Source organism: Cygnus atratus, chromosome Z (assembly GCF_013377495.2).
Source record: "Cygnus atratus isolate AKBS03 ecotype Queensland, Australia chromosome Z, CAtr_DNAZoo_HiC_assembly, whole genome shotgun sequence".
In the NCBI taxonomy this organism is placed as follows: domain Eukaryota; kingdom Metazoa; phylum Chordata; class Aves; order Anseriformes; family Anatidae; genus Cygnus; species Cygnus atratus.
This window is the reverse complement of record NC_066396.1, coordinates 69576280-69648368: the sequence shown is the minus strand read 5'-3', so window position 1 is coordinate 69648368 and position 72089 is coordinate 69576280.

The window sequence follows — 72089 nt, the reverse complement described above, 5'->3', positions numbered from 1 at the left end:
GTCTCCAGTCCTGAAACCTCCCTGGCCTGAGTTTGAGTTGAGGATGTCTGGTATCTTTTGTGACTGTTCCCCTGTCAACAGCTGGATCCCAATAATTCATACCCAGGACTAGTGTAGTGTCCACTGCATTGATTTCCATGCCTTTCAGTAGGCAAACAGGGGAACTGTAATGGTATGCAATACACTTTCACAGGCAGAACATGAAGTAAGCTGTATTTAGACCTCATTTTGTCATCTTGGTCCCTGACCATACAAGCTGTGTAAATTTAGGAAAAAAAAAAAAAAAGCCCAATAATTTTCATCTTTGCCCTTGCTCAGTGATAGGACCTGGCAGGTCTGGGGACATGGAGAGAGTCTCTCTCCGTCCCTTCACTTCTACCCAACAGAAGACACAGTTACTATATCAAGTTTGCTCTGTGCCACACTATTCATTGTAAAGCTGGCACCCAGTAAAGAGGACAAAAGGGCTAGTTACCTTTTTATTTGTACAGACATGTTGGCAAATGACTGTTTTCCCTAACGATACATGTCATCCATAAATAAGTGCCAAAATGTCAGATTATTTGGAGTTCAATGAAGTTGCCCATAGCTTGAAAAGCTATGCAATGTTTTTACATTTTTGTCATATTACAACTTCTAAATATAATAGGAAATGCTCAAGTCTTATAGTAAAGGTTATTAAACAGATGACAGAAGTGTGAATAATAGATGTCTTTCTCTGTACAGGTGTTGTTTATCATTTTCAAAAACAACAGAAGTGCAAAATGAAACCTGTCTCGTTGATTCATAATCCCATTCAATCACCTTTGGCTTGTTTTTAGACTGCTTGCTTTAACTGGATACTAATGTATAGAGCTGTCTTTTCCCGGTCCTGTCTTGAATGCTAACTTGATGTATATTAAGACACTACCATGCATGGATTTTCCATCTCAACTATTAAGACAAAGCCATATAAATAGGTGAAATAAAGTACTTCTTGTTCTCCCATACATATACCAGAAGTTTATTATATACATTCTCAAATGCAAATATCACCTTTGCCAAAGCTCCCTGTGTCTCAGCAAATCAGGCAGATTATATATCAATCACTTGAATTTATAGCATTTCCTACCCAAGTCGGTCAGAGAGAAACAGTAACAATGAGCTCACCTTTATAGCACAGGAGATAATGATAAATTAATACTCATGCTAGGTCAGAAGGAGTGTGTAGGAAGGGCACCAATTGACTTGTTCAAGATTTTTTGCCTACTGCTTGATAATATAAAAAGGAATTATCTCAGTGCTTTACTGAAGATGGCAAAGACATATGTCTGAATGATGGCTGAAAATAGTTTTATTTTGTTGTTGGATTTTTTTTTCAAATTGTTATAACTGGGCAAGAGCTGATCCAGAGCCAAATCTCATTGCTGAGTCACGCGACAACTGTTACTGACACAAAAAAAAAAAAAAAAAAAAAAAAAAAAGACATATTCATTTTCTTCTTTTCACCATAACTCAATGAACAAAATGATCTTACTCATGTAAGCATTGAGGCCAGACTGACTTAAATGGCAGTGGGAACTAGAAGCATAAATCCTGCTTATCAGCAGGTAAAGCTGTACAAAATTTGGATCTTTGATGTTTACCTGAGTTCCAATGATGAGGTATGTTTGAACTGAGAAGACAGGGAAATGGATAACTCACTTCAAAGATTCGAGTGCTCTTAAACTATGTATATATAATACACTGAAGCAGACACTCAGTAGTGTAGTTTCATGTTTACAGTTTGTCTTAGAGAAAAATTAGTTGAGAGTGTTCTGGGTAGCTTGTCTTGCTTGCAGTATGCATAACTAAGTGAAAAGTTAAATACAGAGATAAAGCATAAATGATATCGATTTTTTGCACAATGAAAATGATTTAGACTTTATTCCCACATAGTACAAGTGTGGTCATGGTGCAGTGGGATAGAAAATATACTATTCTTTTCAAAAGAACCAGAAGTAAGGGAGAAGATGTCCTAGATTAAGATGTTTACATGCCTACCAGAAGATGATTATAAACTTGTTTAAACATAAACAGAATTTTTTTGTTATGACATTTCTTTCCCTTTTTTTCCCCCCAACATTTAATCACTTAGTCTTTGATTTCATTGGCCTATATGTTCTCTGAGAAAGAAAGTGAGATATCCAGATGGTAAGACTAAGTTTGCTTTGTGAAAAAGGTCAGCTCCAAGAGGCTCATTTGTTACAGGAACCAAAATGTCAGTGACAAAATTGTAAAAAATGTGATATATCCATGTATAAAAGGCCATACCTCCAGAGAGTACAAATTGGCCCAGCTCTACTGGAGTAAATAAATTTATATCAGTGTGTATCATTCACCTTATAGGAGCTTAGTTGTCATGTAAGGTGGTAGAAAACAAAGCAGAAAGACAGTAGCTGGTAAAAGAATATCAGTAATCTGACAACAGAATGCTTAAAGGGGCTTATATGCAAAAGCATATCCTAACGTTACTTGCAGCCCATGGTCATTTGCCCTAGACTCCAGATGGGAACAATAGCCAATAGCTCCGGTCCTTGCTGCACTACTCTCTTTCTCTACATGGAAAACTCACATTTTATAGGAAATACTATTTTTCTCACATAAAAGCGTAGACCCTCCAGACTGTGAGTCACTCATGGAGAAAATAATTGCTCCTGTTATTACAAGGTTTGAGTGTGGACAATGACAAGTGCATTGTTTAACTAGGTTTCTTCTTTGTGATTACACCACATTAAGCTAAGTGACTAACCTTTTATGGTTCAAACGGTGAAGTAAAAATTAACTGTGAGCAACTGAAAATGAAACTTGGTATGGACCAAGGTTTGTTTTCCATTTGCATGACAGAATCTTCCTTTGCTTGGCACAGAACTGAAGTTGTTTGTGCCCCTGATCTTCAAGAACAAGCCTCAAATTGCTGACCCAAACCTGCCAGGTGGTGATCATCTGCCAGCTGTGAATATCCAGGGGCACATGAGACAGATTTTCAATAATACACCAGAAGTCGTCTTCAAGCTATCCAGAATTCAGGAATCCTGCAGAATGAATGGTAAAATGAAGATCCACACTTAGAAAGAAACTAAGATTCATAAGCACTTTACCTTGCACAGCCAACCTGCAACACTGAGAAAACTAAGCAATGAAGCAAAATTTAATGTTGATTTGCAAACTGGGGAACCACTAAGGTTGTAAAAAAAAAATAAATAATAAAATAAAAAAAAAAAATTGAGAGAGAGAGAAAGAAAGAAAGTCCTGGTGAGAATATAATGTACAGTTGGCTCAGCTTTCCAAGAAGTTCCTTAACCTAATTGGTCAGAAATTGTGATTTATTTTTTTTTATTGTGTTTTGTTTGTTTGTTTGTTTTGATTTGTTTTAATTGTATTCTCCTTCTAGCAAACAAAGAAATTAGAACTTCTTGAAATACATTGACATCAGAAAGCCGGACAGGAAAGATGAAGGCAGAGACAGAGATCTTCAGACAGAGAATACTTTGTGGATGACTCACAGGAGCTCACCAGGAACTTTGGGTGGCACATTGGGAACCACTCAGATCAACAGTGTACTGAGCACTGCAAGGTGAGATATATGTTGTGGAAAGGACCACTAACCCATAATTTATCATCCTATACCCACTATACCATAATTTATTGAGATGAGTTATCTTCCAAACATTTGCTTTTTAATGCAAAATTAAAATAAACAGTTTGAAAACACTATGATAAAAACAGAATCTTTACTGTCTTACTTCCATTTGTTCTAGCTCAGCTGGAGGTGTATGAATACAGTTAATGGTTTCTTGCATGAGAGCACAGATTTCGATCAAAAAAGCAAAGACTACATTGCCACTGAGAAAAAGTAATTTCAGACAGAAACTGCAAGTACTCAAGCTAGGACGCTGTCTCAGATCCCTTGTGAGAAAACAGATTTCTTTGCACCCCTGCAGAATTGCAGTGAACCAGTGAGTCTCACACTGACAGGAAACTTACTCTTTAAGCATCTTGTTCACTGAGCTATCACCCTCCAGAGAGCTGCTCTGAGGTAGCTGGAATTTTTAAAATGGATATTTAAGACAGGTGCTTTCCTGGGGCATATTTCTCCCCTTTAGAAACTTCCAGAAATGTGCAAATATATATATATATATATATATATATATATATATATTACCAGTGATGTTATTCTCCATTAATTTGAGAATTCCAAAGTCCCATACACTTAAAAATTAATACTCATAAGTAATAACATTAATCGACACTATGTGTACAAGTTTTAAAATCCGTTCACTATAATGTAGAACATCTAACAGTTTTAAAATTAAACTTAAACAAAATGTTTATCATTGCATTTATTAAACTTAAACAGCAAAATCAGAGCAATTAGTTTCACAATATTGTGCAACCATTAACCAGGAATGAAATCAAATAAAGTGAACAGAAATGCAGTACAGTTCGGTAGAAATTAAGCACAAACAGCAGAACATAATGGGAAGCAGATCCTCCTTTTTCCTTATTAACCTCACAACTGTACAAAATATACCTCTGTTACATTCTATGTTTATTCTCCTAACAATACGTGTTAAGATTACCTCTTCTAGCTCTCCATTTTAGTTGGAAGTATTCAGTAACACACAGGCTCAACAGGCAAAAGAGAAGCTGGAATCTTTACAATTGCTGAATCTTTCTGCTGTTGATTCCTATACCTAAAAATGTCATATTGTACTATAGGTTTTCACTGATATGGAACTATGTTTGTGCTATGCATAAAAAATCTTTATTATATTAAAAAAAATAAATACAAGGTGTCTTTGTGTCTTTCTATTTCTGGGAAACACAAAATACCAGGTTGTGCCCTCTCTTTCATCATTTTTCAGTCAATAACAACTTCAGTGTCCTCAACAGGATTTCACCATTATGAAATGAACTGAAAGCAGAGTGACATGTCTAGAATACAAAGTGGAGGGATTTTTTATTTAATCCCCACTGGCATTTAGCATTTACTTTCAAAAATAAGCATTGATGAATCTCACCATTTTGTCCTCAGTAGAAGCACTACATATTCAACTTATGTAAATGCATCCCTTTCCCTCCAGCATAGGTACCTACTCAGTGCCTATGAGGAAAAAAGCTAAAAGGAAAAACACATTATCACTTTCTGCTGCAAGACATCACCCATTACCTGGTAGGATATGACCACTGCTATGTATTTCTTCACTAAAAATGGTTTGCAGCCAGCCTCCTCTGGTAGCCAGTATGGTTTGCCAGGATGAGCCTTGACTTGGGCCAGGTCTACCTTGTGTGGCAGAGCACGACACAGAGTGCTCTGAGCCAGGCTGGAGAGGTCTGGCATGCTTCTGTGGAGCAGTACAACACTGTGCTGAGAGCAGTGCTGGCCCCCAAATCAAAATGCAGTATTAGTGAAGGGCTCTACCTGATCTTCCTTTTCCTAAGATTAATTAGCTCCATGGAAATTAGTTCCATGGTAGCAGTTCTTTCTTTTTTAGCAGACCACGGTGGGGAGTTAATAGTGTGTACCACCATTAACCATACACTTGTACAGCACAAGAACACTCTCTTAACAGTTCCAGTATGGTCCCTCATGTAGCAGGAAGATTAGGTAAAAAAGTCTGAAATGTCGAGAATTAGCTAAGAATCATGAGCACTAATCTGACTCACAATGGAGTTAATTAAAAATTGTAAAGGCTAAACAGTCCGGCTTGGTTCAGTCACAAATGTAACAAGCCTTCTCCAAACCTACCACCCCCACCCCTTCAGTGCTTGCTCAGCAATTTGACAGATATGCATTTACACAGCATCCATAATGCACCATGAGCTGAAATGTTTCAAGCACACCCAGAAGAGCAGAGTGGCTTGGTGAGGGTAATGCATTAAAGATTTTATAGCAGAACCATTATATACACATTTGTAACTGCTTGCCCGTAATGCTTATTCTGTTCCCTACACACACTGCATGCATCATTATCTTGACACAGTCACTGGTAGACAAGAAGAAAGGATGGTGTCTCTCAGTTGTCACGTGCCACATTTTGCTAGCACAGAAAGACAATTTCATTACATAACAGTATATATTCTACATACAACCTCTGAAACTATCCAGAGAAAGGCACATCAGGAGACATCTTTGCATACCAGACACCCAAAACTGTAAGAATTCCAATCTGGGGGCAATTCATTTGGTGACTGGTTGTAATACCTTTGGAAACAAATCCATTGCTGCCATTGCCACCAGCCTGAGTGGACAAACTTCTCAGAAAAGTTAAAGAAGAGTTAGACTGCTCTGGAGCCAGCCAAGCAACGATTTCATAATTGTTGTAGGCAGCTTCTGAGCTATGATTTGCCATTACAGCCCACTTCTGGATCATTTATCAGAAGAGGTTTTGCTGTTCCTGTTGGCCTTAGAGAACTGTGGAGATACTCAGAACATGAGAAGGTCTGAGATCATACTAATGTGTATCACCAGAGCAGAAATTTTGACCAGAATTAAATGCAGCCGTTAGTTTTGCATGCACATGTACTCTGTGCAGTTTGACAGTCCATTGGTAGTTTATGCCATCCTTTCTCCTTGGCTTTGCAATGGGGTACTGCATCATGTCCTCACAGTAGCTCTAAAATATAGGAAAATAAATTTCTTTAATGATTTTTTTTAAAGAACTGAAAAAATCTTAGGAAGCTTTCCTTAAATTCTTCATAAAAAGTCACATGAACATACTACCAAGTACAACATCTTGAACAAGATAAAACCAGTAATCATTCAAAGGTAATTGTTTTGAACCAACTCCTACAAATTTGTGTGATGTTTTCATCCTTATTCCTGGCTTTACTGCATTCTGAAAAGTAAAAGGGCCACAGTGCTATAAGAAGTATTACAATTACGATTCTGAAGCCTGATAAGAAAGATAAACATTTCTAGGCTCAAGACTATTTCTAACAGATTTGCGGAGCTGAAAAAGAGCAGATTCTTCTGAAAATACTGTAAAAACTGCACAAATGGTAGAAAACTCATTAAAACTTATGAGTCTTACAGTTATCTTCTAAGTGTGCCCTAAAATGATTTGCCTGTCACTGAAAATCATACATGTGAATACTTGGATAGATTGCCAGTACTAATTATCACCAGCATAGGTCTGCACTCAAAAGCTTAACAAAGCCTGCTAATGTGTTCTACAGGCTTGAATGATTCAATTCACTGGCCATTAGATTCTCACTGGCTGAGAATACGAGGTTCAAAGAAAACATCATCATACAAATCCTCATGGGCTCTTGCCCAAAATCTTATTTTATTTAATCTGCTGTAGAGGCAGGTCACTTTCTTTTCTCTGATCAACACATTTGCTTAATGACAGAATTTCAGAGGAACTTTCTGCTTTTGTGAAATGGAGTTCAATTTGTTAGGATTCTGGCTAGGAAACAAAAACTAGGATGGGGAGAGGATGCAATCTGAAATAAATATAAATGTTTGGACAGTTCCTGTATGAATCAACTGTTCTGTTGCTACTAAGGTAAAATATTTCACTTTGGAAAAAAATGGGGGGAAAAAATGAAATAGTACTAGACACCATGGCTCATTTGAGAGACAGAATGACTTCAGAGTCTGCTCTATAGCAGAAACTGACAGATCCCTGAACTTTAGTCCTGTAAACGATACACATTTCACATTATTTCACTGCATAATGTGATTTTTAAGTAATTCTAAATTACAAAAACACTCATTCTAATTTCTAGTAATTTGTGCCCATAGCCTATGCTTCTTTGTGCTCCTTAAAATATACATTTTTTACATAATTAACTTTTAATTTTGGACAAAAAAAAAATCATTATTATTTCTGAAAGAATTAATTAGCATATTAGTTATTATTCTGTGGTGTGATGAAATTTGTGTTATGAAAACAATGTGAATGGAAAACAAACTACAGAGTGTTCATGTAATTCTATGGTAAATTTGCACTTGAAAAATTCAACTCTCAATTACTAATTTTTTAATTATGTGTAACATGAAATGCTCAAAAAAGTAGAAATTTCTGAGTTAAAAAAAAAAAAAAAGTCACTTATTTTGAATAAAACCCTTCCAGAATCAGAAAAGCCTGTACTTTTTCTCATTATCTCAATTACAAGGAATCTTTCATAGGCAACTATATATTCCTCACTAGAATTAGAGTGATCACGTGCTCATGAGTCTGAAATGAAATCTGAGGCTGCATGACCTTTTTATAGAGCAATGCATTATGTGGTTTTGATTGGCAGCCATTAATGTAGACATTTCAGGTGTTAGTATCGTATTCTGTAGTTTCAGACCTGCTGAATTCTGCATTGGGTTTTCTGTTGATTTAGGGAATAGTCACGAAGTCTTTAAAGGAATCCCACAGATATATTAATATTTGAAGAACATTACTTGTATTTTACTGTCATATGAACCACTATAAGAATACTGATTTGCACTCAGGACACCAGTTAAATAGAAGCCAGTATTGATGACTTTCTAAAGGGAAATAATACCCATATGCTTCTAAAATTAAAAGTTATAAAGCTAGTGAAGTAACAGATCTATGCTTTGTATGCAGGCATTCTGTGAAGCTCAAATATACTACAAGGCGTTTATTTGGAAGAAAATTATGGTAAAATAGAAAGTCTGGTCAACAAATTCAGGTAACATCCTGATGAATTACTTCAGATCTTGACTAGATCACAAAGACTCAAACAGAAAAATTAACAGGTTCATCAGTTATCCTGGGCTTCAGGTATAAAACATAGAGCATAATCTATTGTTCCACAGACTCTTTTTCAGCATGTGAAAGATATTCAGCATTCCTCCCATAAATTTCATTTTTATAGGTATAATACCAATTCCATCTGTCTGAATTTCTTATCCTCAACATCTTTTGAATTTCTTGTTCAGTTTCCAGAAATCTGTTAGATATTGAAGTCTAAAATGTATGCAATTTCTACAAATTCAGCTGTTTTAAAGAAGGCCCTAATTTGTACATTTAACTAGAAAGCAGAATGCTTTTAATACCTGTAGTTTCTGCTAACCTGTTGATTGGCCCATTAGCTTGGTTACCCCAGACCATTCATCCCGTTTCCTAACCAGACAATGAAAGAGGAAAGGGGAAAATAAGCCTCTTAGTGACTCTTCAAGGAAAACTGCAGTATTTGGGGGTTTGGAAGGAAGCAGAGAAATACTTCTGTACTGAAATTGTTGCAGAAGAAAGATGTGAACTGTTGTACCTAATGCATGAACGATGCAGATCTGTAACAGATCACACTTCATGAGCTCTGCTATTCATTGAATGAATTTAATCTTATTTTTAATCATAAGTTTGGAAGCAGTAATATGCAAACATCATATGCATATAACCTCCATTTTGCCAATAGATTTTTTTTGTTATTTTTTTTTTAAGGGAGAAATATTTTTGGCAGCCTTCCCAGTGATATGTATTACAAATTACCTATAATCTTTAAAAAGTTTGGATATTCTTAACTACAAAACACATTGTATTGGTAGTTCAACATTAAATATAGAGATGTGTTTATCCAGGGCTTAGAGGTATACTTCAAACTTTATCTTGGCTATATAAATGATGGATCTTCTTTCTTCATAAATATTGTAAAGATATAAACACCTATTTATGTATATCATGTAGAAATAATACTTAATCATCTGAAATTATTCTGTAAAAGATTTCTCACAATAAAAGTATTTACTATAAAATTATTTGATACTGTGCATATTTTTTTCCAGGGTGCTTTTGAAGAAATAGGCATAAGACAGAAGTGAGTTTATGTGTGACATTTCACCTTGTATTTTTCCTAGTCCATTTTAGTGATGTCTTCCCTCTCCTTCCCAGAACAAACCACTTCTGAAAGCCTATGAGAGAAAGACCATGATGCCAGAAACAGTTGTACTCAATCCATTCTGGATAGGAATGGGTTTGTGCTTAATTCCCCTGTTCCTTATTCACACCTGTTAACAGGGTTGTCTGTGTCAGGAAATCAATATTTTATACAGTTCATTGTGCATTGGTTATAATGTAGTTTAATCACTCTTGTACATCTAGCACTTGCTAGCATAGTAATAATATATATTGTGGGGTTTCGTTCCCATCCTTTGGGCATGAAGATTTTTATTTAATGAGCTACAAGGCTGCTAGAAATACAGTGCACTGTTACCAAAAGCAGTAAGAAAAAATATTTTATACCTGGTATTGTTATAGAAATGTGCCCAAAGCAGGGGAAAAAGTTCTGCTCAATATAATGAGTTGTGGTATATAAAAGGTTAATTCAGAGAACTGCAGAAGCAGTCTGATTTTTCCACCTCTGGTGAAACAGGAAAATTATGAGAGAAGCATATGATAATTTATTCATTTGTGGCCCAATTCTTCATTCAGTTTAAAGCTGAAAGCACAGATGAAATACACCATTATAGCCACAATGAAGCTCTTACAGTATTTTGTATGAAGTAAAAATACAGATTTATCTGTGAAAGAGGGAACAGAATAAAAAGTGCTTGTTTGCTAGATAAATACCCTAACAAGTAGACTACAGAGTGAAGTCTTTTTGTTAGCATTGTGAAGCCGAATTTCTTTGTTACATGGGGTACATTCTCCAACAGATAAGTGGAAATTGCCTCTCCCTAAATGAGTCTGCAGGTTTGCAGTTAAGAACCCTTCTTGTGTAAAACATATACGGTCTCAAAGCCTCTTTAACTTGATGAGGCATTGAGCCCAAGTTTTTCAATTCAAGAGTGAGTGGACCAACTCCTAAGCTATTATAGAGCCAGCTGGAGAGCAACACTATCATCTTCTGCTATTCTGAAAAAGAAAAGAGCTCAGTTTTTTACACAAAAAGGTTGCAGAATCACCTGTTCTCAAAGTTGCTCATTCAGGATTTGCAGACTGAGAAATAAATTAATTTCCATGTGGAGATGGGATTTCAGGTCTATTTCCTCCATCCAACAGTTTCTAGCTGATTGGGTCTTGCCAGGATCTCATGCTCTAATTCAAATTACAACTCTGAGAAGCCCAAATTTTGTGCACAACACAGGATGGTGGTGGCCTGCTTAACTGCTCCAGACCTAATACCAACTGCATGGAAGAAACATAGCAGATCCATCATTGACTGGATTCAGAATTTAGTTCATAGGCTTTATCTGGACAAATAGATGTCAGAAGCAGAGTTTTCCTGTTTCCTCCTGCCCCCAGTTTCTTTTTTAAATGCTTTCCTTTCAAAACACAACAAGTATCCACAGGCAAACAAGCAGTTAAAAAATAAGCATTATCCTCAAATTCTTCAAGTCCTTTCAGTGAAAATAGTTCTACACACATGCATGCACACACACAGGCACAAACACTCAGTATCATGGAAACAGTGTAACATTCATTCTGAAATTCTAGTAGCTTCTGAAACTCTAAGGTTGTCCAGATGAACACACCTAAATGTATGCTGTATTTCCTTGTTCAGCAGTGATTTGCAGCTAGAAGCTCTTTCACTGCCAACTCTATGCAGCACACAGAAGAATAAACTGCCATGATTTGGGTTCCTCAACATGATAGCAGTATAATGAAACAAAAGCAGTATAAATGAAACAAAATCAAAAACAAAATGGTAATATGTTAGCTATAGAAGTGTATGACCTTCCACTTGCTCCTTCCACCTGCCTCATTATTACAGCTGTTTTACTGGACATTTCCACATTGAATCTTTTCTGTAAGTTTACCTTTTTCAGGTAATAGTCACTAGCACTATTGTCACTGGTGTCACTAGTGTTAAAGTCAGTGATAAAGGTCAGTAATCATGACCTTTCCTTTTCTCACTGACTCCTACAACAAACCTTCTTTGGCAGGACAGGCCTTTCTGAACAATGTCCACAGAAGGAGAGAAGGTGCAGAAACTTAAGAGGTTGCTTGGCTATGGTAGCTAAGCAGGAGGACAAAGTCTTACAGATATAACAGCCCAATCTGTGAATAAAGAATCAGCACAAAATGGGAGCTAGAACAAAAGATGACCATGCTAAGTGCAGTTTTCTTCCTCCATTAAGCGAGAAATACCTCTTACCATCAATACCAGTGTGTAAGAGGGAATAATCTGCTCAATCCCAAATATCACATGAAGACCAGAAAATTGATGTTGTTAGTTACACAGCCCTAGAAGGGTTAGCTTCATAAGCATGCAGCTTCCAGCAGTGCCCACAAATCTCAAGCAGGAGCACACTGTGCTAAGTAGGAGACTCTGAACAAAAAATCCAGAGACTAAGGGAAGGCCTGGAACACAAATCCTATGAGGAGTGGCTGAGGGAACTGGGGGTGTTTAGTCTGGAGAAGAGGAGGCTCAGGGGATCCCTTATTGCTCTCTACAACCACCTGAAAGGAAGGTGTGGGGAGCTGGTTGCTGGCCTCTTCTCACAGAAAACCAGTGACAGGGCTAGAGGGAATGGCCTCAAGTTGCACCAGGGGAGGTTTAGATTGGAAATTAGGAGACATTTTTCTCAGAAAGAATGGTTAAGCATTGGAATGGGTTGCCCAGGGAGGTGGTGGAGTCACCATCCCTGGGGGTGTTTAAGGAAAGGTTGGACGTGCTGCTTGGGAACATGGTTTAGTGGTCAATATTGCTGTTAGGGGGATGGTTGGACCAGATGATCTTGGAGGTCTTTTCCTAACTTTATGATTCTATGATTCCAAGGTCAGGCTTTGCTGGTTCTGGCTTCCAATGGTGATGTTCCCATCTCTTTCCTTTTTTATTTCCTTCCCAGAAAATCTCTCATTTTCTACGCCCGTGACAGATGCTAGCTACCTGACAACAAAAAGTTGTAACTTGCTGAATATCCAGATGTTCTATAACTGTCTCATTGCATTAACATCAGTTTCACATAACAATATATATCACTTTTATTGTAAGTACTGCTGTATTCTAGAAAACCCAGTAAAAACAATCAGCAGAAAAAGTCAGACAGACTAATGTCATGGAGATACTTTAAAGTGAGATCACTTTAGAAGAAAAACAATATACATCAAAAAGGTTTCTTTAGTAGCTTGATTTGTTAAAAACTTCAGTTCTCATACAATTCTGAGAATCAACACACTGGATGAGTATATTTGAAGTGGAGGTAACAGGGTAGGGCCTGGCAATACAGCATGAAGGAATGTAAAGTGATAAAAACTGCTGTGGAAAAGGGTGAAATATGAAGAATATTCTGCTCTCTAATATTTTTCAGGATTAAGAAGAATTTGATGCTCCACAGAAGTCACTCAAAAGATTGCTGTCAGATCCTGAAATTGAAGCAATCATTCATTCATGAGTTTCCCCCCTAGACCTTCTCTCCACAAAACTCAGAAGCAACGCTCTGGAAAACTCTGGAGCAATGCTGAGCTGCCATCTGGAGATGCCTCCTCCAAAAGCAGGGCTAAACCCAGTTTTTCCTCCTGCTGCTGCTGTTGTTGGTCTCACCAACTTACATTTAAGATAAGAGGTGGCCACAAAGTACAGAGCTTTTTCTTCCCTGGCACTAAAGGAAAACCTTGAACTGCTACAGTATGGGCTGGTCCTACTGGAAAGTCTGTCTTTGCCATAGCAAACAGGGGCCCAGCAAAGAGCAACAAATGAGTGGTGCTTAAGTGCTCCTGCAGTCTCCGTGTACAAGAAGAACCCAGAAAGCGACCTTTCATCTGATCCTACAAACACTCATGGTGCTTTAAGTTAAACAAACTCAGAGTATCTATGTCCAAGAAAGTGCACTCTGCATGCATTCTGGGTTTTTGCATCTGCTAATGGCATAAAGATAGTGAGGGTGGTGCTGGGATAGCTGAAGTAGCTAGATTTAATAAGGAAGATTCCACACCGTTCCTTTGAGAAACAGTTCAAATACCATAAGGCTACATCTCTAAGAGAACCGAGATGTGCTTATTTATTTATTTATTAAAGCATTAAACCAACACCTTGGAAAGAGCAATAAAGGAAAGAAAAAACAAAGGATTTTCCCTAGATAATTTGCAGGTCACATCATGGTTGACAATGACCTTGGCTACAGTGTGTTTAAAACAAATAAATTTAAGCTATGTCAGGCCTATAACAGAAGAAAAATCACTGCTTCATTTATGAAACAACAGTGAGTCCTTTACATAATTTTGACAATTCCTAACTGTATCCTGCCCCCTCCCTGTTTTGTTTTGATTAACTAAAAGATGTGATGAACTAATCTTTTAGTTTATCAAAACTAAATCAGATAAATTTCACCTCCATTCATCAATGAAAAATATAGAAAGGGCTGCTTTTCCATACAAGAGCCAGCAAACATCCTAGCAGTTCCAGATAGACTTGTTCTTGTGCCACAAAGGATTGTCCTCCTTGAGAAGGTTTGATTCTGAGCTGCTCCTCCTAATTTCAACAGCCTTACCCTCCTGCAAGTTTCTGCTCTTACACGGAGAGAGCTATATATTTTTATGTAGTATTTTTGTTCTACAACTTTCTCAGGTTTGCAGTACAACCTAAATAATTAATTTCATTTTGGACCATGTTTCCACATTTACAAAACATCTTGTATGTGTTTGTTTGTACAATGTAACAGAGCAAAATATTTCTTCTGCAAAAAGGAGAAGATTGAGCTTTGTCTATATTGTGCTCAGTGCTGGAAAACAGAGAAAAAGCAGACAACAGAGAAAAGTGGAAACACAAAGGTGCACAGAGGGCCTCTTCTCTAGGATGCTCAAAATCCTTTCATGTCAAATCTGTAAATGTTTCTTTTACAGTATTAGAGCCAACCTGAAACAGAGGAACAGTTATGTCAGTTTTTGCAGAACAGAAGAACATGATGTTTGAATGAGAATTCAGACAAGCTGATTTTACTCAGGCAAATCAGCTACCTGACACACACTCACTTCTTACTTAACCTGCTCATTCTTCTCTATTTACGTAATTGAGTGTGGTGTTTTTATCCTCCTAGGCACCTGAACTCCACGACAACCACTCTCTAACTCCCTCTCATCAAAGAAAACGGGGGAGAAAATACAATGAAAAGGGCTCAAGGGTTCAGATAAGAGCAAGGAGATCACTCACCAATTATTGTCATGGGCAAAACAGACTCAATATAGGGAGAATAATAGCATTTACTGCCTGTCATTAGCAGACCAGAGCAGTGAGAAACTAAAAGCAAACTAAAACACACCTGCAATGTCATCCACCTTTTCTACATCCTCCCCCCGAGAAGTGTAGCGCAGGGGAACAGGGCAAAGGGGGCTGCACTCAGTCTATAGAACTTCGTCTCTGCTGGTCCTTCACGGTCACTCTCTGCCCCTGCTCCGCGTGGGCTCCCTCGCAAGGGATGCCGTTCTTCCCGAACTGAGCCTGCAGGGGCTGCCCAAAGGCAGCAGCTCTTCAAGAACTGCTCCCACATAGCTCCATACCACGGGATGTATCCATCCCACAGAAGAAAAATACTCCAGCACGGGTCCCCCATGGGCAGAAGCTCCTCCCAGACACCCTGCCCTTGTATGGCACGAATCCCATGATTTAGTGGGTTGCAACTCGGTTGAACAAGCATGCTAAGAGAGTGGGGATCAGACACAGGACTTCTCTTGGGAGGCCAGTAACTAGTAGCAACATAGAAATGAAAGGAATGGTTGATACTCCAGAAGGCTGTCTTATCATTTCTTTGCCCCTGCTCCACGTGGGCTCCTTCCCAAACTGATCCTGTGGGGGCTGCCCACAGGCAGCAGCTCTTCAGGAACTGCTCCCACATGGCTCCGTACCACGGGGTCCATCCATCCCCCAGGAGCAAACTGCTCCACCATGGGTCCCCCCACGGGCGGCAGCCCCCCCAGACCCCCTGCTCCTGCGTGGGCTCCTCTCCATAGGCTGCAGCACCTGGTGGCCAAGAAGGCCAATGGGATCCTGGCATACATTAAAAGGAGCATGACCAGCAGGTCAAGGAAGGTGATCCTCCCCCTCTACTCTGCCCTGGTCAGGCCTCACCTGGAGTACTGTGTCCAGTTCTGGGCTCCCCACTACAGAAAAGACAGGGATCTCCTGGAGATAGTCCAGCGGAGGGCCACAAAGATGATACGGGGCCTGGAGCATCTTCCCTATGAAGAAAGGCTGAGAGACCTGGGTCTGTTCAGCCTTCAGAAAAGAAGGCCGAGGGGGGATCCTATCAATGTTTATAAATACCTGAAGTGTGGGAGACAACGGGATATGGCCGACCTCTTTTCAGTGGTTTGTGGGGACAGGACAAGGGGCAACGGCCACAAAATGGAGCACAGGAAGTTCCGCACGAATATGTGAAAGAACTTCTTCACGGTGAGGGTGACAGAGCACTGGAACAGGCTGCCCAGGGAGGCTGTGGAGTCTCCTTCTCTGGACGTATTCAAGGCCCACCTGCATGCCTACCTGTGCAATTTGTTCTAGGGAACCTGCTTTGGCAGCGGGGTTGGACCTGATGACATCTCGAGGTCCGTTCCAACCCCTGCAATTCTATGATTCTGTGATTCTGTGAAACCAGCATGGGTATGGGCAGCAGCAATGTCTGCACTGTCAATAAGAGAGAGACTCTTTCAGTAACATTTCTTTATTTTCAGATGTGATGCTGCCAGCCGTGGGGTGCCCGCCTAGTGCCGCCGTCGGGGCGGCCTCTTGCGGGGCTGGGGAGAGTCTTGGAGGCTGCTGTTGGCCCTCCTCTTCGGGGCACGCCGGCGCCCCCCAGGCAAGCAGTCCCTGCCCTGGGCAGAGGGACCTGCTGCTGCCTGCCCTGGCTCCTCAGGTGCCTCCTCCTCTTCCGTGGTGGCAGGGGCACGAATCCCCCCTGGAGAGGTGGCGTGGCTGTAGGCAGCCGCGGGGCTGTCCTCCTGGCTCCCTGCAGCATGGGTGTCCTGGCGGTCACGCAGCCGGCGGATCTCTGTGCTGCACAGCTCCACAGCGGCAGTGATGAGCCGCACCACGAAAGGCAGTGTCTGGTTTTTGAGGCAAGGCTGCAGCGCCCGCACCAAGCCCTCCTCGTCGAGCCCGTAGACGCACAGGAAGCCGATCACTGTGCTCAGACCTGCAGCCACCTCCCACCACTCGGAGCCGGAGATTGTCTCCAGCTCCTGCTGCAGCCACGCAAGCAGGGGCTCAACGTTTTCTGGGTGCTCGCGGAAGAAGGCTGCCCAGACCTCAGGTGGGAAGCTGAGCTCAGGAGCCCTGGGCACCAGCTCCACAGCCTCCTGATCATCCTGCTGCTCCTCAGCCAAGTGCTCTGAAGGCTCTGGGACAGCACACTCCAAGAAATCGTTGTCCGACCTCACCGAGTATTTGACAGTCTTGATTGTCTCCCTGCAGAAGGGGCACCTTGGACTCTTCTTTGCCCACCGCAGGGCACAGCCATAGCACAGCTGGTGGAGACAAGGGGGTCACATAGGCAACATCGTCCCGACCTGTCCCCACAGGCTGGGCAGGTCCAGTCCGATGGCACATCCATGGCCACCGGGCTCTACAGCGGGCTGGGGAGAGCTGAGGTGAAGAAGCTGCTCCCCTGCCCCGGCGCTGCAGCTGCCAAAGGCTGCCTGAATCTGCACAAGGGAGAGAGGCCAAGGTCACTCACTGTGCCAGGGTGAGCAGAGGCAATGCCCCCCCTGGCACCTCAGCAGAAACCCCCCCAACACCACGGCTGGGCCATCCCGTGCCCCCTGTGGGCTGCCCCGGGCCACGTGTCCTCACACAGCTCACCTGAGCTGCTGCGAGCGCGTCCCACGGGGCCCCGGCTGCCTGAGACAGGCAGGGCCGGGGAAACACGCGCAATGACTGTGGGGACAGGCACTGAGAACGGCTGCCGGCGGCCCCACAGCACGGCTCCACCAAAGCCTTGCTCGATGCTCCAAGCCTCGCACACACGCTCAGCAGGAGTCCAGCCACGAGCTAGGCTGACGTGGCCTCTGCTGGCGCCCCAAGATAAGCAGCGAGGGCTGCGGGGTCACAGCCCATCGCTCTGTGATGTCACCATGGGCCATCTGCCCCAACAGGGCCTGGAGCACTTTGCCCCACATGTTACAAACACTGTTGGGTAGGGTTGGTGTTTTGATGTGACTTATTTTTTTTCACCATGATTTGCCATTTAGTGGGTTGCAACTCGGTTGAACAAGCGTGCTAAGAGAGTGGGGATCAGACACAGGACTTCTCTTGGGAGGCCAGTAACTAGTAGCAACATAGAAATGAAAGGAATGGTTGATACTCCAGAAGGCTGTCTTATCATTTCTTTGCCCCTGCTCCACGTGGGCTCCTTCCCAAACTGATCCTGTGGGGGCTGCCCACAGGCAGCAGCTCTTCAAGAACTGCTCCCACATGGCTCCGTACCACGGGGTCCATCCATCCCCCAGGAGCAAACTGCTCCACCATGGGTCCCCCCACGGGCGGCAGCCCCCCCAGACCCCCTGCTCCTGCGTGGGCTCCTCTCCATAGGCTGCAGCACCTGGTGGCCAAGAAGGCCAATGGGATCCTGGCATACATTAAAAGGAGCATGACCAGCAGGTCAAGGAAGGTGATCCTCCCCCTCTACTCTGCCCTGGTCAGGCCTCACCTGGAGTACTGTGTCCAGTTCTGGGCTCCCCACTACAGAAAAGACAGGGATCTCCTGGAGATAGTCCAGCGGAGGGCCACAAAGATGATACGGGGCCTGGAGCATCTTCCCTATGACGAAAGGCTGAGAGACCTGGGTCTGTTCAGCCTTCAGAAAAGAAGGCCGAGGGGGGATCCTATCAATGTTTATAAATACCTGAAGTGTGGGAGACAACGGGATATGGCCGACCTCTTTTCAGTGGTTTGTGGGGACAGGACAAGGGGCAACGGCCACAAAATGGAGCACAGGAAGTTCCGCACGAATATGTGAAAGAACTTCTTCACGGTGAGGGTGACAGAGCACTGGAACAGGCTGCCCAGGGAGGCTGTGGAGTCTCCTTCTCTGGACGTATTCAAGGCCCATCTGCATGCCTACCTGTGCAATTTGTTCTAGGGAACCTGCTTTGGCAGCGGGGTTGGACCCGATGACATCTCGAGGTCCGTTCCAACCCCTGCAATTCTATGATTCTGTGATTCTGTGAAACCAGCATGGGTATGGACAGCAGCAATGTCTGCACTGTCAATAAGAGAGAGACTCTTTCAGTAACATTTCTTTATTTTCAGATGTGATGCTGCCAGCCGTGGGGTGCCCGCCTAGTGCCGCCGTCGGGGCGGCCTCTTGCGGGGCTGGGGAGAGTCTTGGAGGCTGCTGTTGGCCCTCCTCTTCGGGGCACGCCGGCGCCCCCCAGGCAAGCAGTCCCTGCCCTGGGCAGAGGGACCTGCTGCTGCCTGACCTGGTTCCTCAGGTGCCTCCTCCTCTTCCGTGGTGGCAGGGGCACGAATCCCCCCTGGAGAGGTGGCGTGGCTGTAGGCAGCCGCGGGGCTGTCCTCCTGGCTCCCTGCAGCATGGGTGTCCTGGCGGTCACGCAGCCGGCGGATCTCTGTGCTGCACAGCTCCACAGCGGCAGTGATGAGCCGCACCACGAAAGGCAGTGTCTGGTTTTTGAGGCAAGGCTGCAGCGCCCGCACCAAGCCCTCCTCGTCGAGCCCGTAGACGCACAGGAAGCCGATCACTGTGCTCAGACCTGCAGCCACCTCCCACCACTCGGAGCCGGAGATTGTCTCCAGCTCCTGCTGCAGCCACGCAAGCAGGGGCTCGACGTTTTCTGGGTGCTCGCGGAAGAAGGCTGCCCAGACCTCAGGTGGGAAGCTGAGCTCAGGAGCCCTGGGCACCAGCTCCACAGCCTCCTGATCATCCTGCTGCTCCTCAGCCAAGTGCTCTGAAGGCTCTGGGACAGCACACTCCAGGTAATCATCGGCCGACCTCACCGAGTACTTGATGGTTTTGATTGTCTCCCTGCAGAAGGGGCACCTTGGATTCTTCCTTGCCCACCGCAGGGCACAGCCATAGCACAGCCGGTGGAGACAGGGGGTCACATAGGCAACATCGTCCCGACCTTCCCCACAGGCTGGGCAGGTCCAGTCCGATGGCACATCCATGGCCACCGGGCTCTACAGCAGGCTGGGGAGAGCTGAGGTGAAGAAGCTGCTCCCCTGCCCCGGCGCTGCAGCTGCCAAAGGCTGCCTGAATCTGCACAAGGGAGAGAGGCCAAGGTCACTCACTGTGCCAGGGTGAGCAGAGGCAATGCCCCCCCGGCACCTCAGCAGAAACCCCCCCAACACCACGGCTGGGCCATCCCGTGCCCCCTGTGGGCTGCCCCGGGCCACGTGTCCCCACACAGCTCACCTGAGCTGCTGCGAGCGCGTCCCACGGGGCCCCGGCTGCCTGAGACAGGCAGGGCCGGGGAAACACGCGCAATGACTGTGGGGACAGGCACTGAGAACGGCTGCCGGCGGCCCCACAGCACGGCTCCACCAAAGCCTTGCTCGATGCTCCAAGCCTCGCACACACGCTCAGCAGGAGTCCAGCCACGAGCTAGGCTGACGTGGCCTCTGCTGGCGCCCCAAGATAAGCAGCGAGGGCTGCGGGGTCACAGCCCATCGCTCTGTGATGTCACCATGGGCCATCTGCCCCAACAGGGCCTGGAGCACTTTGCCCCACATGTTACAAACACTGTTGGGTTGGGTTGGTGTTTTGATGTGACTTTTTTCTTTAATTTTTTTCACCATGATTTACCATTCAGTGGGTTGCAACTCGGTTGAACAAGCGTGCTAAGAGAGTGGGGATCAGACACAGGACTTCTCTTGGGAGGCCAGTAACTAGTAGCAACATAGAAATGAAAGGAATGGTTGATACTCCAGAAGGCTGTCTTATCATTTCTTTGCCCCTGCTCCACGTGGGCTCCTTCCCAAACTGATCCTGTGGGGGCTGCCCACAGGCAGCAGCTCTTCAAGAACTGCTCCCACATGGCTCCGTACCACGGGGTCCATCCATCCCCCAGGAGCAAACTGCTCCACCATGGGTCCCCCCACGGGCGGCAGCCCCCCCAGACCCCCTGCTCCTGCGTGGGCTCCTCTCCATAGGCTGCAGCACCTGGTGGCCAAGAAGGCCAATGGGATCCTGGCATACATTAAAAGGAGCATGACCAGCAGGTCAAGGAAGGTGATCCTCCCCCTCTACTCTGCCCTGGTCAGGCCTCACCTGGAGTACTGTGTCCAGTTCTGGGCTCCCCACTACAGAAAAGACAGGGATCTCCTGGAGATAGTCCAGCGGAGGGCCACAAAGATGATACGGGGCCTGGAGCATCTTCCCTATGACGAAAGGCTGAGAGACCTGGGTCTGTTCAGCCTTCAGAAAAGAAGGCCGAGGGGGGATCCTATCAATGTTTATAAATACCTGAAGTGTGGGAGACAACGGGATATGGCCAACCTCTTTTCAGTGGTTTGTGGGGACAGGACAAGGGGCAACGGCCACAAAATGGAGCACAGGAAGTTCCGCACGAATATGTGAAAGAACTTCTTCACGGTGAGGGTGACAGAGCACTGGAACAGGCTGCCCAGGGAGGCTGTGGAGTCTCCTTCTCTGGACGTATTCAAGGCCCATCTGCATGCCTACCTGTGCAATTTGTTCTAGGGAACCTGCTTTGGCAGCGGGGTTGGACCCGATGACATCTCGAGGTCCGTTCCAACCCCTGCAATTCTATGATTCTGTGATTCTGTGAAACCAGCATGGGTATGGACAGCAGCAATGTCTGCACTGTCAATAAGAGAGAGACTCTTTCAGTAACATTTCTTTATTTTCAGATGTGATGCTGCCAGCCGTGGGGTGCCCGCCTAGTGCCGCCGTCGGGGCGGCCTCTTGCGGGGCTGGGGAGAGTCTTGGAGGCTGCTGTTGGCCCTCCTCTTCGGGGCACGCCGGCGCCCCCCAGGCAAGCAGTCCCTGCCCTGGGCAGAGGGACCTGCTGCTGCCTGACCTGGTTCCTCAGGTGCCTCCTCCTCTTCCGTGGTGGCAGGGGCACGAATCCCCCCTGGAGAGGTGGCGTGGCTGTAGGCAGCCGCGGGGCTGTCCTCCTGGCTCCCTGCAGCATGGGTGTCCTGGCGGTCACGCAGCCGGCGGATCTCTGTGCTGCACAGCTCCACAGCGGCAGTGATGAGCCGCACCACGAAAGGCAGTGTCTGGTTTTTGAGGCAAGGCTGCAGCGCCCGCACCAAGCCCTCCTCGTCGAGCCCGTAGACGCACAGGAAGCCGATCACTGTGCTCAGACCTGCAGCCACCTCCCACCACTCGGAGCCGGAGATTGTCTCCAGCTCCTGCTGCAGCCACGCAAGCAGGGGCTCGACGTTTTCTGGGTGCTCGCGGAAGAAGGCTGCCCAGACCTCAGGTGGGAAGCTGAGCTCAGGAGCCCTGGGCACCAGCTCCACAGCCTCCTGATCATCCTGCTGCTCCTCAGCCAAGTGCTCTGAAGGCTCTGGGACAGCACACTCCAGGTAATCATCGGCCGACCTCACCGAGTACTTGATGGTTTTGATTGTCTCCCTGCAGAAGGGGCACCTTGGATTCTTCCTTGCCCACCGCAGGGCACAGCCATAGCACAGCCGGTGGAGACAGGGGGTCACATAGGCAACATCGTCCCGACCTTCCCCACAGGCTGGGCAGGTCCAGTCCGATGGCACATCCATGGCCACCGGGCTCTACAGCAGGCTGGGGAGAGCTGAGGTGAAGAAGCTGCTCCCCTGCCCCGGCGCTGCAGCTGCCAAAGGCTGCCTGAATCTGCACAAGGGAGAGAGGCCAAGGTCACTCACTGTGCCAGGGTGAGCAGAGGCAATGCCCCCCCGGCACCTCAGCAGAAACCCCCCCAACACCACGGCTGGGCCATCCCGTGCCCCCTGTGGGCTGCCCCGGGCCACGTGTCCCCACACAGCTCACCTGAGCTGCTGCGAGCGCGTCCCACGGGGCCCCGGCTGCCTGAGACAGGCAGGGCCGGGGAAACACGCGCAATGACTGTGGGGACAGGCACTGAGAACGGCTGCCGGCGGCCCCACAGCACGGCTCCACCAAAGCCTTGCTCGATGCTCCAAGCCTCGCACACACGCTCAGCAGGAGTCCAGCCACGAGCTAGGCTGACGTGGCCTCTGCTGGCGCCCCAAGATAAGCAGCGAGGGCTGCGGGGTCACAGCCCATCGCTCTGTGATGTCACCATGGGCCATCTGCCCCAACAGGGCCTGGAGCACTTTGCCCCACATGTTACAAACACTGTTGGGTAGGGTTGGTGTTTTGATGTGACTTATTTTTTTTCACCATGATTTGCCATTTAGTGGGTTGCAACTCGGTTGAACAAGCGTGCTAAGAGAGTGGGGATCAGACACAGGACTTCTCTTGGGAGGCCAGTAACTAGTAGCAACATAGAAATGAAAGGAATGGTTGATACTCCAGAAGGCTGTCTTATCATTTCTTTGCCCCTGCTCCACGTGGGCTCCTTCCCAAACTGATCCTGTGGGGGCTGCCCACAGGCAGCAGCTCTTCAAGAACTGCTCCCACATGGCTCCGTACCACGGGGTCCATCCATCCCCCAGGAGCAAACTGCTCCACCATGGGTCCCCCCACGGGCGGCAGCCCCCCCAGACCCCCTGCTCCTGCGTGGGCTCCTCTCCATAGGCTGCAGCACCTGGTGGCCAAGAAGGCCAATGGGATCCTGGCATACATTAAAAGGAGCATGACCAGCAGGTCAAGGAAGGTGATCCTCCCCCTCTACTCTGCCCTGGTCAGGCCTCACCTGGAGTACTGTGTCCAGTTCTGGGCTCCCCACTACAGAAAAGACAGGGATCTCCTGGAGATAGTCCAGCGGAGGGCCACAAAGATGATACGGGGCCTGGAGCATCTTCCCTATGAAGAAAGGCTGAGAGACCTGGGTCTGTTCAGCCTTCAGAAAAGAAGGCCGAGGGGGGATCCTATCAATGTTTATAAATACCTGAAGTGTGGGAGACAACGGGATATGGCCGACCTCTTTTCAGTGGTTTGTGGGGACAGGACAAGGGGCAACGGCCACAAAATGGAGCACAGGAAGTTCCGCACGAATATGTGAAAGAACTTCTTCACGGTGAGGGTGACAGAGCACTGGAACAGGCTGCCCAGGGAGGCTGTGGAGTCTCCTTCTCTGGACGTATTCAAGGCCCACCTGCATGCCTACCTGTGCAATTTGTTCTAGGGAACCTGCTTTGGCAGCGGGGTTGGACCCGATGACATCTCGAGGTCCGTTCCAACCCCTGCAATTCTATGATTCTGTGATTCTGTGAAACCAGCATGGGTATGGACAGCAGCAATGTCTGCACTGTCAATAAGAGAGAGACTCTTTCAGTAACATTTCTTTATTTTCAGATGTGATGCTGCCAGCCGTGGGGTGCCCGCCTAGTGCCGCCGTCGGGGCGGCCTCTTGCGGGGCTGGGGAGAGTCTTGGAGGCTGCTGTTGGCCCTCCTCTTCGGGGCACGCCGGCGCCCCCCAGGCAAGCAGTCCCTGCCCTGGGCAGAGGGACCTGCTGCTGCCTGCCCTGGCTCCTCAGGTGCCTCCTCCTCTTCCGTGGTGGCAGGGGCACGAATCCCCCCTGGAGAGGTGGCGTGGCTGTAGGCAGCCGCGGGGCTGTCCTCCTGGCTCCCTGCAGCATGGGTGTCCTGGCGGTCACGCAGCCGGCGGATCTCTGTGCTGCACAGCTCCACAGCGGCAGTGATGAGCCGCACCACGAAAGGCAGTGTCTGGTTTTTGAGGCAAGGCTGCAGCGCCCGCACCAAGCCCTCCTCGTCGAGCCCGTAGACGCACAGGAAGCCGATCACTGTGCTCAGACCTGCAGCCACCTCCCACCACTCGGAGCCGGAGATTGTCTCCAGCTCCTGCTGCAGCCACGCAAGCAGGGGCTCGACGTTTTCTGGGTGCTCGCGGAAGAAGGCTGCCCAGACCTCAGGTGGGAAGCTGAGCTCAGGAGCCCTGGGCACCAGCTCCACAGCCTCCTGATCATCCTGCTGCTCCTCAGCCAAGTGCTCTGAAGGCTCTGGGACAGCACACTCCAGGTAATCATCGGCCGACCTCACCGAGTACTTGATGGTTTTGATTGTCTCCCTGCAGAAGGGGCACCTTGGATTCTTCCTTGCCCACCGCAGGGCACAGCCATAGCACAGCCGGTGGAGACAGGGGGTCACATAGGCAACATCGTCCCGACCTTCCCCACAGGCTGGGCAGGTCCAGTCCGATGGCACATCCATGGCCACCGGGCTCTACAGCGGGCTGGGGAGAGCTGAGGTGAAGAAGCTGCTCCCCTGCCCCGGCGCTGCAGCTGCCAAAGGCTGCCTGAATCTGCACAAGGGAGAGAGGCCAAGGTCACTCACTGTGCCAGGGTGAGCAGAGGCAATGCCCCCCCGGCACCTCAGCAGAAACCCCCCCAACACCACGGCTGGGCCATCCCGTGCCCCCTGTGGGCTGCCCCGGGCCACGTGTCCCCACACAGCTCACCTGAGCTGCTGCGAGCGCGTCCCACGGGGCCCCGGCTGCCTGAGACAGGCAGGGCCGGGGAAACACGCGCAATGACTGTGGGGACAGGCACTGAGAACGGCTGCCGGCGGCCCCACAGCACGGCTCCACCAAAGCCTTGCTCGATGCTCCAAGCCTCGCACACACGCTCAGCAGGAGTCCAGCCACGAGCTAGGCTGACGTGGCCCTCTGCTGGCGCCCCAAGATAAGCAGCGAGGGCTGCGGGGTCACAGCCCATCGCTCTGTGATGTCACCATGGGCCATCTGCCCCAACAGGGCCTGGAGCACTTTGCCCCACATGTTACAAACACTGTTGGGTTGGGTTGGTGTTTTGATGTGACTTTTTTCTTTAATTTTTTTCACCATGATTTACCATTCAGTGGGTTGCAACTCGGTTGAACAAGCGTGCTAAGAGAGTGGGGATCAGACACAGGACTTCTCTTGGGAGGCCAGTAACTAGTAGCAACATAGAAATGAAAGGAATGGTTGATACTCCAGAAGGCTGTCTTATCATTTCTTTGCCCCTGCTCCACGTGGGCTCCTTCCCAAACTGATCCTGTGGGGGCTGCCCACAGGCAGCAGCTCTTCAAGAACTGCTCCCACATGGCTCCGTACCACGGGGTCCATCCATCCCCCAGGAGCAAACTGCTCCACCATGGGTCCCCCCACGGGCGGCAGGCCCCCCAGACCCCCTGCTCCTGCGTGGGCTCCTCTCCATAGGCTGCAGCACCTGGTGGCCAAGAAGGCCAATGGGATCCTGGCATACATTAAAAGGAGCATGACCAGCAGGTCAAGGAAGGTGATCCTCCCCCTCTACTCTGCCCTGGTCAGGCCTCACCTGGAGTACTGTGTCCAGTTCTGGGCTCCCCACTACAGAAAAGACAGGGATCTCCTGGAGATAGTCCAGCGGAGGGCCACAAAGATGATACGGGGCCTGGAGCATCTTCCCTATGAAGAAAGGCTGAGAGACCTGGGTCTGTTCAGCCTTCAGAAAAGAAGGCCGAGGGGGGATCCTATCAATGTTTATAAATACCTGAAGTGTGGGAGACAACGGGATATGGCCAACCTCTTTTCAGTGGTTTGTGGGGACAGGACAAGGGGCAACGGCCACAAAATGGAGCACAGGAAGTTCCGCACGAATATGTGAAAGAACTTCTTCACGGTGAGGGTGACAGAGCACTGGAACAGGCTGCCCAGGGAGGCTGTGGAGTCTCCTTCTCTGGACGTATTCAAGGCCCACCTGCATGCCTACCTGTGCAATTTGTTCTAGGGAACCTGCTTTGGCAGCGGGGTTGGACCCGATGACATCTCGAGGTCCGTTCCAACCCCTGCAATTCTATGATTCTGTGATTCTGTGAAACCAGCATGGGTATGGACAGCAGCAATGTCTGCACTGTCAATAAGAGAGAGACTCTTTCAGTAACATTTCTTTATTTTCAGATGTGATGCTGCCAGCCGTGGGGTGCCCGCCTAGTGCCGCCGTCGGGGCGGCCTCTTGCGGGGCTGGGGAGAGTCTTGGAGGCTGCTGTTGGCCCTCCTCTTCGGGGCACGCCGGCGCCCCCCAGGCAAGCAGTCCCTGCCCTGGGCAGAGGGACCTGCTGCTGCCTGCCCTGGCTCCTCAGGTGCCTCCTCCTCTTCCGTGGTGGCAGGGGCACGAATTCCCCCTGGAGAGGTGGCGTGGCTGTAGGCAGCCGCGGGGCTGTCCTCCTGGCTCCCTGCAGCATGGGTGTCCTGGCGGTCACGCAGCCGGCGGATCTCTGTGCTGCACAGCTCCACAGCGGCAGTGATGAGCCGCACCACGAAAGGCAGTGTCTGGTTTTTGAGGCAAGGCTGCAGCGCCCGCACCAAGCCCTCCTCGTCGAGCCCGTAGACGCACAGGAAGCCGATCACTGTGCTCAGACCTGCAGCCACCTCCCACCACTCGGAGCCGGAGATTGTCTCCAGCTCCTGCTGCAGCCACGCAAGCAGGGGCTCAACGTTTTCTGGGTGCTCGCGGAAGAAGGCTGCCCAGACCTCAGGTGGGAAGCTGAGCTCAGGAGCCCTGGGCACCAGCTCCACAGCCTCCTGATCATCCTGCTGCTCCTCAGCCAAGTGCTCTGAAGGCTCTGGGACAGCACACTCCAAGAAATCGTTGTCCGACCTCACCGAGTATTTGACAGTCTTGATTGTCTCCCTGCAGAAGGGGCACCTTGGACTCTTCTTTGCCCACCGCAGGGCACAGCCATAGCACAGCCGGTGGAGACAAGGGGTCACATAGGCAACATCGTCCCGACTGTCCCCACAGGCTGGGCAGGTCCAGTCCGATGGCACATCCATGGCCACCGGGCTCTACAGCGGGCTGGGGAGAGCTGAGGTGAAGAAGCTGCTCCCCTGCCCCGGCGCTGCAGCTGCCAAAGGCTGCCTGAATCTGCACAAGGGAGAGAGGCCAAGGTCACTCACTGTGCCAGGGTGAGCAGAGGCAATGCCCCCCCTGGCACCTCAGCAGAAACCCCCCCAACACCACGGCTGGGCCATCCCGTGCCCCCTGTGGGCTGCCCCGGGCCACGTGTCCCCACACAGCTCACCTGAGCTGCTGCGAGCGCGTCCCACGGGGCCCCGGCTGCCTGAGACAGGCAGGGCCGGGGAAACACGCGCAATGACTGTGGGGACAGGCACTGAGAACGGCTGCCGGCGGCCCCACAGCACGGCTCCACCAAAGCCTTGCTCGATGCTCCAAGCCTCGCACACACGCTCAGCAGGAGTCCAGCCACGAGCTAGGCTGACGTGGCCTCTGCTGGCGCCCCAAGATAAGCAGCGAGGGCTGCGGGGTCACAGCCCATCGCTCTGTGATGTCACCATGGGCCATCTGCCCCAACAGGGCCTGGAGCACTTTGCCCCACATGTTACAAACACTGTTGGGTTGGGTTGGTGTTTTGATGTGACTTTTTTCTTTAATTTTTTTCACCATGATTTACCATTTAGTGGGTTGCAACTCGGTTGAACAAGCGTGCTAAGAGAGTGGGGATCAGACACAGGACTTCTCTTGGGAGGCCAGTAACTAGTAGCAACATAGAAATGAAAGGAATGGTTGATACTCCAGAAGGCTGTCTTATCATTTCTTTGCCCCTGCTCCACGTGGGCTCCTTCCCAAACTGATCCTGTGGGGGCTGCCCACAGGCAGCAGCTCTTCAAGAACTGCTCCCACATGGCTCCGTACCACGGGGTCCATCCATCCCCCAGGAGCAAACTGCTCCACCATGGGTCCCCCCACGGGCGGCAGCCCCCCCAGACCCCCTGCTCCTGCGTGGGCTCCTCTCCATAGGCTGCAGCACCTGGTGGCCAAGAAGGCCAATGGGATCCTGGCATACATTAAAAGGAGCATGACCAGCAGGTCAAGGAAGGTGATCCTCCCCCTCTACTCTGCCCTGGTCAGGCCTCACCTGGAGTACTGTGTCCAGTTCTGGGCTCCCCACTACAGAAAAGACAGGGATCTCCTGGAGATAGTCCAGCGGAGGGCCACAAAGATGATACGGGGCCTGGAGCATCTTCCCTATGAAGAAAGGCTGAGAGACCTGGGTCTGTTCAGCCTTCAGAAAAGAAGGCCGAGGGGGGATCCTATCAATGTTTATAAATACCTGAAGTGTGGGAGACAACGGGATATGGCCAACCTCTTTTCAGTGGTTTGTGGGGACAGGACAAGGGGCAACGGCCACAAAATGGAGCACAGGAAGTTCCGCACGAATATGTGAAAGAACTTCTTCACGGTGAGGGTGACAGAGCACTGGAACAGGCTGTCCAGGGAGGCTGTGGAGTCTCCTTCTCTGGACGTATTCAAGGCCCACCTGCATGCCTACCTGTGCAATTTGTTCTAGGGAACCTGCTTTGGCAGCGGGGTTGGACCCGATGACATCTCAAGGTCCGTTCCAACCCCTGCAATTCTATGATTCTGTGATTCTGTGAAACCAGCATGGGTATGGACAGCAGCAATGTCTGCACTGTCAATAAGAGAGAGACTCTTTCAGTAACATTTCTTTATTTTCAGATGTGATGCTGCCAGCCGTAGGGTGCCCGCCTAGTGCCGCCGTCGGGGCGGCCTCTTGCGGGGCTGGGGAGAGTCTTGGAGGCTGCTGTTGGCCCTCCTCTTCGGGGCACGCCGGCGCCCCCCAGGCAAGCAGTCCCTGCCCTGGGCAGAGGGACCTGCTGCTGCCTGCCCTGGCTCCTCAGGTGCCTCCTCCTCTTCCGTGGTGGCAGGGGCACGAATTCCCCCTGGAGAGGTGGCGTGGCTGTAGGCAGCCGCGGGGCTGTCCTCCTGGCTCCCTGCAGCATGGGTGTCCTGGCGGTCACGCAGCCGGCGGATCTCTGTGCTGCACAGCTCCACAGCGGCAGTGATGAGCCGCACCACGAAAGGCAGTGTCTGGTTTTTGAGGCAAGGCTGCAGCGCCCGCACCAAGCCCTCCTCGTCGAGCCCGTAGACGCACAGGAAGCCGATCACTGTGCTCAGACCTGCAGCCACCTCCCACCACTCGGAGCCGGAGATTGTCTCCAGCTCCTGCTGCAGCCACGCAAGCAGGGGCTCAACGTTTTCTGGGTGCTCGCGGAAGAAGGCTGCCCAGACCTCAGGTGGGAAGCTGAGCTCAGGAGCCCTGGGCACCAGCTCCACAGCCTCCTGATCATCCTGCTGCTCCTCAGCCAAGTGCTCTGAAGGCTCTGGGACAGCACACTCCAAGAAATCGTTGTCCGACCTCACCGAGTATTTGACAGTCTTGATAGTCTCCCTGCAGAAGGGGCACCTTGGACTCTTCTTTGCCCACCGCAGGGCACAGCCATAGCACAGCCAGTGGAGACAAGGGGTCACATAGGCAACATCGTCCCGACTGTCCCCACAGGCTGGGCAGGTCCAGTCCGATGGCACATCCATGGCCACCGGGCTCTACAGCGGGCTGGGGAGAGCTGAGGTGAAGAAGCTGCTCCCCTGCCCCGGCGCTGCAGCTGCCAAAGGCTGCCTGAATCTGCACAAGGGAGAGAGGCCAAGGTCACTCACTGTGCCAGGGTGAGCAGAGGCAATGCCCCCCCTGGCACCTCAGCAGAAACCCCCCCAACACCACGGCTGGGCCATCCCGTGCCCCCTGTGGGCTGCCCCGGGCCACGTGTCCTCACACAGCTCACCTGAGCTGCTGCGAGCGCGTCCCACGGGGCCCCGGCTGCCTGAGACAGGCAGGGCCGGGGAAACACGCGCAATGACTGTGGGGACAGGCACTGAGAACGGCTGCCGGCGGCCCCACAGCACGGCTCCACCAAAGCCTTGCTCGATGCTCCAAGCCTCGCACACACGCTCAGCAGGAGTCCAGCCACGAGCTAGGCTGACGTGGCCTCTGCTGGCGCCCCAAGATAAGCAGCGAGGGCTGCGGGGTCACAGCCCATCGCTCTGTGATGTCACCATGGGCCATCTGCCCCAACAGGGCCTGGAGCACTTTGCCCCACATGTTACAAACACTGTTGGGTTGGGTTGGTGTTTTGATGTGACTTTTTTCTTTAATTTTTTTCACCATGATTTACCATTCAGTGGGTTGCAACTCGGTTGAACAAGCGTGCTAAGAGAGTGGGGATCAGACACAGGACTTCTCTTGGGAGGCCAGTAACTAGTAGCAACATAGAAATGAAAGGAATGGTTGATACTCCAGAAGGCTGTCTTATCATTTCTTTGCCCCTGCTCCACGTGGGCTCCTTCCCAAACTGATCCTGTGGGGGCTGCCCACAGGCAGCAGCTCTTCAAGAACTGCTCCCACATGGCTCCGTACCACGGGGTCCATCCATCCCCCAGGAGCAAACTGCTCCACCATGGGTCCCCCCACGGGCGGCAGCCCCCCCAGACCCCCTGCTCCTGCGTGGGCTCCTCTCCATAGGCTGCAGCACCTGGTGGCCAAGAAGGCCAATGGGATCCTGGCATACATTAAAAGGAGCATGACCAGCAGGTCAAGGAAGGTGATCCTCCCCCTCTACTCTGCCCTGGTCAGGCCTCACCTGGAGTACTGTGTCCAGTTCTGGGCTCCCCACTACAGAAAAGACAGGGATCTCCTGGAGATAGTCCAGCGGAGGGCCACAAAGATGATACGGGGCCTGGAGCATCTTCCCTATGAAGAAAGGCTGAGAGACCTGGGTCTGTTCAGCCTTCAGAAAAGAAGGCCGAGGGGGGATCCTATCAATGTTTATAAATACCTGAAGTGTGGGAGACAACGGGATATGGCCAACCTCTTTTCAGTGGTTTGTGGGGACAGGACAAGGGGCAACGGCCACAAAATGGAGCACAGGAAGTTCCGCACGAATATGTGAAAGAACTTCTTCACGGTGAGGGTGACAGAGCACTGGAACAGGCTGCCCAGGGAGGCTGTGGAGTCTCCTTCTCTGGACGTATTCAAGGCCCACCTGCATGCCTACCTGTGCAATTTGTTCTAGGGAACCTGCTTTGGCAGCGGGGTTGGACCCGATGACATCTCAAGGTCCGTTCCAACCCCTGCAATTCTATGATTCTGTGATTCTGTGAAACCAGCATGGGTATGGACAGCAGCAATGTCTGCACTGTCAATAAGAGAGAGACTCTTTCAGTAACATTTCTTTATTTTCAGATGTGATGCTGCCAGCCGTGGGGTGCCCGCCTAGTGCCGCCGTCGGGGCGGCCTCTTGCGGGGCTGGGGAGAGTCTTGGAGGCTGCTGTTGGCCCTCCTCTTCGGGGCACGCCGGCGCCCCCCAGGCAAGCAGTCCCTGCCCTGGGCAGAGGGACCTGCTGCTGCCTGCCCTGGCTCCTCAGGTGCCTCCTCCTCTTCCGTGGTGGCAGGGGCACGAATTCCCCCTGGAGAGGTGGCGTGGCTGTAGGCAGCCGCGGGGCTGTCCTCCTGGCTCCCTGCAGCATGGGTGTCCTGGCGGTCACGCAGCCGGCGGATCTCTGTGCTGCACAGCTCCACAGCGGCAGTGATGAGCCGCACCACGAAAGGCAGTGTCTGGTTTTTGAGGCAAGGCTGCAGCGCCCGCACCAAGCCCTCCTCGTCGAGCCCGTAGACGCACAGGAAGCCGATCACTGTGCTCAGACCTGCAGCCACCTCCCACCACTCGGAGCCGGAGATTGTCTCCAGCTCCTGCTGCAGCCACGCAAGCAGGGGCTCAACGTTTTCTGGGTGCTCGCGGAAGAAGGCTGCCCAGACCTCAGGTGGGAAGCTGAGCTCAGGAGCCCTGGGCACCAGCTCCACAGCCTCCTGATCATCCTGCTGCTCCTCAGCCAAGTGCTCTGAAGGCTCTGGGACAGCACACTCCAAGAAATCGTTGTCCGACCTCACCGAGTATTTGACAGTCTTGATTGTCTCCCTGCAGAAGGGGCACCTTGGACTCTTCTTTGCCCACCGCAGGGCACAGCCATAGCACAGCCAGTGGAGACAAGGGGTCACATAGGCAACATCGTCCCGACTGTCCCCACAGGCTGGGCAGGTCCAGTCCGATGGCACATCCATGGCCACCGGGCTCTACAGCGGGCTGGGGAGAGCTGAGGTGAAGAAGCTGCTCCCCTGCCCCGGCGCTGCAGCTGCCAAAGGCTGCCTGAATCTGCACAAGGGAGAGAGGCCAAGGTCACTCACTGTGCCAGGGTGAGCAGAGGCAATGCCCCCCCTGGCACCTCAGCAGAAACCCCCCCAACACCACGGCTGGGCCATCCCGTGCCCCCTGTGGGCTGCCCCGGGCCACGTGTCCCCACACAGCTCACCTGAGCTGCTGCGAGCGCGTCCCACGGGGCCCCGGCTGCCTGAGACAGGCAGGGCCGGGGAAACACGCGCAATGACTGTGGGGACAGGCACTGAGAACGGCTGCCGGCGGCCCCACAGCACGGCTCCACCAAAGCCTTGCTCGATGCTCCAAGCCTCGCACACACGCTCAGCAGGAGTCCAGCCACGAGCTAGGCTGACGTGGCCTCTGCTGGCGCCCCAAGATAAGCAGCGAGGGCTGCGGGGTCACAGCCCATCGCTCTGTGATGTCACCATGGGCCATCTGCCCCAACAGGGCCTGGAGCACTTTGCCCCACATGTTACAAACACTGTTGGGTTGGGTTGGTGTTTTGATGTGACTTTTTTCTTTAATTTTTTTCACCATGATTTACCATTTAGTGGGTTGCAACTCGGTTGAACAAGCATGCTAAGAGAGTGGGGATCAGACACAGGACTTCTCTTGGGAGGCCAGTAACTAGTAGCAACATAGAAATGAAAGGAATGGTTGATACTCCAGAAGGCTGTCTTATCATTTCTTTGCCCCTGCTCCACGTGGGCTCCTTCCCGAGCTGATCCTGTGGGGGCTGCCCACAGGCAGCAGCTCTTCAAGAACTGCTCCCACATGGCTCCGTACCACGGGGTCCATCCATCCCCCAGGAGCAAACTGCTCCACCATGGGTCCCCCCACGGGCGGCAGCCCCCCCAGACCCCCTGCTCCTGCGTGGGCTCCTCTCCACGGGCTGCCGCTCTAGCCTTTGGCCTGGTCCTGCGGGGGTTCTCCATGGGCCGTAACCTCCTCCAGGCCACATCCACCTGCTCCACTGGGTGCTCCTGCACAGGCTGCAGCGTGGCGGTCTGCTCCATGTGGGACCCGTGGGCTGCAGGGGGACAACCTGCTCCACCAGGGGCCCCTCCACAGTCCGCAGGGGAACTGCTGTTGGGTGCCTGGAGCACCTCCTGCCCTCCTGCTGCACGGTCCTTGGGGGCTGCAGGGCTGGCTCTCATCCTTTCTCCCCGCTGCTGTCGCCCAGCACTTCTTTCCCTTCCTTAACTCTGCTCTCCCAGAGGCCTACCCAGCGTATCTCATGGCTCAGCTCTGGCCAGCAGCAGGTCCCTTTTGGAGCAGCTGGATCTGGCTCTGCTCTGACATGGGGCAGCTCCTGGGCTCCGCTCATAGAGTCCCCAACTGCAACTGTTAATAAAACCTTGCCTCCTTAACCCAATAGAGAAGTATACTTGTTTTTTCTTAGGCTGTGGCCATCTATAAGTTTTCAACATCAGACAAGTGTTCAGTCTGAAAGGTTATACTGAAAAGAAGAACTGTCACAAAAACAAATTCCAGTCTTTTAGTGAATTCAGAACTTCACCTACAACTTATTAAAGACCATACTAAACCAATTGGGAGGAAAGGTATTTTCACTAGTACTAGAATGGTAAAAACAATGTAGATTTATTCCATGTTTTTAAAGATTCATGCAGAAGCCATCAAGGCTCACGGTGTAGTCAGAGTCAATAGAAAGAACCCAACATTAAGATTTGCTTTTGGTTGGTTTGTTTATTATCCTTCCCAATATTGTTAGAGAATCCCCTCCCATCCCAGGAGCACAGGCTTGCAATAGAGAATATAATTTTGTGATAACCTACTGTATTGCTGTTTCGATGGCTAAGGTTCCCGGTGTCCAATTTTTTCTCTATGAAGGAAGTAAAACAGGTGAGGCAACACCTACAGGTGACTCTCGCTTACTTGCACACCAGGTGGAATGAAACAAAATGGGTATACATTATCTGCCTAATACTTTCCCTTGCAGAAGTGGAGAAGAACTAGAATTGCATGTTATTTTCCAGAAGAAAAGCATAGCAGAATAGCACCGAAGTTAAATGACAATGTGAGGCTGGAAATAGATCATTCTAAATGAAATGACGTATTTGTAGTGCTGAGAAAGAACAATAAAAGCATGCAGAATGGCTATTCTAGTCTAAATCACCACGTAAATAAGTTCTTGAAAGAGACAAATATTCTGGATTCTATCTGTGCAGGAACTTCACATTTACTTCCAAACCCAGATGCAAACTCAAAAGCCCCTTTCATTCCAATGTATAAACATGAGATGTACTGTCAGTATAGTGGAAAAGTAATGAAGGTATAAAAAGTGCTCCTGTAGATGCCTTTTCATATTTTATCACAGTGACATTGACACTGAAGTTGCCAAAACAGGCTGTCCCAATCATCTCTATCATTTAAACATCTCCTGCACATTAGAAAAATGAAAAGCATTTGTTTGCTACAATTTTATAATGCTTCGAAACATAAGAGGTGTGCTAAAGCATCTCTCTTTGTTTTAAAATTCTCATGTTTTAATAAATGCACTTTTCTGAAAAAAAAAAAAAAGAAAGAAAAAAAAAGCTTGCTTAGTCAAATTTCAAGTTACATTAGAACATATTTTTGCATTACTAACTGCAATGCTTTTATTTTGTGTTCAGCAAAAAAAGGTGTGTTCTTACTTCATATTAGAAACTGTGAGTTAATTGCTGCAAGTTACCTACCTCCCTCTACAGTGTAATTTAGCCTTATAATAAATAGCACACATTAGCTGACTCAGAAAGATTAACATATTCCCTTTACCTTCCCCTGCCACCTGGAAAGCTGCCTGGAATACACGTTTCACAGATGATCCCAAAAGGTGGATTTTGTTTTGTTTTCTTTTCTTTTGTCTGTTTGTGGCTAACAGAACACCTAATGTGCACAGAGGTGTGGAACAGCTTAAGTTTATCATCTAAAAAAATACAGTAAAGCCACAAACACCATTCTGGTTATCCTGCATTTTGCAATATCATTAAGTTTACTCAGAGATATTTTCTTACTACCTAAGTATTTATTATTATTATTATTATTATTTAATAATAAAGTTCCTTTCTAACTAAACCTTCCAAGGTTGTCAAATCCATCATTCCATTCCCTAAATTAGGAATCAGTTTTTTAAGTCTCAACACAAGCTTTAACATCTGTAAAAATAACTTCTGGATATATTAAAAGTGTATTTGTAGCATCTGTATGGTTTTTCTTCTATAATATTTATGAGACCATGATACTATGACAGTAGTATGTAGTTGTTCTCAAAGTTGTTGCTTCAGTTCTTTCTGTAGCTCGGAATACTGGAAAGTGAAGTAAAATTATTCATTAACATGATATACTGGACAATCCAGGTTTTAAGTTAGATTAAAATAGGGATGCTTTGTTTGTAAACTGACAGGTACTTCAAAAAAAAAAAACAAAATCTTTTAGTTACTGAAGCAGTATTTCCTCTCCCCACCCAAACACCACCCTATCCCCTTTTTAATTAAAGATGGGATCAGTATTCTCATTAACTTCTGGGGGCCTGATATACCACTGCTCAGCACTCCACACAGCCACATGCATTTGTACAAAGTCCTTAGTCAAGAGCTCTTCATTCTCAGTTGGCACTAGCATTTCTAACTGCACATAAGGAAATGGAGAAGGCAGATATTCATCTTGAAATTGAGGCAAGGCTTATAAGCCTGTCTTCCTGTGGGGCTACGAAAGGATACCTTAGAAAGTGAAGAATCACATTGCTCATTCACACTTCATCCTGCAAGAACCTCCTTAGTCTTTTGAGAATCCAAATCTTTGTGGAAGCAGTTCCTACATTCTTGGCTACTTTACTTCACAGTTTAGTCTATTCAACTGAAGCAGGTTGCTGTCAACCTTTACTCTAACAGACTTGCAGATTTTACAGTTCACCACTCTTTTCCACCTGGAGAAAAAATGGATCCCAGTATTTTTGGCTTTGCCTTCATATTTCTTTTTCAAGGAATTCAATCAGCACTTCTGCATTTAATGGTTGGTTCCATGTCAAGACCATAATGTTTTCATACGCTCTCCGACTGTTGAAATTGTATTCTTTTTTACTATTTATTGAAAATTTTTTGTAGTCTTATATTTTTTTTTCAGATATTTTTACTTCTCTGACTATTTTAAGATTGTTTAACATTCTATCCCAAAAACTCAGTAATACTGCAACACACTCCTGTGTGTCTTTTCATCATTCTGACAGACATCTGGAATATCCGCTGCCTTTTTCTCTAATCACATTGTGAACCACCTACTTTGGCCAGTATTATTTCATCTGTTTTGTTCTGATTTCACAAGGCATCTTATCACATATCATTAAAGCACTTGGGAAATACCACTGGGCTCAGTGGAGCTGATTAAAGAGATGTGCTGTTCAGCATTCTAACTGTTCTGTCTCAATGTAATGGTTGCCATGCTCTCTGATATTGCTGTAGAGCTCCCTCCTCACAATTGAAATTTGGGTCCATAACGCTCATTTGGTGAAGAAGCAAGATTTGAAGCAAAAGTCATGCCCATAAATGCTCTTGCCCTTCATGTGCTCCAAGACTTTCCTCTTTCAGGAAACCTCCCAGACAAAAACCTCTTGAGGTGTTTGCTCAAAGGCCATTTATTCTGTCTCATTAATTCAACTCAAGAGGAAACTATCCTGCATACACAGAGACAGACAGCTGCAAACTTGACACACAAAAAAAGCAACTCAGAAAGTCTTTCAAAAACAATTTAAAAATGTGAGATGTGGCATACACCATTCCTCCATGACAAAGCAGGAGAGCCTTTCCCTTGTCAGCTTGCTGAACTGAGGCCCACCTGTGTCACACAAGGAGGGCTGCTACATATAATTTCTGGTCATGTCTTAAGGAGTCTTGAAATAACCATAAAAGTCAATGTGCTAATAAAGAACCATGAGATTAAATAATAAAGAAAATGAAATATCACTGTAAATGGCTATTACTGCAAGCTTTATATGTGAGTGGACAGCAATTCATCACGCAGAGCATGACTGGTTGCATATTGTTGCTCTCTTTCTCATATATATTAAAATTAATATCCCTCATGAATTTTGATGACTCTTTCCTGCCATCAGTTTGTAATGCACAACGTCTTTACACTGGCCTTTTCCCAACAGGTTGCCAGGGCCCTGTCCCTGGGCCCTGCCAGGAGCCAGGCTGCCACTGCTGGGGCGCAGGGACAGGACAGGCCTTGTGCCACCACAGGCACCTGTCCCCATGCCAAGGGGGGACAGGCTGGCAGGGAACTATCTGTGAACATGACAGGGTTTGAGTGTCAGGGTGGCAAGAGCCGTGGGACCTTTGGGGCTACAAGCTAACTGCATGTTCCCCTGCCTGCTCCACTTCCATTGTCTGATCCTTTCCCCCTGGCTGCTGGGAGCCTTCTGCCCTGTCTTTCATTACAGGCTGTATGTGGCAGGTAAGAGTGGAGGGCTGAGGGCACTTCCACACAAATTTGTCACATTTCCTTACCTAAACTATCCAAACCCCCACTAAAGGTCTTCCACTTACCAAATCAAAACAACTAGCAAATATTTAAGGGCCATAATGGCCTCTGTGAGCAGGGGGCATGTTACTCCAAGATGAAGCAAGTACAAGGCAAAATGCTGTGACATGGGGGTCCACCAGGACCAGCCTGTGAGGTCATGGTAATCATCCTCTCTCTTCTGTGTGGGGCAGCAGTCTCACATCAGGAGGTAGCAAGTGAAAGAAGAGACTTTTAAGCATGCCCACATTGTCTTTGAAGCTGGCTTTTCCCACAGTAAAGAGACTGAGCAATGAGTGTGCAACGTGACATGAGCGATGCCAGGTTCATGGGTGGGGCTTGGGCTGAGTGTCTAGACAGATGGAACAAGATGTGCCAGGTGTACAATGGTGTATTTTTTGTGCCCTCCACTCCCTGGTCAAAGTGTTAGATTTTGATCATCAAAAACATAAGATCTGCTTTCAACTGGAAAACCTGAAAAACAGTTAATGACAGATCGGGCCATTCCTATTACCAGTTCAGTCCACCTGAATGGTGGGTGAGGACAGTTCTAGAAGAACTGGGCCATCCATATAAAATCTAAAGAACTGTGATGTTCACAGCAATGCTTTACTGTAGCTGGACTCCTGAAAGCTGTTGAGACCTAGGATCTGAAGGGATGACTAGGAAAACTACTTTGAGCTTCCCTAAGGCTTTGTACCAAACAGGCTCTTTGTCATTTTTTTTGCTTCTCAGCCCTTCATCTGTCACATGAGGGCAGGAATACTTTGTTCTATCCTGTTTTATATGCCCCTTGCAGTTAATGAGCCCCTGGGTGGCAATGGCAGCTTCTCATAAAAAAGTGCCAAGAGCAATGGAAAGCTGGTCTCACAGAACACATAAGTTCTCACCCTTTCTCCTGGACTGATATTTGTGTCAAAGGTCTGAGACTTCAAAGTGTAGCTGGTTGGTAGAGAAGCAATTGGTCTTATCAATAAAAATAGTTGTTCATTTGTAGACATCCCACATGCCAGTTCATTGTGGTGATGCCATCTGGAAAAATTCCATGGCAGATCTTTTCAGTGCACAACAGTTACAAGGGCTTTTGTTTGTTTGTTTGTTTGTTTGCCTGTTTCCAAACTAGGGAAAAAGAGTTAAAAATAGCTCCCCTAAAAGAAAAGAAGGAGCCAGATCTTTGGTAATGTCTCTGTCCTGCCCCATGATGTTTCATCCTATCTCTGGGACCTTCCTTCATGGGGAAGAACTGTGCTGTTGCCTATGTGCCTGAAGGATGAGGAACAGAAAATCTCATGCTGTTTCTCTGCTTCTCTGCAGCTCATAGGCTGTAAAAGAGCTTTGGGTTTATATGTTCCTTGGGTAAGCCCTGCCTGAAAATTAAATCTGTAGTGTAAGCAGTCTCTGCTGGTCATTCAGCCTGGTTCATGACAGGAGCACCACGGAGTTTGAGATTTAAATATGAAGGCTTGACCATACATCATCTTGCTCTGGAATGAAGGAACATTGACTTAATGAGAGAGACTGGAATTAACAATTCTAAAAAGAGTGTAGGCTAAAGGAAGGCCAATGCAATCTAATTAGAGCAACAGCTAGGTAGAAATCACAGTGTACCTACCCATCCAAATTTGCTTCTGTCTTTGAGGCAAGGTTCACCTGCCACAAGGCCTTTCTTCACCCAAGTGACCATTCTTCCATTCTGGACTGCATTTTCTGCAGGATCTTCTGGCTATACTGCATGCAACAGGACTGTCTAATGACACGATCCTCAAAGTAACTGCCAGTGAGAAAACATGCTGGGAGCTGAAGGAGGCTCTCAACAAAGGCAGATAAGGTGATCTCAAAAGCCAACCTGTTTAACTGCCGGTGACAACCTCAGGGATGAGTTCTTCTGACTTTCAGCAGTGAGAGCACCTTGCTAACTTGTGGGCTCACTTCATAGACTTGATTTTGCCTGCCTATGACAGCAAGGTAAAAGCACAAGAAAGACAAACTGCATGTTTCAGATTTTGAAAAGCTTGTCCTCTTTTTTTTTTTTTGTGTGTGTGTGTGTGTGTGTGTGTCTTCATTTCTGTTGCTCTTATTTTGCCCTTGATTTGTCATGTACCTATGGGAAACTCATTTGATTTTCTTCCTCCACATCTTCCTCCAAGAGGCATGCTGAGATAGTAGTGAGAAGAAAGTGAACAGAAAGCAAAGGAGCTAGGTTTAGGAGGCTTATGGAAGTTCACCTGGCATGTACCTAACAATCTCCCTGTTTTGTAGAATAGAATAGAATAGAATAGAGTAGAATAGAATAGAATAGAGTCGAGTCGAGTCGAGTCGAGTCGAGTAGACTAGAGTAGAGTAGAGTAGAGTAGAGCAGAATAGAATAGAATAGAATAGAATAGAATAGAATAGAATAGAATAGAATAGAATAGAATAGAATAGAATCAGAGGATATCTAATTTGGAAAGGACCCACAAGGATCATCGACTCCAACTCCTACTTCCACACAGGGCCACCTAAAAATCACACCATATGTCCAAGAGTTTTGTCCAAATGCTTCTTGAACTCTGGCAGGCTTGATGCCATGACTAACACCATGGAGAGCCTTTTCCAATGCCTGACCACCGTCTCGGTGAAGAACATTTTTCCTAATACCCAGCCTGAACATTTCCTGACACAGCCCCATGGTATTCCCTTGGGTCCTGACACTGGTCAGAAGAGAGAAGAGGTCAGCACTTGCCCCTTCGGGGAGTGAGACACTTCACCACACTTATGGGAGTCAGTGTTGATGATTACCTGTGAGAGCAGGGAATTGAAGCCAACCTGCCTCCTTGTGACCCAGTAACAGGGGTGCTCCCTCTGGACTCAGCAGCAGTACTCAAAGCCTTATCTGAAGCTCTCAGCATTGCATTCCTCTGAAGCATGCCTTCAAAAATTCTTTCAGCTGTCCTCTTTGAGAAATGGATGCTAGCTTTGGAGAAGCCAAGGGAACAGTGCAAATTGTGTGAACTGAAAGAGTGAGCCTCGCAAGCATTTCCACTGTGGCAGAGCACTGGAATTCTCCTGCAGATTGACAACCTCATTTAAAAGCCTGTCATTTCTGTCAGCTAGCATGGTTGAATATGGATGGAAGGTAACATGGGAAAGCATTTCCCTAGTCAGAACAGTTCTTTAAGGCACTTGAGATTGCTCCACAAAATTATTCTCTTAAGAAGGGCGGAGAGGTTATAGTGCCTTAGTAAGGGTAGTCATTCTGCTGTAGCTCAGGAAACACCAATCTTTGCAACTGAAAAGCAGGAGACTTCAAGGTTGACTTAGAATACTTTGGAAGCTACACAGCACAAGCATAAGCCTTAGGTAAGCCTCCAGTGACATTATGGGATTTATTAATGTTGTTGATCTACTTAAGGACATGGAATTCTTTAATGCTGACCTATCAGACTAGATCTTAAAATTAACCTTGTGCTGAGCTGCCTTTGGGGATTTTTGAATGGCACTTATGCTAAGTCACTAAGAAAAGCACATGTTTTTCTTTTTTTTCAGCAGTAGCATCATTTGTGTGAGTTTAATGGAAATGCACTCATATAAAGAAGTTGCAGCCACTGAATTGATGCAGTGGTGTTACATTAAATTTCTGTTCCCTTAGGGTAGCTGATAATTGCCTAGAGCAAATCTCTTTCTCCTCAAGCAGTTACTTTCTCTGCTCTACCACATCAGTCAAAACACTTCAACCAGCAGGATGAGTTCCAGCAATTTGACATCTGCGTTGGGCCAAATAACACTGAGCCCAGTCGAAGACAACTTGCTCCCACTGGAAGCACTGGTGGAGATGAATGACAAGGTATGCCAAATTTATCAGCCAGCTACAGCCTTCCGATCAGAGTATTCCTGTTCAGCGGTACATTGCTGTCTCCTCTTTTGAACCTTTATTGAAGAGCTTGACTCAAAAGCAAACATACGGCTGCAGCTTTCTGCACAAAAGCAAGGGTCAGGAGTGGGAAAGGTTGTTTGATACATTTTCAGGACCAGTGGTTTGAAACATTTGAAACCAGCAGTTTTATGTGTGCAGGAGAACGTGCTGGTAGAGTTTCTGAAAAACAACTGAAATAAAATATTTGGGAAGGAGATTGTTTGGCTTTTCAACCCATCAGTTAAGAAATCACAAGCACACATGGACAGATACACAGGTGGGGGGATGAAATGAGGATCATCACTAAGTATGGCTGGTCCTTATTCTTCAGTTTGTTACTGAAGTACACCTGCGAATGCAGAGAGCTTCTGAGTGCTTGAGACATTAATGCACAGGGCCTCAGAACATGCATGTGAGGAGAGACAAACCCTAGGTTTGCCTCTCCCTCATAGCCTCCAGTGGGGCTTGATGGGGCTATGATGTGAATGAGTCCATCAGACAGGCTAAAGCTCATGTCATCACACTTTTCCTTTTAACCCATTCTACATTAATACTTTCTTCCATAGCTAACAAGAGCCAGCAGCTCCACTTCACAGAATTGCCTTCACAAAAGCACAAGTGCTTTTTTTATCGTCCTTTCTCCTTACTAAGATGTTTAGAGAGACTGTGATCAGGATTCCTTTCCATCTGCTTGCCTGACTCCTCCTAGCCTCAAGTGCTGGACTTTGACTTGGAAGTCAAACTGTTGCTTGAGGTGTTGATTGCAGAAACTCCTGGAGCAAGCTCTTCTAGAAGTCAGAGAAGAATAAGAGCTGGCCAACCTGCAGGCAGATGAAAAACTGCATTGTGCAGAGTTTGCTGAAGTGCAGTGACAGGAAAATCAGAAGAGACAATCTATCGAGGAGGAGGTATGAGTCAGTAAGAGCAAATCAGGCCTGTCTCTATGTTCGCCAGTTACAATCACTTCCAGAAAAAAAGAAAAAGAAGAAAAAGGCAAAACCTTAAGTAATGTCTGATTTGCCTAAAATGATCCTGCTGACTTTGAAACTCCTCAGAGCAGTCTGGTGGCTTCCTCCTGCATTATTCTGTTTGCTGTCATGCCCCAGCCCGGGGCAGGAGTGTTTCTGTGGAGTATCTATGCTCCAGGAACTCTATGTGGACAGGTACCTGATGAAGAGAGCAAACCTGACAGCGTTTTCCTTGTCTAGTGCCATCAAACACCTGTTAGTCAGGTAGCTGAGCCATTTATCTTGAAATACAATTTCAACAAATCCTCACAGTGCTATAAAGCAAGAAAGTCACTCTCCTTTATTTTAACACAAGTCCTGTATAAACACACACCTGTCAAGATTTCCAAATATTAGATGTATTATATTCATAGGACCCATAAGTATTAAAAAGAATGTGCAAGTCTCTATTATTCCTCATTCATCAGCCTTATATGTTTGTTCTTTTTAACCTTTTCTGGTACAGTACAGTACGGTAAGGTATGGTACGGTACAGTACAGTAGGGTAGGGTATGGTACAGTATGGTATGGTATGGTATGGCAGTGAAAATTGAGCATGCTGACATATTTATATAGTTCTGGACCAACATTATCTCACCCCAAGACTAACCATCTGCTTTATCTGCAATCCCAATAAAGCAACATGTCACTAGATCGGTGCGTGCTAAGATAGCTGAAAAGCACGTAGTGTTACAAGTCACAAAATGATTGTTTTGCAGACTTACCAAAAAGAAAAAATGAATTATCTTTTTGTTCTTGTGGGGCTTGGTACTACATGCAACTCCCAGCATGACTTCGAACAAGTCAGTCTCTTTCCATGTAATTTTATCTAGGGGAAAATAAATCAATAAAAGGATTCTGAGATGTGACTCATGAGAATTGCAGATGTCTCCCACTCTTCAGTGGAACATGAGATGTCAGTTTGGACCGTTACTCATTACTGAAAGGGTATTTGATTATATCTTTACAGGAGGCTCACCATAAAGAAGATCATCAACCAAATGCTGACTTCACTGTTTGTTTTGGAAGTGGTCCGTGAAGAAAGGAAATGGTTGACTGCAAGATTTTAATTTTTTTTCCACTTCTACACAATCGTTTATTTCCTGAACAACTTTCTTAGAAAGTGTTGAATTACTATATTTATGCAGTCTATAACTCTACTCCTACTCTATTTTTTTTCTTCTCAAAGAAATAAGTACACATATTACAATAACTTGGAAATCCTGGCTTATAAGAAGTCCAGACCCTGTCAGAGAGGAATCACAAGCAGGTATATCACTTTTTATTTTCCTATCCCATTAAAGGTGTTGTTTGGAAAGGTGCCATTGACAGTTACCTGATGCTGTGTAAGATAGAGATACATACGGATATACATGGCATATCTGTAGAAAAGAATGCAGTTTTAGAAATACTTAACAAGAAAAGTTCCTGATTTCATTACAATAGCAAGTTTAAAAATGAAAATAGGAGTAGGTTTTTTGTGGCTTAGGGGTGGACCTCATCAATGTAGCCTTTTAGCATTGAACAAGTGGGAGCAGAGTGCAAGGCATAAAAGTGGGAACTCTGCTCTGTGGAGAAACCAGTAAAGGGGACTCTTCCTCTCCATAAAGATGTCAGGGCTTATATCACATCTGTCTCCCCACACAGTCACTACTTTTGCACTTGGCCACAGAGCCCAGCTGTAGAGGTTTCATTAGAGTCAGCATCGTTAGGGAACAGTTAGTTGTTTGGAAAGGCCCATAGGCAGCACTGGGTGCTGTGGGATGGGAGTGCTCATGCATGGTTTGGAAGCAAGTTGAAGCCCTTGCTCATGGGTTCAGACCAGGGGTCCCTCTCAACCCCTGGCTACTTGGAGTCTATGGCTATGGGTGTGCACTGAACGAGAGCTACTGCTGTATGAATTACTTTACATCTCCATGATGAAGTAAGGTATAGAAACCTTGGGTAAAATCTTTCCAGTCCCTGCTACAGTCTTTCAGGAAAGGTGTGTGCCCTCATGCCCCTGCAAAGAACAGAGTCAGAGTTTGCCTGCCCCAGAGCTGGTTCCACCTGTCAGTGGATAGATACTAGGCATTTTTGTACTTACCATGTCAGACCATCCTACTGTGAATAACACCAACAAAACTTCAACTGTTGAAGATGCATGCTCATCAGAAAATGCCAGCCTGTGCTTCCCAAAACATCAAGGGGGAAAAAGATGTATCTCCAGGTGGTGGTGGATACTTCTGTCTGGGCTTTATTTTCCACAGACCATGGACTGCACCCAGCCAGCCATCCTTTGCACTGGAGGACCCCATGGAGATGATTTTGGAAGGGATTGGGAAGAGGGAGAGTGAAACAAGTCTGTGGGTCATGTAGGAAACATACGCTATCCAGAGCTCTGCCATAGCAAGGGCTCAAAAAGACTTTCCTTTGTGAGTGTACTTCTGTACCTGTGTTCACCCTGGGCAATCTAGAGATGATGAGCTGGGAATAATGCCGGAGTACAAGTTTGTCACCTACTTCAGTCCTGGGCATTCAAATGCAATTCTAGTTCTAGTTTCACACTGACTTTCAGGCTTTTGTGAGGTTTTGTATGTGTATTTTTCTTCTCCTTCTTTTCGTACTTCCTCCCTCCCTTCCTTCCCTTCTTCTTTCCTTCTTTTTCTTTTCTACCCCCCTCTCCCTCCTTCCCTCTGTGGTTTCTGACAACAGAGGCATCCACGGAGCCCCACGCAGCCACCTGGGGCTGTATCTGAACCTGATTCCCCTTCCTTTCAGTGACATGAGGTGATGAAGGACTAATACATAAGCTTCTATTTAGCAAATGCTTCAGGCTGAGTTTCACCACAGTCTTCAAAGGCCGCAGGCCATGTTATTAGTGTTGTCAGCTGTGGATACAGGTCATTTTTTTAATAATAGGCTCGTTGCAAACTATAAACAAATGAAACCAAGGCAGTGGTGTCCTCAGCTTCATCTACTAAACAATTCTCTGGCATGAAAGCAATAGTCTCAATTGCCAAGTCACATTATTTGATGTCCAAGCAATTAAGGAAAAAATAGTAACCAAAACACTAAATCAAAACAAAGACATTAGTATCAAGTTTTACAAGGAGTTGGCATTCTGAGAGGAAACTGGTGATCTATTAACCTCAGATTTTCAGTGGAATAAAGATTTCTTGAAGTATCTGACCTGGGAACAGGGAAAATCCTAGAAGCTCTTGGATTTTCTGTCTTTCATTTTCCTAGATTCGTTCAAGGTCCTTGAGAATAAGGACCCAAATTGAAGTCAGTGTCACAGCACTGCTCATCAGCGAGCTATTGTCAGGAGAAAGGAGAACTCATCAGACGCAGGGTTTGTTCATTGTAGGGATGACTCATTTACTTCAATCTACTACCACAGATGTTTTAGCATACCCATCATCCCTCAGGTGATCCATCTACGTGAAGGCCTTAGCTGCCTGAGCTTTCATTTCTATGATTTGTGATTTTTTTGAAAACATGCTTGGAAGAGAAAACCTGTTAAAAAGAAATATATAAAATATCTGCATCCCCACATAAATCATTTCTCAAATATGCTGTTTTCATGGGCATTTATTCTGAATGACCACAGTAAAATCAGATAGACAGTGGACACTAGCATACTAATAGCAAAGTAAGGGATGTGATATTAGATATTTATATATTTTAATTAAAATAATTTTTCTTTTCAAGACAATAATTATTTAAACAAAGCTAGTGCTGGCTGATTCTCATTCCTTCATCTCACAAAAGATTTCAAGTGCTTTTTTATAATGTCACTACAAATCTAACTACGGGTTGTGAAAAGAGAGATGCTCTGACTGAGAAAGGCTTTTATACTAAAAGGTGATTGGAAACAAGATAACTAATCCACATTTTTTCCTGATGATATGGTTATGGATGATACACAGTGATGCCTCACAGAATAACAGAGCCTTCATCAGACTAAGGGTGAGGGAAGGCCATTTGCCATAATCTGCTCTCAATTTGGCAGTGAGGGACTGCTATTCAATAAGATATGTTTTGTCAGTATTTTTGAGAAGTCATATGTTTTTGAGTACAGACTTTCAAGTTTTATCTGAAACAGGCTGACCTTATCCAAATTTATCTCTCATACCGCAGTTAAAATGGTGACCAGGAAGCTTCCATACTTGGTAAGATGCTTTGAAACTTAATGTAAAACCCCAGTTATGTGGCACAGTTAAAATCCACCATGAAGAAAGGCAGGACTATTTCCTCCTCATATTCCTAGAGTTTTCAGATGTCCTGTGGAAAATTTCAGTAAAGACTTTTACATGATTTTTATCTTCTGGGACACCAGCTATTTTGAACTTCATTGCTTCACAAGAAGAACAAAGGATCACCTGACTCTGAGGCCAAGGTTTATCTCCTGTTCTGCACAAACACACACACACATTCCAAACCCTTCATTCAAAAGTACCACATCTACTTTTGCAAGAAAGGTGCGTGCATGTACTCATGAACACATATATGTGTATTTGTTTGTTGCCATCCCTATAAATGCAAGAACAATGTATGAATACAACCAAACTTTTTCTGTCTCACATCTCATTAATCTTGCTCAATCATTCTGACTCACTGTTCCATCCAAAGCCATCAGAGGTTGTCTCACAGACACCAAAATTATTTAAAAAACAAACACACATACACACACATGGGAAAAAAAAAAAAATAAAACACTTTTTATTGGTGAAGGTTCACCTTAGCAAAAACAGATTTTTTAACTTCAGAAACCTAGAAATAATCTGTTGTTTAGAAAATCCAAAGGACTTTCTTTGGGATGACTAATGAAATTCTGGATGAAGACAATCAATTTTTATTTTTCCTTCCCTGAAAGCATTGCTTAGCTTATCAAAGATCCCAATCCCAAGATATTAGGATTTCCAATATAGGAAGACTTGGAAAAATCAGTTAAGATTGGAATCTCTTACACTAATGTATTCTGTGCTAGAGAAACACACAGATATTTTAACAATCCAGCAAAGAAATTAAATGAATTCATTTGTTCATAGTCCAGTTTAAACAGTTCAAGATGCAAAAAATTTCACAGAAGTACAAAAATGTCAGGTAAACAGTCCAAGGTTCAAAAGCTTTGCATTTCACAGAAATACATGAAAACCTAGTATACTGAGAAAAAATTTGCCAGAAGTCAGTAATAGAGCTAGTAAACAAAATCTGGGTTCACCTAAAGAGCTTTGTGCAGAAAACCAAATAATTCATACTTTCCTTGGGCTCAGGCTGTACAATGAGGTCATAACAAAAAACAAACAAACAACAACAACAACAAACTTTTTTTTTTTTCTGTAAAAGAAAAAGTTGGAAGCTAAATATAAGCATCTATTTGAAAACAGACAAGTCTCTCCAAGAAGGCAACATGGCCTGTGTTAACATGAGCAGACAAATAATTGCAGTCTCTCCAGGAGGCCATCTTACTTTCAGTACTTGATTCCATGTAGGTCGTGTTTTCACGACCTTTCACTTCAATCCAAAATAAGAATATGCTTTATAAGGTACCGTGGGATGACAGCTCTGTTCCTTCCCTTCCCTTCCCTTCCCTTCCCTTCCCTTCCCTTCCCTTCCCTTCCCTTCCCTTCCTTTCCCAAGCAGGAACTTTGTATGTCTAAATGAGAGAAATTATTTGCAAGGTTAATATTTGACATATGCTCACATGGCAACTCAAAGTTACAGTGTGGTATTTTGCAATAAAAACCTGCTTATATATTTTTTTTTATTTTTTATTTTTAAATCTACTTTAATTGACATTATATTGATCAAAGTGTTTTTTACCAGGAAAGAAGAAAAAGAAATTTGAAATTGTTTTGCAATGCAGGATATAACCTTTTGTGTTATTCTGGTTTGTGACATTCAAAATCAAAGTAGGTAAGGTAAAATATTGCTTTTGACATTCTTAGTTGTGAAATAAATGCTAATTAGTTTCCTACATACAAACAGTTTTCTTCTTTCCCTTTCTACAATATTAATTATAAACACATTAAAAAAATGTTGCTATGTTCCACATTTTACATGTCTTACAGTCCTTCTAACTCTTGCCAGTATTTAGAAAGGAGTCGCCTTCAGGTTACACAGCCAAAAATCAGAGATGAATGGCAAAGAGAGATGAGCAGACAGAAGCAGCAGATGGTGGATGGCAGAGGGGAAGAAGGAAGAAATTGGTATGAATTGTGGAAAATGTTACCTCACAGTGCCCAGGTGTGGAGGTGAACTGCTAGAGAATCAGTTGCTCAAAACAAAGACACCAAAAGCAGATAATCTTACAAGTCTTACATCTGTCTAAATAAGATAGTTAAAAGACGAAGCCTATTCTCTAGAATGCAGAAAAATAATTAAATTGAATGAAAGAATAAAGCTTGCTTAATACTTACTAAAAATAAGCTTTTTTTCTTTTTCTTTTTATTCTAATGAGCTAGTCTTCACACATTTTTGGAATGGCTAGGATTTGTCTATAGTAGCAGAGTTTAGACACACTCATCCTAGCTGTGGAAGAAATAATCTGTTTTCTCAAGGCAATTTAACATAGTAGTTTGTGATTCATCACAAAATGACTTAATCTGTTAAGAATCCCCTACAGTCACAACTTCTGCAGGTCTGCACAAACCCATTTGTTTCCTATCCAGAAGCTGACATAAAAATAAAAAATAAAAATAAATAATAAAAATAATAATAATAATAATAATAATAATAATAATAATAATAATAATAAAGTCTGGCACATTCTTAAAGTAAGCAAATAAACAAATAAATAAACAAATAAATTCCACATTAAGCTTTTGCATTTTTCAGCTAAACTGTTTGTTCAAAGACTTCCTGGGAATCTCCCCACTACTTTGCAGCATAAAGGCATTGTTGAAACTTGGGTTGTTTTTAATGAAGTCATTGGCTTTGATGCAATCTTCTCTACTACTATAATTTCAGCTATAACAGAGATCTCATCTGATTTAAAAAAAAAAAAAAATCAGATAGCATAGTGCACCTGCCTATAGACAGTGAAAAATACACATACACATACACACAGTTATGTACACCCATGCTGTAGACATCTATAGATTTCATTGCTGATGTACATTTCATTTGCAGTTTTACAGCTGGTGGAAATCCACAGCTCTCTACCTTTGAGTGAGGTAATCCAGGATTTAAAATATGCTAGAGGTATGCAGACATATCTGCCATTCGATTTATTTTATTTTTCCCATAAAACCTTCTGGATACTACATATTTAGATAAAATAAATAATGAGGTGTCAGTCAACTTCAGTTAAGAGGGAGGTGCATCAATGTGGAAGGAAGAAGCAGAAAGAAAAAGACATTGTCATTCAAGGTTTGAAACAAAATACCTCTGACATGGAGAGAAATTTGAAAAACAAGGAAAATGTAACAAAACAAGCACAAACTGCCAAACATTCTTCCAGTATTGGAAGAACATAAGGACATTTGAAATAGCATTAAACATGTCATTCGCAATGAGTCTGAAGGAAGTAAACCAACATTTTTAGAAGTTCTGCAGTATGGATTTCCAGATCCAATCCTGCAAAGATTTTGAGCAATGAGCTGGGATATATGTAGGATATATATTGGAAATGGAAAAATTTTGCAGAGGGACAGAATAGATAGCATGGTGCTAGATAGTTTCATAAAAAAGTAAAAAAGCCCAAGTGTAATTTAAATGGCACCTACTTTAGGCCCATCTTTGCAGCACTATTTAAAACTAATAGTTTTATAACTAACTAATAGTTTTATAACTATTAACTATCAGTTTAGAAAAGATAAGAAAGAAAACTATATGACGCTGATCAGCAATATCCTTAAGAAAAACCATCAAGAGCAAATTAGACAGAACATTTGCTCCTTGAAGCTTCTCATTTCAGATTGAAAATTGAGGTTTCTTTTTAAAATGTCAGTGAGATGACATCTTTATATACAGAGAGTTTCTATCTAGATATATGTTTGAGAAGGCCCCTGGATCAATAAATCTACACCCAAACACCCTAAAAACATCAGGGAGAAACAGTTAAATGCTTTAAAACAATCTTGAAACAAATTCTCAGAGATCTTCAGAGCATGAAGCCAAACTGGAGGACTACCTACAAGAGTATGTACCTGTAATGGCAGCTAGTGAACACTGATAATAATTTTGGAGGAAGAAAAATTTACAGTGGAGGAAGAAAAATTACATCTGCCAATGATTTGGAAAATGGTCCCTTGAAGAAATATCAAACTCAAAAATGGCAGAGCTGGGGGCTTAAAAAATATTAGCATTTTGCAATAAAGTTGGTACAATCAGAAAGATTAAAATAAATAAATAAATAAATAAATAAATAAATAAATAATAAAAATAAAATAGATGTAAAAATATAGTTTAAAAAAAAAAAAAAAAAAAAAAAAGCAGTTTCCTGGAGATGAAGCTGAAAAAATAAATAAATAAAAAGGAACATAATGACTAGTTAACATCCTGATTTTATATCATGAAAGAAAGGTGAGAGCTGTCCCACAAAATAAATAAATAAATAAATAAAATAAAATAAAATACATAATAAAGTGATCTCAGAATAAGAAAATGCCTTTGCAGAAAGGGCTGGTGTTGTCACAGAGTCCTCTGGAGGATTACGGCCTCACAAAGAAGAAACTGTGAACCAGGCTGCTTCCGTTAGCTTTTGCAGGTCTTGTTACTGCAAGAGAAAAATATTTATTCTCACACATGTTCACAGAAAGAAGAGTTCTGAGCTTATATCTGTCAACTCTATGCAGCATTCTTCAGAGAGAGATTAAAGTCTGCTGACTTGAGCTTCATGAATGATTAGGTTGTTTCAAAACACATGAACACAGGCATCAAAGCGGAGTCATCAGGAGAAGAGGATGCACCACCATCTGTAGGAAAGCCTGAAAGGCAATCAGATAGAACAAGATAACTAAAAAGAGATAAAGTTGGGTTGGGAATAGCCAACCACTGAGAAGTCTAAAAATGAAATAGAATGAAATAAAATAGAAACTCAATATGGTGCTTCAACGTTAAGAAAGAATTTATTTTTGCTACAGGACAGTGTGAGATTCCCAAATAACTTATTTCACACATACACATAAAGTTGGAATATTTCTGCTTTTTTTTTTCTTTTTTTTTTCCTGTTGTTATCCAGTTAGACTCTCAGAATCATATATTAAATTAAATGGAAAGGGTCCTTTGGAGGTTGCCTAGTCCAGAACCATGCTCATAGCAAAGCTAGTCAGATCAGATGTTTCAGAACCTAGCTGAGTTGAGTTTTACGTACCCTGTAGAAGGAGACTCCACAGCCCCTCTGGGCACCTACTCCAGAGTTTGGCCACCCTTACGCTGAAGATTATCCCTCTATCTATTTACAATTTCCTGTGTCACACCTTGTGTCCATTGCTGCTCGTCCTATCGTTATGGTACTTCTTTAGGTACTCAGTTACTCAGCATCACTAGAGGAAAGACTACTAGCATTTTAAAGAGGAGAATGCATGTCTGAAACGAGTCTTTGCAAGAGCTGAAGTCTGCTGATCCTCTGTTGCTGTAAGAATAAAAAGGGTGATTTTCAGGCTAGAACACAGGTAATCAAAAGGAGGCCATGAAATTTCTGTAATAATTGTACTTCTCCTTTGAACTCTGAATCCTCTGAGACTCACATTAGATATCTTCTGTGGTTGCCCTGATTTCAGCTATGTGTATAGGCTGATGTAGAAGCAAAGCTGTTCATTCCTAATCTTGACAATGGTACTGCAAGGATTTTGCTAAATCTGTGGAGCTTTTGGCTGAACAATAATACCAGTTTTAAAAGTATGATTAGATTAGAATACAAGAAATTGCCAAATTAAAGGAGATATATGTACTATTTTTGTTGCCATTTCTCTGTAACATATATGCTGACTGGCAATTTAGCCCTGATAAATATGTTTATAGAAAAAAAAAAAAAAGCCACAGCTTAAAAAGCTCATTTTACAGACTCTGTGTGTGGAATCATGTTGAATGTATATAAGTGGTTTTAATAAAATTACAGAAACATAAAATAAACTGCCAACACAAATGCAATTTCAGAGCAGCAGTATATCTCCTGGCTTTGTATTTTTCCAACATGCAAAACAAGGGAGATGAAGGTTGCTGATATCGATCTCAATGCCCAGTCATAAAAAATTAAAAGTTATCTGTCAGTAAAAGGAAAAAGAATGTTTTCCATTTTGCTTAGAGAGCTCTTGAGTGCTTGTGCGAATGCAATTTACAGCATTAATAAAATTCTCTTGCAAATATTATTTTATTTTTATTGTTTCTTTTTCTTCTCTGATTTAATAAAATACTCTGTGGTGCTTACTTGATTTTCCTGTCCTTAGATGTGCTTTAATATTTAACTACAATTTTGCATATGTATCTCACAGTTGGCACACCAGTACCCCGATGCTGTTTGAGGGCAAAAAGTCTATGTAATAGCAACCTAGAATCATGGAATATCCTGAGTTGGAAGGGACCCACAAGGATAATCGAGTCCAACTCCTGAATCTAGAATCAGTGGAAGTTTCTTCATTGCTTTAGTGTGCTTTGAAGCAAGAGGAAGGACACAAAACTGTCCCTGAGCCTGGTGAGTGGGACCTGGGCAACTATCTGAGCAGGCTACTGAGTTAAGTAAAAGGGTGTATTTCTTCTTTTCTTTTAACAGCTCAGTTTGAGAAATGTTTACTTCAGTTGAAAGGTTTCTTTTCACCCAGAGAAGCAGAAAACTCCCTAGAAGGTGAAGTCATTTCCAAGGAAAACAGAGGCAGAAATACCTTGATCTTCATGAGGTTAATCAGTGTATTTAATGGTGGTTTTTGTTTTTGTTTTTGTTTTCAAGATGCATGCTGGTGAACTGCAAAACCACTGACACTGAGGTTGGAAATGAAAATCACGTAAAATCTGCCAGTAAATCCACCTTTTGGGGAGACCAGGCAGATTCCAAGTACCTTCTGGGAAGGTCCACAAAAAATCACCTGGTACAGTGTGCATAAACCTGTTACTTAGATTATGTGAACAAATGTAGTGCAAGAAGGGAAATAACTGCTTTATGGAAGGAAGTAGTGCACACTGCATTGCCAGATGCATGAACACAACATGCCAGTGATGGCACAAACACAGTAGGAGCACCCTGGGGAACTGCATCCCTGAAAGGTCTACTCCTGCCCCAAATCAGCATCCATGCTCAACAAAGCTTATACTTTGAGGGTAATATGAAAAACAAAGCTTTTTCCAAGTGCTCTGCTGATCCCTTGCTTCCCATCCTTCCCCTACTTTTCTACTGCTCTCTCTCCCCTGTGTTCTGTTCTCCCCTCCCCAGTAAAATACAAAATCTAAGGTGGTCTAAGCCAATGCTCCCTCAGATATTGTCACAGATATTTAGTACGGATCAGCTGTCGGCCTGGGATGGTAATGTGCTGGCTCAGGAAATTTAACAGTAGCAGCAATACTCCCCACAGCCATAAATCCGAAAGCTGACCTCAACGTTTTATTTCAGAAAGGTGATTTAAGACTTCTTTTAATCACCAGAGCACTGCCATCTAGTGCTAATCCCCAGAAACGCAGGACAAGTTTTGTGACTGCGGAGGTCCGTGCTGCTGGAGGGATGTCAGTCCTGTCAGGCAAAGTTAGTTCAGAGCCACAGTTGTAGCTAAAAGTTGAAAATTGATGATGCAGTTTGGTGGCTGTAGAGATCAGAGGGCTTTGACAAGCAGAGAACAGAGCCTGAAGAACAGACCTGGTTGGGCTGATGGATTCCCTTCTATCTCAGATTGAATGAGAACGGGTATCAAGGGATGGTGCAGTTGTATTTCTGCTTTTGGCACACTACACAGCCATCAGGTAGCTAAAACTGCAGTGCAGGGAACAGGTTTTACAACTAAATCTGGGTGAGTCTGTTTGTCTGTGGACGCTGATTTGTCTTAATGAGCATTTAAAATGGTCTGAGAATCCCCACTCTGCTCTGGATGAGGGATCACGTTGCTGTGAGCACTAACAAGCCATTGTCAGGCTGCACGGAGCAGCGTGCTCTTTTAGCCTGATGCAGATGCACAGCAAGCTTATGGCGAAGAACCTAGGACTGCCCTCACACACTCTTTGTGTCTTAGCAAGCAAACCTTAACTCCTCCAGGCAGGGTAATTTGCTCCCCCTAGTTTCACCTGTCCAGACTCTCAAGATTATCTCATTTTTGTCAAAATCAATAAAATCTAACTTTTCTAAATATGATCTATTTACTAAATACTTCTTTTAACTGTCAGTATATAGCAGAAGTGGGGTAGAAATCATGCTGACTACAGTTTTTGGTAAGACAGCTTGCTAAGTGCATATTATAATGCATTCAAATCCGGCACTCATTAAAATTTGAACTATGGTGTGGAAGGGTCAATCAGCAGATGTAAAACAACTGGGGAGTTCTGGGTGTGCAGCCTGATGAACTGCAAGAACACTCAGCAGCGTGAGTAAACAGACAACATAATGACATGCCCGCCATATTATTTCATTTCTTTTGAGCCATCTGCAGAGGAATCTTTTCCTTACTTTGCTTGTATATGGTCACTTGTATGATTTTTTTTGTATGTTTCACAGTGTAAATGATGATTTACTTGTTGTTTTTATACTGGATATTCTATTAAAGCAAAGGGCTAGCAAACAAAAACAAACAAACGACAACAACAAAAATTAGCTATATATTATTATTTACAAATTTATTACCAAAGACATACTACAATGGTGCATACAAAGCATCACACAGTGCAAGATGAAGCTCTGCAAAGCCACAGACTGGCATTCAATTGGCTGGCAACTCCAGCCAAACTGATTTGTTTCTGACAGTTTGTGACAGCACTGCCCGTATTCTGCAGCAATGTTATTTGCAAAAGGTCTAGTCTGATTTGTTAAACATTCGCAGCTACATGGGAAAATCTGTGAAACCTGTGAAAACAGTTCAAAGTCAGCATTCAGACTCACTGACCAGGAGCAGGAACTAGAAATGTGACAAAAACTGTCAGGAGATTTTTTATATTTTTTTTCCCCAAAATGACCAAATAGGGAGCAGAGCCCACTATCTAAGAGCAGTACTGATGACTCATACTTGTGTTTCATGTGCATTAGTTTTGCATAGGTGTGACAAAGCCCATTATGGCAAAAGACCTTAACATACTCAGCACTGTGAGAACTTGAGAGAAAATACACACAATAGAGTTAAAAATTGGTAAAGCATCAGCTATCTGTTGCCATTAACCCAACCAGCTGCATGCCGTACATGAAAATAGAGCCAGCTTGCATTCCAGGAGGGAACACTTCATTCTTTCCACTGGAATTAAATAGTGCACAGCGATTTAGTTTGTATAAAGTTGCTTCAGCTGCTGTTTCTAACTCTCTTGTGAGTAGTGGTAGGTGGGAGACCTGTGCTTCCCTGGTACTAGCTAGAGACCAGCAGAGTATCTCAGATATAACAAGATCATTGTGTTTAGCCAGCTGAAAGCCACCACAATGTTGCTTCTATATCTTTGAGACAATAGCATCCTGTGGTAATTTCTGAATCACTGGTTAAATTTTAATATCACAGCCACAAGACATTTCACTAACAAACGCATGGTAAAGTTTGGGTCACTAATTTCTGCTCCATTGGTAGCATTGTAGTTAGCCAGCTTTCCCTGATATTGTGCCCAGCTTGTGTTTTCAAAGTGCCATGAAGTGATGGGAAAAGCCTCCTAATATCCAGCTGACACCTGGCTAGATTAGTTTGGATTTTGGATGGGCCATTTCCTGAAAGCCACAAAAAAATCTTCATTTCCTTTGCAGTATGTTTATCCAGAGTCCTGAGTATCCAGTATGCCTTGGTATATTATTGCAACTTCATGTATTTTCTCTTGGAACCTATTGTTACCCTGGAGGACTATCGGTTTGCAGCACTCTTAATGCAGTTCTGCTGGCAACTGTGGATGAAGGAAAAAATGTGAAAGTGTCAAAGTAATCCACTCATTTCCTTGCTCCATCTTCTCACAAAGCTCCAGTAATCAAGTGCACCCATAGTCAGTCTGCCTACTGGCGTAGGGCTTTTACCCAAATTGACTATCTCACACACTCACTCACTCCATCAGAAAGACAGATAGATGATGAACAGACACAGACACACACGCATCTGGTGCCAGACACGATTTAAGCATTCACAATCTATTTATTTATTTGTTTGTTTGTTTTATTTATTTATTTTGTCACCACACTTGGTTTCATTTGCTTCATGGCATGCTCCAGGAATCCCATTCAGAGTAGTGTGAGACAGATAACTCTTGCTTCTTCATTCCAAAAGTTCAGGATGCAAATACCTCAGAGGACTGGGAGAAAGGAGAAAGGAGGAGCTGAGAGAAAGATATTCAAGGACATGTATGAACTCACAGACTAGATACGTGTTTAAAATGAAATCAAAACAATTCTGGCTTCAACAACCAGTTTACCTATATGCACCTTATTTTCTGTTCTCCCACATGCCACTGCTATCCACCTTAAATTTGAGTCCACTCTTGAGCTGTAGTCATTTGGAAAATACATTGAAGAGTGTGACTCTGTAGAGTGTCCAGGGACGCAGCATAGTCTTACAGATGAAATAGTAAGGAGCAAGCATATTTCTACCCTGTATTGGTAACTTTCCACTGTGGTTTAACTTTGCAAGCAGCTAAGCACCACACAGGCACACTCATGCCCCACCAGTGGGATAGGAGGGAGAACTGAGATAGGTAAAAGTGCAAGAGCACAGGGTTTGAGATAAAGGCAGCTTAATAAGAAGGAAAAAGAGAAAAAGGGGGGGGGGGGGGGGGGGGGGGGGGAGGGGCAGGAAAACACAAAATAAGTGATGCACAACACAACTGCTTACTACCCACCAATCAATGCCAAGCCACTCCCTGAGTAATGGCAACGTCCTCGGCCAATTCCCCCATATTTATTGCTGAGCTTGACACCCCATGTTATGGGACATCCCTTTGGTCCATTTGGGCCAGCTGCCCTGGCTGTGTCCCCTCCAGCTCCTGGTGCACACCCAGCCTCCTCGCTGGTGGAGTAGCACAAGAAGTAGAAAAGTCCTTGATTTAGTGTAAACACTGCTCTGAAACAACTAAAACATCAGTGTATTATCAACATGATTCTAATTCTAAATAAATAAATAAATGTCATGCTTACCATCTTCTTTCCTATAAGCACCAACACATGAATATCAGTGATACAAAGGCATTCATCTTGCAGTAGTACAATTCTCTGGCCTGAAGTGAACTGGTCTCAGCTTGGGTCTAGTGACTCAAAGGCTTCTCTATCTGGATGACAGCATTTCCTTCGAGAGAAGCCCACCATATCTAAACAGCATTCATAAGCCTTATCTGGTCTCTTAAACTCTCTCCCAGATCGCAGGTCCCTTCCTGGCCCATTCAGACCTGATGTCCCCAGGTCAGTGCTGAGCCCACTGATTGTCCTCTAGTGCATGAAGAACACCCACTTTCACAGCCACTCTTGAGGGTACAACACTTCACTTTTCTGGCAAGGGACATCAAAACAAAGCAGCCTACAGGCTTGGTAAAAAGGAGCTCTCTAAGCCATGCTCAGGCTTTCCTTTGAGGCAAAAATGAGATAAAGAGAAAGCATGCAGAACATGCATTTTCCTCTGTGTAGCATATTCTCCTGCCCTACTTACCCAGTCCTCCCTCTGACAGACAGATTTTGTATGCAAAATAAGTGCCTTATGTTATTCCTAGACACCTCTGCCTTGATCCAGGCACGTGCCTGAGGGATATGTGGGTCAGCACGCTGATCACTCCAGAGTGACAGGAGCATTGCTCATCTGTCAGACCACAGGGCGTGGAGAAAAATAACATCTGTACCTGGTATATGATTAATGTATTTCCACACAGAGACATGGTTACAGTATTTTGGTCAGGCCTTTCCCCCTTGCGAAAAGGGAGTGATATTTATCCTAACATTTCAGCTGTAGCACATATCCCAATCTCCAAAGTATCCCAGCACTTCATCATATTTAATACAGTGATTTCATGACTGTACTGTGGTGGAGAACTGGCATCTTGAATGGATAGGGCAAATTCAGTCTGTGGAGAGGATTTGAGTATTCGGCTCCAGTAAGTCTCAGGCTTAAAATCTGTTCTTCAGAAAAATGAATGCTACAGAACTGCACTTCCTAAGCTTCTTTCACAGATCATCATATCCATTTTACAGAAGAGATAGCTGAGGAAAAAAGGCTTTCATTCAGTAAGGTCTTACCAGATCAGGTCTTTTTCTAACTTATTTTTCAAATATGTGTATTTTTTACTTTTTTTTTTTAATTATTATTCTGTGGACAGAAAATATTCCATTTTGTTTACAAATTCTAGTTCTACGTGTCACTGTCAAGAATTTTGGTAGAAAATAACAACAATAAATAATTTGGTTTCTTAAATATATATATATATATGTATGTATGTATGTATGTATGTATATACTTTCCATTAGATTGCAAATATCACTTACCCTTTAGACCAAATCTGACTGCAGTGTTTTGGTACTGTTTGGATGAGAAATCTGGATTTTCAAACCTGTTCATCTGAAACTGTTTCTACAGATCACTGCTCACTTATGAACTCTGGAGGATAAAGTACAAATCCTGGTGAAACTGAAAGAATGTGCATTTGTTGCCTTTCATTCTTCTGCACATGACCTAAGTTAAACTGTTTTGTGTCACAGACCATTCTTAATTACACTGTCCAAACAACAAGCCACAAATTATTAATTTTTGTAGCACTAGAAAATAAAGAATACAAAAGAGATTCTAAAAATATCATAAAAGTATTAGTTACAGCATATTTTCCTAGTTTTTAATTAAATGACAATTGTGGGAATGCACAAGGATATTTTGTCCCATTTTAACTTCTGCACTCCACAACTTTCACGGATACACCAGTTCCTTAGTACATTTTAATTCATATAAATAAGTTGTGCTGGAGGTGGGTGAAGGCAGAGAGGAGGTTGTGACTCCCTCTTGCTCCCCTAAGTTATGCATGACCATAATAACATTCAGATTTAATGGAGGGCAATTTTCCCTATCAACTTTCTCTACAAAAGGGCTGACAAAAAAAAAAAAAAAAAGTGTATTTCTTATCCTGTAGAACTCAACTAAAGAAGGAATCACAGAACATCATTATTAAATCTTGAAAAGCTCCAAATTCCTTACAGCTATTTCCAGTAAAAGAAAAGAAAAAAAAAAAGACAAAATAAAAAAAAAGAAAGAAAAAGAAAAAAAAAGAAAAAAAGAGAGAGAAAGAAAAAGAGAGAGAAAGAGAGAAAGAGAGAGAGAAAGAGAGAAAGAAAGTGTGAGAGAGAGAGAGAGAGAGAGAAAGAGAAAGAGAAAGAGAAAGAGAAAGAGAAAGAGAAAGAAGAGAAGAGAAAGAGAAAGAGAAAGAGAAAGAGAAAGAGAAAGAGAAAGAGAAAGAGAAAGAGAAAGAGAAAGAGAAAGAGAAAGAGAAAGAGAAAGAGAAAGAGATAGAGAGAAAGAGAAAGAAAGAAAGAGAGAGAAAGAAAGAGAGAAAGGGAGAAAGGGAGAGAAAGGGAGAGGAAGGAAGGAAGGAAGGAAGGAAGGAAGGAAGGAAGGAAGGAAGGAGGGAGGGAAGGAAGGAGGGAAGGAGGGAAGGGAGGAAGGAGGGAAGTGAGGAAGGAGGGAGGAAATTTTCATCTAAAACATGGCTAAACAATAACAGCAACAAAAAAGAAAACTGAAGTAAAATCAAAATAAAGAACAAAATCACCAAAAGATTATTATATTACATTACATTTTATTATTTTAGATGCTATAATCTGTCAATATAATATTACAAACAAAGTTCTACATACTTTCTCTTTTTCTCCAGCTTTTGAAGGGTCTTGAACTAGGTGGTAACAGTGTATAAAAAATAGATTTACTTTTTAAGTCTTCGGGTAGCCAATGAGAGCTAAAAATCAAATTAGATTTGATTAGATTAGACCAGATGCTGTATTACACAAGACAATTAATAACCAATGGTGTACATGAAAACTGGGTGCAAATGATCCACTTCAATTTGTTACACACTGCTACTAGAAAGTGCAAAACAACAATGTTTTCGTAGAAAGAACATGCAAATTATTAAAAAAAAAAAAAAAAGGCAGGTAAAATTAACCTGGCACTTATTCAGAAGTTTTTTGTTCTCTTATTTGTAAGGTAGTCTTTTAAGGTCAAGTCTGTTGATGTAGAATCAAGCGCAGACTTCAGGTTAAAGAAAATCTTCATGTAACATTTGTCTTTAATAATGTACCAATTTCCCACAAAACAGTTAAATTATTTGATATTTAGATATAGTGAGATGAGATTGGTTCCCTGTCTCTTCTTTTGTTAGTTCTCCGGTTGTGATGATATCTTTAGATTGCACACCAGAAATAAATACAGAAAACAAAGCAAAATTTGCTGCCTCTCTATAGCCTTCTAAGGAGAAGTGCATACAGGTAACATAATTTGTCATCAGCAACAATTGCATGAATAAAGCACACTATTTACATACAAATTGCAAAAGAGTACACAGCTGGCTAACTTTAGGAAGGACTTGTAATGCTGTCAGTCATTGCACTGCCAATGTGATCTGGGGTCATCAAACACGGTGCTCTACTAAGCTTAAACAAAAAGTTCTGAGAAAGTAGTAAAAGTAGTTCAAAAGTAGTAAATAACAGATAAGGAATACTATTGCTAAAAAACACTAATGAAAAAAAATGTGTTAGACCTTATATTTATAAGTAACAATAATAGCAATACAATACAAAAAAACAGACACTGTATTGACATCTCATGCTAATTCTTGTTAGAGCATTTCTCAGAACAGTTTCACGCAAAATTAACCTACTTCTGGACTGCATCAAAAGCACTGTGGCCAGAAGGTCAAGGGAGGTGATTGTCCCCCTCTGCTCTGCTCTCATGAGACCCCACCTGGAGCACTGCATTCAGCTCTGGGGCCTCCAGCACAAGAAGGAGATGGAAGTATTAGAGTGAGTCCAGAAGAGGGCCAAGAAGATGATCAAGGGGCTGAACCACCTCTCCTGTGAAAACAGGCTGAGGGAGCTGGAGTTGTTCAGCCTGGTGAAGAGAAGGCTCTGGGGTGACCTTACTGAAACTTTTCAATACTTAAAGGGGGCTTATATAAAAGATGGAGAGCAACATTTTGCTCAGTCGGGTGATGACAGGACAACAGAGAATGGTTTTAAACTAAAAGAGGGAAGATTTAGATTAGAGTTTAGGAGAAAATTTTTCACTCAGAGGGTGGTGAGGCACTGGCACAGGTTGCCCAGAGAGGCTATGGATGCCCCATCCCTGGAGGTGTTCAAGACCAGGTGGGATGAAGCCCTGGGCAACCTGATCTAGTGGATGGCATCCCAGCACCATTGGGGGGGGGGGGGGGTTGGTACTAGGTGATTCTTGAGATCCCTTTCCAACCCGAGCCATTCTATGATTCTATGACTCTGTGATTCTATGACTTCCTCCTCTGTCACCCAAGAGCTCATTACCTTAACACAGTTTGCCACAGTGTTAGCTGTTTTCTACAAGCCATAGGAGTAAGAATAAATTTGGATAAGAATACACCGTCACCACCACATGAGATTCAATATTTGGGACAGTTATTCAAGGATTGGACAACTGAAGTTGCATCTGGTCAGTGGATGAAATTAAGGACTATTATTAGAACAATAAAACCAGGAGTTCAATATGATTATAAATGCATTCAGAGATTTAAGATTATACACCTCTCCTTACGGAGCTAGGACACAAGGCATTGCAATTTTATTGCTGTTGCATTATGCTGTACTTTGTGACACTGATTTGTTTTGTAACTCTTCTGTAATGGACCCTACCATTATACAGGCTTTGCAAAACATGCATAACTTGCCAGATTATCCCTGTTTTGATGGAATATGCTCTTGAACCCCATAAAAATTCTGAAAGCCAAAATAAACACGTTATTATTGCAACAAATTTTTGGAACGGCTTCAAAATATTTATGTGTTTATGAAAGCTTTAGAAAAGGCATCCACAGCAGCAGAGCAGTTAGCACCTAATGTTCCAAGCAAACCCACTGAGGTGGATTTCTTGGAAAACTTTACTGATAATGAAAGATTATTTGAGATGGTGGCTGCAGATATCCTTCCATAAGTAAGTGGAATTCATCCTTCCCTGTGGCTGCTTAAATATCCACTCATTTGGCAATACATAATCCTTTCATTCATAAATCTCTTGGGTGTGCAAAAGGCTTTGTGGTGGAACCTTCACACACTGAAATGAAAATAAAGTTGCTGAGTATATAGCTAAACTTAGAACTTGGTTAGTAACTCCCACATCATGCCAGTTAGAGATGCCCCAAGTGAAGCTATCACTCAGTCAATCAGAACAGCACCACACAGCACAACAGATTCTTCACAAGCTGGAGGATCATCTAGATCAAGACCTAGAAATAAGAAACCAAAAGTTCAAAGGAAAATTGTCCACACCTGAACAAGTGTATGGGACTCCACGATCACATGTGGGTTCCCCTGTCTCAGGTGATGAACAATCTCTGTCACAATCCTCGCAAGCTAGGCACTAAAGAAAATGGTACTCATAACCCTGGTAGTTTGCAAAGGCTGTACAGAAATACTATTGCAGATTTTAATCCTAAGTGGAAGATCCCAGATTTTACTGAAATAAATGCTTGAGACTTGTGTATGTTTGGTAGTGTCAAATCAGGCCATCCATACTTTTAGAAGAGCTAAACACTAGTTTGTTTTTTCCTATCTGTAGATATATGTCAGTGCAGATATGCTCTACATCACTGCAGATTTGACTTAGTAAGGCTACAAGGGTTTGCAACAGACAAGGAAAAAAATACCAGATATGGTGATATAAAACTTCCTAGACTAGCCTTCTTTGTCTGTAAATAGTCTCTTGTGCTACTGTATGACAAAAGTATAAAGTCAAGCTGAAACCCCAAGTCACCTGCTCTGCAAGAAATCCCAGATGGAAAAAAAATAAAGAACAGAACTAGGTGGAGACTCTTGTGATGTAATGGAACAAAGGGAAAATAAATGGAAAAATGCCATGGGCAGGCCTGAAGCACAGTTGTTTATGAATTGTATTTGAAAAGCATTTCTATGAAAAAAGACTGTTAAAGCATTAAGTGGAAGTTTGCAATTGTAATACGTCATTCTAGGCCATTTCAGGCCTTTTTAAAGGTACTTGAGGTGTACTTGCTGCAGTGCAAGAAGAAAGCTTCAGGACCTGGGGAGCAAAGGTTGGAGCCTGAGAAAGAGAAAGGCAGTAAAGTGATCATTGCAACCTCGCAGCATCTTTCACGTTCTCCACTTCGTCTTTCCACCAGTGTATCAGCATCTTTTCTCTCAGCAGTTCAGTTGTTTGTGTAGAGCTTGGACCAATCTCCAGTTGTAAAATAAATAAATAAATAAATAAACAACTCTTCCTTATCAACTGTTCATGGAAAGTTTAGTCTGCAACAGGTAAAAAGAAGAGAAAGTTTCAAGAACTATACGTAGCTTGAGCCTTCTTTAAAATGCTGAGAAGTTTGATTTTGAAACCACAATGGAGATAGCATGGCACTGTTAACAGGTAACTGCTGAGCACATTTCGATCATATCAAGACTGAAAAATTTGAACACAGGGCAAAACAGGGAGGGAAAAGAGAAGAGAGAATATGCTTCTTTGATAATAATTGATTTTTTTTAATTTTTTTTTTTGGAAGCTAGAACATGTGTACATGATGCTCGGGGAAATAGGGAAATAGCCTCACAGAGGTGAGGCTGCTGCAGCTCCATGCCCCCACGTCCAACCAGAGGTGAGGCAGAGCATACATTACCAGTGGGCACATGCACAGAAGCACACATATACACCACATATATACATGTATACAGCTGGCCACTTCAATCAGGACAGGCAGATACACAAACATGGTTAGCTCCAGTGACCTCATCCTGCTCCCCTCTCTGGCTGAACAGGATGGATGTCTACTAGTAGGGAACATGCAGGTATGTGCAAGGTGTATTCCCTCAGCAGCTAGGTTCAGATGCTTGTTCAACACAGTAGGTTTCTCCAGATCCCAGTCTTGAGGGGATTCATTCCTGGACTTTGGAGATGAGACTGGAAGGGACTCCGACAGGGTGTCCCTTCCTCTGACTTTTTGAATTCATGCACAGAGAGCTTGTACCACATCACCCAACAAGCTGTGGCACCTGGCATAAGTCAAGATACAGCATTCACATCTAAAATAAGTGATTTTCTCTAACTCTTATTTTTAATATTTTTTATTATTATTATTTTTTAAGAAGCAGAGGCAGCAATCTCAAAGTGAAGCAGTAGAAACTGCAAGGTTTATTTTCTGTTGTTGCTGAACCACTCAGTTTTGGTTAAACGTTTAGGTTTGTTTACAGCATTGGCATGTGCTCTCCTGTTATTGGGGATGGGTTTTTTAAACGAAAAAGGTACTATGGATTGCAAAAGATTAGCTGTCTGGAAGGCTATTATAATCTTTTGTGCATCAGGTGCTGCTTGAAAGCTATCTCAGAATGATAACTACTGATGGGAAGTTAATCAAAGCTCTCCATGACAAAAATTGGAAGTTCCAGTTTGTTTCTGGGCAGAGATCTACTTCAGCAGTTCTCCAACACCACCAGCCCTCGCTGGCACCTGTGTGGTTCACAGAGGTGTGATCAGCCCCTTGTTCCTGCATGTGGAGAAGTCTCTGTGGGTGTGCACAAGCTTGCAAAGATGAAGCCTTGCAATAAATGACTGTGGAGCTCTCCTGGCTGCTGTAACCAAGCTGCTCCCCAGCACATTCACAGCTGTAAAAGCTGAAAATGCAGCAGATGAGAAGCAGCATCACAAGTGTACCATTTGCTAAGCACTAAAAGCTTAATTATCTATCAATAGATGAACCAGCAATGGCAGTTGGCTTTTGCTGTTTGTAAAAAAGAATAAGGATAAATTCAAAGAAAATGAAGTCTTGGAAAGGGAGGGGGGGGGGGAGGAGAAATGTCACAGTACTGAGGGAAGAAATAATGCAAATAATAGATTTCTTGTTTGTTCAAATATTTGGATGAACAGCTGGTAGAAATTATTTCCCAAGTTTCAAGATTGGACCACAAAAGGTCACCTTGCATCATGGCACGAGATGTGTAGGCAATTTCATGCTCTTTCAAGCTGAGGAATTTTTGTTGTTGTTTTGTTTTCTTGAGAATTTCTTCATGTTATCTTTCATTTTGCTAATTTTTCTGACCTTTACTAAATCAAAACAGTGTGGCAGTCCTGAGCATTCAAACATCTGAGTGTCTCTTAGCTAATAGCACTTAGTTCCTAGACAGTTGCTGAAACAACTGAGGAAAAACCAGATTTGCATGAGAGATCCTTTATGCCTGTCCTTTCAGTTTGTCATATTTAAAGAAACCAGTAAAACAGATGATATTTAACCATAACTAATTCAAATAGCTAGTAGCTACCAGGTGGAACCACACTTTAAATTAGCCCTTAAAATAGTTTCAGAACAAAAGAAGATAAAATGGGATTTTCTTCATCAGCCACCTGTTTAGGTAAGCTTTGAGAAACAAAAAATGTGTCAGGTAAGGTCATGAAGATGTCATGGACAGTAGTTTTAATCTGTAGCTGTCTATACCTTATAGTACAGACATTTAGAGCAAGTAGAAGTATATGTCTACTTCTTTTTCTGATTTGATGTGTTAGGTAACAGGTTACCTTACCACATCCCTTTGTGCAACAGAAGTCACATTACTAAAAAATGAGGCATCCCAAGTAAACACAGCTCCCCGTTTTACCAGCTGGTCCAGCCTGAAGATTGCTGGTGAATATCATGATGGGCAGCTAAACTCCATCACATCCACTCTCACTCCCTTTCCTCAAAGGAACAGGGTGAGCAAATATGATGGAAAAGGGCTCAAGAGTTGAGATAAGGACAGGGAGATTGCTTGGCAGTTACCATCATGAGTAAAACAGACTCCGTGCAGAGAGATTAATACAATTTATTGCCTATCACTAAAAGACTACATCAGTGAGAAACTAAAAGCAAACTAAAACCACCTTCCCCTCATCCAGCCTCTTCTCACCATCCTCCTCCCCCCAAGCGGTGCAGGGGAACAGGGAACGGGGGCTGTGGTCAGCCTATGGCACGTCGTCTCCACCGCTCCTTCACAGTCACTCTCTGTCCCTGCTCCACGTGGGGTCTCTCCCACGGGATGCCATCCTTCGCGAACTGATCCTGTGGGGGCTGCCCACAGGCAGCAGCTCTTCAAGAACTCCTCCCACATGGCTCCGTAGCACAGGGTCCATCCATATCCCAGGAGCAAAATGCTCCAGCACGGGTCCCCCACAGGTGGCAGCTCCCCTCAGACCCCCTGCTCCTGCGTGGGCTCCTCTCCACGGGCTGCCCTCCAGTCCGGGGCCTGCTCCTGCGGGGGCTTTCCATGGGCCGCAGCCTCCTCCAGGCCACATCCATCTGCTCCACCAGGGGCTCCTCCACGGGGTGCAGCATGGAGATCTACTCCATGTGGGACCCATGGGCTGCACGGGGACAGCCTGCTCAACCAGGGGGGCCTCTCCACAGGCCGCAGGGGAACTTGTGCTGCGTGCCTGGAGCACCTCCTGCCCTCCTGCTGCGCTGCCCTTGGGGCTGCAGGGCTGGCTCTCACCCCTCTCTCCCAGCTGCTGTTGCCCAGCACTTCCTTCCCTTCCTTACCTCTGCTCTCCCAGAGGCCCACCCAGCGTCGCTCATGGCTCGGCTCTGGCCCGCGGCGGGCTTTTGGAGCCAGCTGGATCGGGCTCTGCTCTGACATGGGGCAGCTGTTGGGCTCTGCCAACAGAGGCCACCCCTGCAGCCCCCCTGCTGCCAAAACCTTCACTAAGCCCAGTACAACACCCCATGCACACCAGGTTGGGGAAGTTCACTCAGATGCCCCAGCATCCAGCACCAGGCATGTGGGCTGTAACCCGTGGCCCTACTCCAGCTTCTGTTGTGGAGCCCCACGCTTGGTTCACTCACCGCAGTTCAACCCCCAGGAACCAGCTGAGAAACACACACCACTCCTACCCCATGTCTGGGAGTAGAAGACCCCACTTATCCCAGCGGCTGGAGGTTAGAGACCACATTGGCTCAAGTCAGGACTCCACTCACTCTAGTAACAGGCACCAATTCCATTCACACACACACGTCTCACCAGCAGCTGGTGCATAGTCCTTCAGCACGTATACACATGGGATGGAACATGCAAATTCAGAGAAAGAGTTTAAGAAAGTTTTAATAAGATCCAAGAAGATAGGACAGATCTGGCAAAGGGCTTGGACAGACAAGCATCCTGTCTGCCCCAGTTTCTATGTGACCAGCCTCTTAATACCCTTTTCTACCTTCCCGCCAGTTTGTTCCTCCTGCTCCATATCAGCTGTATGGGGTTTCTCCATGGGTTTGCATGGCTCTACCATCATTCTTTTCCCAGGTTCCAATCTCACCAGCTGCAAAGTCCAGGCTGAGCTTCCAGGTATCACATCTCCAGTTTCTCACTAGTTAGTGTGACTTGGAGGTGCCTTTCTTGTTGTTGTCTCCATGCCTGTTTTCTTATATCCATGTCCCTGTATGGTCTTGTTTATGGCTTTCTCCCTTCTTTATTATACCTTGTTGCTTTGGAAAACGTCCTTGACTAGATGATCTTAGAGGCATCTTAGAGGAGCAGACACTCTCCCTCTGCACACCCTTACAGATTCCTCTTTGAATGAGAGAAAATACTGATGTACTTTACTCTTTAAAGATTATAATTCATTATTTGAACAAAACAACACATAAAAAAAAAAAGCAAAAGAGAACGTTTGAAAAGCTTACATAGTAATTTGTCCTAGAAATTTATTTTCCTTCTGCAGTTCTTTAAAATTATATATTTTAGCAGTGATAGTCCACTCTTTGCCGGATCTAACTTTTATGTATCAAAGACAAAAATGCTGTAAAATTCTGTTACACTGAGTAAGTATGATATTGCTGCTTACAGTGTTAATGCAGAACAGATTTTTCTTTGCAGATTGGTGGTAGGAGGTGGGCAAGAGAGTCTTCCAGTTCAGTCTTTGCAATGATGTAAATGACTGCTTAACATGTTATAAATGCAAATACATATTTGATTTTAATTATTTTCCCTTTTGTCCAAACAAGAGTGTGTCCTTCCCTGTGGTCTTCTTCATGTTACCAGAGTGTTCTTAAAGAGCATCACTTGAAGGCACCGTGGCAATTAAAGTCAAACCATTACAGAAAAAAAAAAAAAGGAGCTTTGCATCAAACAAGTCTGCTACTTTTTAACTGGAGTTGCCATCATGCTGCCTTCCAAGCACACGTTTCTGCATGTCCCAGTGATCCAACCTCACACAACAGATTTCTAGCATCTCTGGTATACTATCTGAAAACTGTGCATCTGCAGAACAACACATCAAAGTTAATCCACATGTGAACTGGAAAAATCCTATTAAGTTGAAAAAATAATGAAATCAAAAGTGCTCCCTGTTGCACAAAGTAGATACATTTATTTCATAGGGAGTTCAGCATTTCGTATGTTTTGCAAGCTTACCCACTGGTGAGAGCGAGATGGATGGCAGGGGTTTTCTCATTTCTACATTGAAGAGATGAGGGGAATAACAAAAATGAATAGTCAACCTACTGCTGTAATTTCCATAAATTTCCTATTTTACCTTCATCTCTCATCAACTGGCAAATTTACAGCGAAAATGTAGAAAGTTGACTTCTGCTTCCACTTTTTTAAAAATGTCTATGTCTCAGATAAAGATCTGAGCACCCCATTGACAATTGTGAATGTCACATTTTCCACTAATCTCTGTAGGAACAAAACTGGGAACATTCAATCAATTTTCTCTGTGATACTTTCTTTACTTTAGGGGTCTATGCAGAGCAGGCATATATATTTAAGGAACAGAATTTGAAAAAACTTCAGGTTGGAGTTACTAGTATGTTTATAGCACTTGGGGAGGAAATAAATTTTAAATCCTTTTTTTTTTTTTTTTTTTAGCTCAAAATATATAAATACAGAATTCCAGAAATTATCTCAGAAGTCAAAAAGAGTTTAGTGTATTACTATCACTGTATTGTAACTGTACCTGAAATATTCAGATGATAAAAAAAAAAGTTTGTAAGGAGAGATAACAAACCAACTGAAACTGCTGAGAAATAAAGAAAAAATCAAAGAACAGGAACTTTTGAGAAGAAATTGACTGTGTAGCTGCAAAATGAAGGAAGAGATGGTTCTTTTGCTTTTAGATGAACCTTAACTACAGCAAGGCACTTACCTCTCAGAGTATTCTCTCTGTGGGAACCAGCTGTGACACTTAAAAATTCATATCCTAGCTTATTCCTCACAAACATACCCATGTAGATGAGCCCTGAGGTTAGTTTAACAAAAGTAAATTCTCTGTTTAGAAAGGCCTAAAGCATACAAACGAAAGACCAGGTTTTTCAAGCATCCAGCTGTTCTTGTTGTAAACATCAAATGGTGGTGTTTTTTTTTTCTTTTTTTTCCAAATCCAGACAATGAGAATTTCAAAGACTTCCAATAACTTTGTGTTTTATCAGCAGAGGCTGGTCTTGTCTGATCTACACTAATCTTAACAAATATGTTCTTCTCACTTGCCTACACAGTAGGAAGTTATTACATTTTTTGTAACATACCCCAAGGCCATGGAAGTATTGAAACTGAAGGATATTAATCATATTTCTTTAAAATGAAAAACTAGGAAATGTAAAAGTAAATATTCTCAAACACTAAACAGAGAATACTTCATTTGTAATGTACTGTATTTAACCCAGCAGGTTACAACTATGATAATTTCTATCTGACATCATAGAAGAAAACTACTTTGTGCAGATATAAATTTTGGATATGAAAATTAGAGATAAGAAAAATTGCCTGAGGTTGATTTTTTCTCTAAGTTTGTTCAAGATTTTGCCATCAGTAGAACTGCAAAATAAATCATCAGAAGGCTTATGGAAAAATCAAGTTATTACAACTATTTTTACTCCAATATTAAATAGAAATAAAGCATTGAAAGTTGGATACAGAAAGCTTGATGGAAATGTTTTAGGGAAAGTCTCACTAAAGAAAGGAGCAAATGCTTAGTTTCTCAAGAGTAAAGGGAAATTTTGTACAATGAAAATTACTCTAATTTATGCTAGAAGAGAGAAAGGAGATTGGCAAAATCAGAAAGATGTCAGCTGTGTTTTATTTTGCATTCAAGACTGGCTAGCGAGTGCCTGATGACAGCAACTGTGTTATTGCTCCCAACAAGAAATTTTGGCTTAACCCTTTTTTCTTCAGATATCATGCTGAAGCCCATGTACCAAGTCAAATATTTGTTCAAGGCAGTGTGGATGCAGTCTAGGTCACCAATGCTAGGCCAATGTTAGACCAATGCTAGAACATAATTGCTGCATGTTTACACCATTCATAAGCAGTTCCATCAGCCAGAGCATTTCCTGCCTTTGGGAGATTTCTGGGATTACTCTCTTGAACATTCTTACAACTATAGTACAAGTGAACCC